We start from the raw sequence: 72,089 nt of genomic DNA, 5'->3' as shown, positions 1-72,089 counted from the left end.
ATACTATCACCATGGCAATAATAGCAGTAGTTACACAACTTTTGCTAACATTTTTTTAATTGACAGTTGACAAAATAATATTCGGTCTCCAACAGCCTCTGGTCCAAAACTCAACATACTACCAGCTGATATAGGATATATTACCCCAACAAAGTCACTAGTTTCCAGACTGAACAACTTCCTGCCACAAGTGCTGGATCAGCTACCACAAACAGCCTGGTTGGCCAGGCTGTCAACAGGGAAAGCTGCCCTCCTGCTGGGCTGCGGGTGTAGTAGAGCCCAGGAAACCAGTCGCAGGTGAAGCACAGGTTACCAAGTAAACCCTGAATTGTCATAGCCCGGACCACGATCATGGGACGTAGGACTGAGCCTTCACGCTCCTTACACTCAATGACCTGAATGGGTTTATTGTTTCTTGGAATAAGGGAACAAAGTTACAAGAAAATCTAAATAAGCATATAGGCAGAGTTAGGACGCAAGAAGTGTAGGTGACATCTCTCATGTGACGTCACGATGTTTACTGCCTCACTTGTGAGCATTTGTATCAGGTCACGATGTTTTCTGCCTCACTTGTGAGCATTTGTATCAGGTCACGATGTTTTCTGCCTCACTTGTGAGCATTTGTATCAGGTCACGATGGTCACTTGTGATGTTCAGGTCACGACTGCCTCACTTGTGAGCATTTGTATCAGGTCACGATGTTTACTGCCTCACTTGTGAGCATTTGTATCAGGTCACGATGTTTTCTGCCTCACTTGTGAGCATTTGTATCAGGTCACGATGTTTACTGCCTCACTTGTGAGCATTTATATCAGGTCACGATGTTTTCTGCCTCACTTGTGAGCATTTGTATCAGGTCACGATGTTTTCTGCCTCACTTGTGGGCATTTGTACCAATCTATTGGCACGCCACACTGCCCCAAACATCACCCACATATGTACACTTCTTAATTTTCAGATTTCCAAAGCTATTAAATCCTGTATCTACAAACATAATTATGACATCATAGTATGCAGAAAGAGCTTCCATACAGCCAACGTTTGTCTCTGTGTAGAGCTTTATCAAGATATGATAAAGCTCTTCACAAAGCGAAATGCTGTCTCAACAAAAGCTCATTATGCATATTGTCTCTCACCAATTACAACACTACTGCCCATGTTTTGAAGATTCCTTGTAAAGATGGCGAATTAGTTTACATAGGCAAGACATGCAAACACGCAGCCACCAGAGTTAAGGAACACACGTGCGTCTGAAGAAGCGACCAGTAGCAGTTTTGACACAAGCAGTGATAAATGATAACCTTCATCTCTACAAAGTATGGTTTGCAAGTGACTCGGAAAGGGTGATATTATTGACATGCCTTATAGAAAGCCTTTGGCTTTGCAGGGCGTACCATGTCATAGACTAGGACAGAGCAGCAGTCATGATAACACAATGATACCAACATTACCAAGTCACAGACTGGAACATATTAAGTTTATTCAGGTATATACAAATACAGTTACATAGAAATATCATACATAGCAGCATATGTGTAGAGAACCTAGGATAACCCCCCCCCCCAAAAAAAAAAAATCATAAAGAGTGACTTATTTCTATTAGAGTACATAACAGCAGTCATCACCTAACACAGTGGTACCCACACTACTACCTCATAGCCTGAAGTAGAACTACACTCAGTGTTAAGGAATTGGATCACATTTGGTGTTTGGAAGCTGTACCCACTCAGAGGTCACATGTCAGAGAGAGGAACATAAATATTTACAAATGACACACCTCTTCTGACCTCACCGGAGTTGGGGAAGATAGTAAGTGACTGGAGAACATATATGGTCACTCCGACAGTATCTAGATAAAAACATGCACGGTTCAAGATACTGAAGAAACGTTTCGACAGAGTCTTCTTCAGTCTAATGAAGAAGCCACTCATAGCGAAACGCTTCTTCAGTAAATGTTCTGAACTATGAACAGGTGTTTTCATCTACAAAATTATATCAGTATTTCTATTAAAACCAGTGACCATTGTGCTGTGCAACCCGTCTTCATACCACTGGTGAAAGCGTACAGATTTTAACGTTGTTGATTATCGAGGCTTTCAGAGGAGGCACTATTTCCCACAGCAGCAAAACAACACATGGTGGGAGTCCCACAGCAGCAAAACAATGGCACTGCCACAGCAGCAAAACAAGCTGGTGGCACTATCCCACAGCAGCAAAACAAGCTGGTGGCACTATGGTGGGGGTCCCACAGCAGCAAAACAAGCTGGTGGCACTATGGTGGGGGTGCCACAGCAGCAACACAAGCTGGTGGCACTATGGTGGGGGTCCCACAGCAGCAACACAAGCTGGTGGCACTATGGTGGGGGTGCCACAGCAGCAACACAAGCTGGTGGCACTATGGTGGGGGTGCCACAGCAACAACACAAGCTGGTTGCGCCACACGCTGGAAGAGCTGGCACACAACAGCAGACAGTGAGCGTGACTTCTCATAAGAGTGTTGATCTGAGGAATGATAATAATACATTACCTTGACATTGTCAAAATAACTGTAAGGAACAACAGGCTGTAAGGAACAACAGGCTGTAAGGAACAACAGGCTGTAAGGAACAACAGGCTGTAAGGAACAACAGGCTGTAAGGAACAACAGGCTGTAAGGAACAACAGGCTGTAAGGAACAACAGGCTGTAAGGAACAACAGGCTGTAAGGAACAACAGGGAGCAGTCTTGATCTAGCAGGGATGAGCCAGCAGGAGTGGAAGGGGGGGGGAGGAAGTCAGTGTAGAATGGGTGGGCAGGGGTTTATGGAAGGAGTGTGCCAGTGTAGGTGGATGAGGTTGGTCAAGGGGTATAAAAGAGGTGCGTCAGATATTATAGAATGTGTAGGTCATTTTATTATCATAGCTGTTGTTGTATGACCATTGTAGGTTTAGCGCTTGCTTATGATTGTAAGAATATCACAGCTTATATTTTAAAGCTATAAGCTGTGAATCTACCTCAGCTAATTTACAAGCTTAGCACTAGTTAAGGTATACCATCTCCCAGGATGCGACCCACAAGAGCCTAGGTATCACATATCCACTTCCATGTAAGTGGAAAATGGCAAATGTGATATCTTTTTTCAAAGCAGGTGACAGCTCCTTAGCTTCCAACTGTATGGACCAATAAGCCTAACCTCCGTAGTGGGAACCTGTATAATCCTACGGGTTTAGCGCTCCCCATGATTATTTATATATTTATTTCCATAGTGGGAAAATTTATGGAATCAGTAATTGCCGAGGCAATTCGTAGCCATCTTGTAAAACATAAATTGATCAACGAATCTCAGCCTTACGAATTTATTAACTTTTTTTCGCTAAGGTATTTGAGGAGGTAGATCATGGTAATGAATATGATATTCTGTATATGAACTTCAGTAAGGCTTTTGATAGAGTCCCACATCAGAAACTATTGAGGAAAATTAAGGAACAGCCTAGTTGATCAGGCCCTGATCCATCGGGAGGCCTGGTCATGGACCGGGCCGCGGGGGCGTTGATCCCCGGAATAACCTCCAGGTAACCTCCAGGTAACCACACGGAATAGAAGGATAAATTTTTTTCCTGGATAGAGGCGTGGTTGACAGACAGGTGGCAGAGAGTTTGCATAAATGGTGAGAAATCAGAGTGGGGAAGGGCCATGAGCGGTGTTGGGCTCCTTGTGGTTCACTGTCTACATAAACGACATAGATGAGGGAATAAATAACGATATAAGCAAGTTTGCCGATGACACCAAAATAGGCCGTCGAATCATTCTGACGAGAGAACATTAGAGCACTCCAGAAGATTTGAATAGACTGATGCAGTGGTCGGAGAAGTGGCAGATGCATTTTATTATAGACAAATGCAAAGTCCTAAACATTGGACAGGAAAATAACCATGACACATATAAACTAAATAATGCAGCTCTTTCTGGTTAGCAGTAATCTAAAACCAAGACAGCAGCGCATAAGTGTTCGCAATAAAGCGAACAGAATCCTTGGCTTCATATCAAGAAGCATAAATAATAGGAGTCCTCAGGTTGTTCTTCAACTCTATCCTTCGTTAGGCCTCATTTAGATTATGCTGCACAGGTTTGGTCACCGTATTACAGAATGGATATAAATGCTCTGGAAAACGTACAAAGGAGGATGACAAAGTTGATCGTATGTATCAGAAATCTTTCCTATTAGGATAGACTGAGGGCCCTGAATCTGCACTCTCTAGAAAGGCATAGATATGATTGAGGTGTATAAATACCTGGAGGTTACCTGGAGGCTATTCCGGGGATCAACGCCCCCGCGGCCCGGTCCATGACCAGGCCTCCCGATGGATCAGGGCCTGATCAACTAGGCTGTTACTGCTGGTGTCAGCATAGTTGCTGATCCTTGTGTTGTATAGCATATCAGTATCATCCATGTGCTTTAGATAGGAGATCCCAAGGCCTGTGGCTGTGTGACGTCACGGGATGCGCATGTGTACGTTCGTACCTGTGCCTCCTCCTCAGTCGGCGTTTGATATAGGCTAGGACAGGCAGAGGCTGGGCTCCAACTCCCATCATCACAGTCTGACAATATATCGTTACCATCCAACAAGTGTGTCTACCTTCAACCCTCGATATCTCCATTTAAGAACCCCTACGATACTGGCCACACGCAGTCCAACGTACGAGCCACAGCCCGGCTGATCCGGCACTGACTTTAGGTATCTGTCCAGCTCTCTCTTGAAGGCAGCAAATGGAAAATAGGAATAAATAAAGGGGATATAAATAGCATGTTAAAAATATCTAGCCAAGACAGGACTCGCAGCAATGATTTTAGTTGGAAAAATTCAGATTCAGGAAGGATATAGGAAAGCACTGGTTTGGTAATAGAGTTGTGGATGATTGGAACAAACTCCCGAGTACCGTCATAGAAGCTAAAACGTTGTGTAGTTTTAAAAATAGGTTAGATAAATACATGAGTGGGTGTGGGTGAGTATGAGTTTGACCTGACTAGCTTGTACTACTAGGTCAGATGCCGTGCTCCTTCCTTAAGTGAATGTGACCTAACTAGGTCGGGGCATTGGCTTGGGCCGGTGGGGGACTTGGACCTACATCGCATGGGCCAGTAGGCCTTCTGCAGTGTTCCTTCTTTCTTATGTTCTTATTGCTAGGCGAACGTGGGCAGTAGTTATAGGGAAGGCTTGCCCATACGTCTCATCTTATCCGGAGATCGACCCCTGAGTGAGTGGGCGGTGTGAGGGTGGGTTAGGGTGTGGGTGCTGATTCAGGGCAGTGTTTGCAGCTACACTACCACACAACAACCGTCTAAAGCCCAGGAAATGTGTGATGGTAACCTGTTCTCCAGGCAGGACCCCTCAAGGAAGGTTCCTTGATGTTGGTGAGGGGCTCTTGATTTAGGGAATTGGATCTGTGCTCCAGTTCCCCGAATTAAGCCTGAATGCCTTCCACATCCCCCCCCCTGGGCGCTGTATAATCTTCCGGGTTTAGCGCTTCCCCCTTGATTATAATAATAATAATCCAGGCAGGACGACAGGTTACCAAGGTGTCTTTATTGACGCAAGTAAGAGTACCCAGGTGTTGTACACGTGGCTTATTCATCAATTTGTAGGTATTGTATATCAGTGATGTAAGGATACGATGAGTTGTGTTGGGTGGTGTTGTGGCAGTGATTGTTGGAGAGTCTTCAGTCACTATATTTGGTTACTTTTAGCTTAAGTTAGATAAGGTTTGTCAGGAAACAGGACAAGTGTTTCCAGACGCAGGTCTTAGTCATACGATGACCCACAGCTGAAACCTTTGGTCATCTCACCGAAGCCTTCCACTGGCTTACCATTCCACCCCTTTAAAAATTATAGTTATGATTATAATAATTAAATTGTACTATAGGTTATACTCTCTCCAGAGTTGTTAGGATGTAACTACTATAGTCATAAGAGATGAAACGAGTGGTGGTAGCATTGAGGTGCAGGGAATCACAGCATACATAAATTGAGCATACAACCGTTACCTCTACTAAACAGGAAATAATCTTTTCCTTAGAAGTGTAGGGGAAAGTTAGCGTAGGCCTAGCTGCTGTGTAAATAATAAAACAATGATCCCAGTATAGCACAGTGAAAAGTGTATTTTGAAAGAATACAGTGTATATCCTTGAGATAAACAGTGTACAGCACTACATAAAAGGAATTTAAATAATAATAATAATAATAATAATAATAGTAATAAAAATAATAGTGAAGTGTGGCAGTGTGGCCCGGCTCACACCCACCATAGACCCACCACCCACCTTACACCACCACCCACATACTGCAGACTTGGTTCGTATAAATACATCTTGCATATTACTGGCACCAGTAAGAGAAAGGTAAAGTGGAAATCAGTTTTCTTCCGTGGCATACAGAGTGTAGTAGGATACAGACAGGATGTCAGCACAACATATCTGTGGGACATGTAAAAAAATCCTTGGAAGGAAATCCAGAATCACATGCAATCTATGCTCTTCCAAACACCATATCTCTTGTACTAGACTAAATACAGCCTCAAAAAATGACCTCGAACTAGCAGGGTGCTTCTGGTTATGCAATAAAGATGTAGAACTTTGGGCAGGTATCAGAAAGGTACTAAGGAGAGTAATAAATGATAAAAATAATCAAGAAAACAAGGATGACCTCTTGGATAGTCTACCAAAAATATATAAAGCATGGGAGCAAGAGATAGTGTATCAAAAAATGCAGAATGTCCATACCACAACAGATGGCTCGAAACTATCTAGTCACCCACATGGTGCTAAGCCAGACCCATCCCCCAGTCATAGCACTAATACCCACAGTGCTGGTGCTGGCCCAGGCTCCCCCAGTCATAGCACTAATACCCCAGTGCTGGTGCTGGCCCAGGCCCAGCCCCTGGCCCAGGCTCAGCCCCCAGCCCCAGTGCTGACCCAGACCCAGCCCCCAGCCTTACTGCCAGCCCAGACTCTCCTAGGGACACTACCAAAACCACCACAAAAACAGTAAATATACAACCATCTAAAACCATAAATATACAACCATCATTGCACAAGACCATGGCCCACAGTACAGATGTTGGAGAGGAGTCGCCTCCTTCTTCCTCTACTGGGGAAAGTAGATGGAATCCAGGACGGGGTGGCCCTGGCTTGGATACTGAGGATTATAGTGCAGTCCCAGAACCTGCAGAAATTGACAACACACCTCCCAACATTTCTCAACCAAAGGTGAATTTGTACAAATATTATGCTTGGAGCATCTGTAAGCATGAAATAACAGGAAAAAAATGGGACATGCAACTTTGAGCATCCCAAAAAATGTAGCGACCTCCTGTCTAAAGGAGTGTGTTGCTCTTCTTCCTGTACTTTCTTTCACCCAAAAATGTGCCACTCCTCGGTCCTCCAGAAGCAGTGTTACAACATCGACTGTCCTGCATACCATCTAAAAGGGACCAGGAGGCACAGACCCCACAAGACAAACAATAGTAGCTACGACAACCCAACTCCAGGTGATTTTTTAGTGCCAGGAAACGAAAAAAGAAAATGGAAGGAAATAAAAATAGTCCACCACCTCGGAGCCTTGTTGGACTGGAGGCGCAGCCGGTGGCCAACCATGGCCCTCCAGAATTACAACTACTGATGCCAATAACAAAATCCCCCAACAAACACAGAATACAACCTCGTTCATATTTGCTAATATACAGGGCCTTAAGCCATCCACCAACAACAAAATACCTTTTATCCTTTTATCAGTGGACTTCTGGAGGAGTCTAATGCAATGTTTGCAGCCTTCACAGAGACTCACACAAAAGATCACTTTGACAGTGAAATATGGATAAGTGGTTACAACCTTTTTAGATGCGACAGAAAAAACAGGCAACAAGGGGGGGTTGGCCTGTATGTCAAAGAGTCCCTTATCTGCATGGAGTTGCTGAACACCACAAATGAGGTAGTTGAAGTTCTATCAATAAAGATCGAGAACCAAAACCTAGTCATTGTGGTTGTATACAAGCCACCAGATGCAACCTCACAACAGTTCAAGGAACAGCTACTGAAAATTGATTACTGTTTGGAAAACCTTCCAGCTTTATTCCCAAACATCTTACTGCTTGGTGATTTCAACCTAAGGCATACAAAATGGAAGAATGTAGCAAATAATGTTATAGCTGAAACAATCCCCGGAGGTAGCGCAGATGAAAGGTCACACACACCTCAAGCCAGCAGATAGTGGAGCCAACAAGACTAGAAAACACACTTGACCTTATCTTCACAAATAATGAGGACCTGATAAGAGACATAAGAATATCAAAAACAACTAATTCCGATCACAACCTAATCGAAGTCCAGACGTACATGCATAGGGGTCCTGATCAGCAGAATGCATGTACCTGTGAAGGTGTCTTCACAAAATACAACTTCAACAACAAGAACATCAACTGGGACCAGGTAAACCATGTCCTAAACGAAACATGTTGGGAAGATGTCTTAAATGACATGGATCCAAACCAGTGCCTTGAAAGGATCAACTTCCTGGCAGCCGAAGCATGTTCTAGGCATATTCCCCTAAGAAAGAAGAAGAGCAGGAGTAAACTGGAGAGAGAAAGATGCTCCCTCTACAGAAGACGACGAAGAGTCACTGAGCTCCTCAGGAGTGCTAGAATATCTGATACACGAAAGGAGGCGCTGACCAGGGAAGTGGAAACTATCGAGCTTAAGTTAAGTGACTCTTACAGGAACCAGGAGAGGCAGGAGGAGCTTAAAGCTATTAGTGAAATTGAAAGAAATTCAAAATATTTCTTTTCATATGCCAAAAACGAGGCAAATACCACATCTAGTATCGGGCCCTTACTCATACAGGATGGGACTTACACAGATGACAACAAGGAAATGAGTGAAATATTGAAATCCCAGTACGACTTAGTGTTTAGTGAACCACTAATCAGTCTGAGGATCGACGACCCAAATGATTTCTTCATGAATGAGTCTCAAAACTCCATAAATGTATGCCAAATTTCCGACATTACCCTAAGTCCGATAGATTTCGAAAAAGTCATTGACAACATGCCCATGCACTTAGCCCTGGGCCCAGACTCGTGGAACTCTATTTTCATTAAGAACTGCAAGAAACCCCTCTCGCGTGCCCTAAGTACACTATGAAAGAGGAGCTTGGACATGAGTGAAATTCCACAGTCACTTAAAACAACGGATATAGCCCCACTCCATAAAGGTGGCAGCAAAGCATTAGCTAAGAACTATAGACCAATAGCTCTGACGTCCCATTTCATTAAAATCTTTGAAAGAGTACTAAGAAGCAGGATTGCAAATCACCTGGATTCCCAAAATCTGCACAATCCAGGGCAACACGGGTTCAGGGCAGGTCGATCCTGCCTCTCACAACTACTGGATCACTATGATATGGCCTTGGATGCACTGGAAGAAAATCAGAATGCAGATGTAATATACACAGACTTTGCAAAAGCATTTGACAAATGTGATCATGGCGTAATAGCCCTTAAAATACATGCTAAAGGAATAACTGGGAAAGTGGGGAGATGGATCTTCAACTTCCTAACAAATCGAACACAAAGAGTAGTGGTCAACAGAGTTAAATCGGAGGCTGCCATAGTGAAGAGCTTTGTTCCACAAGGCACGGTACTCGCCCCCATCTTATTCCTCATCTTCATATCAGACATAGACAGAGATATACATCACAGAACCGTATCATCCTTTGCGGATGATACTAGGATCTGCACGAGGCTGTCATCTGCTGAGGACGCGGTTAACCTCCAAGAAGATATAAACAAAGTTTTCCAGTGGGCAACGGTAAACAATATGATGTTCAATGAGGACAAATTCCAACTACTCCGTTATGGAAAACTGGAGGAGATAATAACTAGAACAGAGTTTACTACTGACTCTGGCCATACAATAGAGCGGAAAAATAATGTAAGGGACCTGGGAGTAGTAATGTCTGAGGATTTCACTTTCAAGGATCACAACAGTGCCACGATCGCACGTGCAAAGAAAATGATAGGATGGATAATGAGAACTTTCAAAACGAGAGATGCCAAGCCAATGATGATCCTTTTCAAATTACTTGTTCTCTCTAGGCTGGAATACTGCTGTACATTAACATCTCCATTCAAAGCAGGTGAAATCGCAGATCTAGAGAGTGTACAGAGATCGTTTACTGCACGTATAAGTTCTGTCAAGCACCTTAACTACTGGGAACGCTTGGAAGCACTTGACTTGTACTCGTTGGAACGCAGGAGGGAGAGATATATCATAATCTACACTTGGAAAATCTTGGAAGGAATGGTCCCAAATCTGCACACAGAAATCACTCCCTACGAAAGTAAAAGACTGGGCAGGCGATGCAAAATGCCCCCAATAAAAAGTAGGGGCGCCATTGGTACACTAAGGGAAAACACCATAAGTGTCCGGGGCCCAAGACTGTTCAACAGCCTCCCATCAAGCATTAGGGGAATTGCCAATAAGCCCCTGGCTGCCTTCAAGAGAGAGCTGGACAGATACCTAAAGTCAGTGCCGGATCAGCCGGGCTGTGGCTCGTACGTTGGACTGCGTGCGGCCAGCAGTAACAGCCTAGTTGATCAGACCCTGATCCATCGGGAGGCCTGGTCATGGACCGGGCCGCGGGGGCGTTGATCCCCGGAATAACCTCCAGGTATGTTGGGGAGGCAGTCGTGGCTTGGAGAGATCTCTGGCAGTATTTACGTCTGTACTCACTTTAACTTTATAAGAACTTATACTGAATGGTAAATCCTGAAATATATTACACAGTCATAAATTTTGTCTTACGGTCACTGAATTTTTATTTGCTCGAGCTTCACGTGTTTTCCTGCTTGTTTCTAGAGTTATGAGTTTAACTTTACTTTTTTTTATGGCGATGGGTGTGATGAGTGGGATGAGGAACATGGTAAGTGGGATGAGGAAGATGAGTGCGATGAGGAAGGTGAGTGAGATGAAGAAGGCGAGTGAGATGAGAATGTGAAGGGGAGGGGAGTACTTGAGGGGGTGAAGACAGTATGAGATGTAATGTGAGGTGCCAGCCTATACACTCGAATTTAGAATATAAAGAGGATGGGTGTAAAACATGGGGAGGGAACTATACTGACAGAAAGTATGCTTACAATTAGTAGTCCAGTGCAGCTCCTATATAACCCTCCTCCTGGATGCTTCAGCACCCCATTCAGAGGTTTCACTGAAACAAGTCTCCCAAGACCATAGATCTCTCGTCTCCAAGATTCATCCTCATCTCTGTCCACGGGGGGAGTAGAATGATAGCTCTAGACCTTTCGTGTTGCAATCTACCAGATCTACTCCTCATAATGAAGGAACAAGGTTCCCCTTCTTTTACTCTCCCCTACATTCCAAACTCAAGTGGATAGGCTGATACGCAACATCATATTCCCTGTCTTCCTCCTTTTAAAAATAACTGAGTTAGACTCGACGATTTTCCTAAACTCTTAGACTGTATTTATCCCATAAACCTACAGGACCTCAGCAGGGGGACCAAATATACAGATCAATTAATTTTCTGAGTTTCTGTCTACATGTGGGTTATTATTAAGCATACAGTAACTTAATTATAATATTGGTTGCATTTTCTACCTAAATATACAAAATAAGTGAATATTATAAGAGGATGAGTAGTTGAAGAGGATGAAGAGAGTCAAAACGGTGAGGAGAATGAAGGATAGTGAAAACGAAAGTGAATGGAGACGGAATAGCAGAAAAGGCAACGAGGAGTAGGAGGTGGAGGAAGAAGAAACTGTGAAGTGTTCCTCTCCAGGGAGGACCCTTCTCCCAGGAGTAGTGGGTAAGTTCTCAGAGTGTTGTGAGAGCTCTCTTGTAGTTTTATTTGGCTATTGGAATGTTGTAGGACAGCAGCAAGTTTGATTTTTTCCTCTCACGGTACACACTACTAATGCATCTCTCTTCCTTGCTACTTTTACCATTTTTATTCTTGTTCTTCAGTTACATTTTCTCTTCATCCTTCACCACTTCTTCTTCCTCTTCATCATAATCCTCTTAGCATTTTAAGCTAATTTTTTATCTATTTGTTCCTTGGTTAGATTTATATGCGTTAAACTCATTAAACTTGTAATTAGCGTAATTAATGTCAAAATGACGTGTACCTACAAAATAAGTACTTAATCATTTCGTATTAGGTAATGAACCACTCTTTCATTATATATATATATATATATATATATATATATATATATATATATATATATATATATATATATATATATATATATATATATATATATATAATCTCCTCCAGACGAGAAAAACAAAGCCAGTCTTATCTTGCAAATAGGAGACAGTGAGTTACTTCAGTTTGTGTGTTTCCTTCTGTGTTCACAGAATTCTTGTGCGGTGTGTGATTGTGCCCTTGTGATGTTTCCTTCATGACACAACCTGTGCAGCTTTTGCAGAATTGCATTTGGAATTTATTTATTATTATTAGTTTTTGTTATTAACACATCGGCCGTTTCCCACCAAGGCAGGGTGGCCCGAAAAAGAAAAACTTTCATCATTCACTCCATCACTGTCTTGCCAGAGGCGCGCTTACACTACTTAAAAAAACTGTAGCATAGCACGCCTCCTTCAGAGTGCAGACACTGTGCTTCCCATCTCCATTTGTCTCCATTTGCTCCTATCTAACACGCTCACGCATACTTGCTGAAAGTCCAAGCCCCTCGCACACAAAACCTCCTTTACCCCCTCCCTCCAACCTTTCCTAGACCGACCCGTACCCCGCCTTCCATCCACTACAGATTTATACACTCTCGATGTCATTCAGCTTTGTTCCAGCCTCTCTACATGTCCGAACAACTTCAGCAACCCCTCCTCAGCCCTCTGGATAAAAGTTTTGGTAATCCTACACCTCCTCCTAATTTCCAAACTACGAATTCTCTGCATTATATTCACACCACACATTGCCCTCAGACACATCTCCACTGCCTCCAGCCTTCTCCTTGTTGCAACATTCACCACGCCCATTTATGAGCATTGGTATAACTGTTCTCTCATACATTTCCCGCTTTGCTTCCCTGGACAAAGTTCTTTGTTCCCACAGACTCCTCAGTGCACCATTCATGTTTTTACCCTCGTCAATTCTGTGATTCACCTCATCCTTCATAGACCCATCGGCTGACACGTCCACTCCTAAATATCTGAATATATTCACCTCCTCCATACTCTCTCCCTCCAATCTGATATCCAGTCTTTCGTTACCTAATTTTTTTGTTATCCTCATCACCTTACTCTTTCCTACATTCACTTTTAATTTTCTTCTTTTACATACCTTACCAGACTCATCCACCAACCTCTGCAACTTCTCTTCACAATCTCCCAAAAGCACAGTGTCATCAGCAAAGAGCAACCGTGACAACTCCCACTTTGTGTTAGATTCTTTATCTTTTAACACCACACCTCTTGCCAACACCCGAGCATTCACTTCTCTTGCAACCCCATCTATAAATATATTGAAGAACCATGGTGACATCACACATCTTTATCTAAGGCCTACTTTTACTGAGAAATAAGTTCCCTCTCTCCTACATACTCCAACCTGAGCCTTACTATCCTCGTAAAACTCTTCACTGTTTTCAGTAACCTACCTCCTGTTCCATACATTTGCAACATCTGCCACATTGCCCCCCTATCCACCCTGTCATATGCCTTTTCCAAATCCATAAATGCCACAAAAACCTCTTTACCCTTATCTAAATACTGTTCACTTATATGTTTCACTGTAAACACCTGGTCCACATACCCCCTACCTTTCCTAAAGCCTCCTTGTTCATCAGCTATCCTAATCTCCATCTTACTCTTAATTCTTTCAATAATAACTCAACCATACACTTTACCAGGTATTCTGCAGACCTGGAGTTTACCTAGAGAGGGTTTCAGGGGTCAACGCCCCTGCGCCCCGGTCTGAGACCAGGCCTCATGGTGGATCAGGGTCTGATCAACCAGGCTGTTACTGCTGGCCGCACGCAAGCTGACGTACGAACCACAGCCCGGTTGGTCAGGTACTGACTTTAGGTGCCTGTCCAGTGCCTTCTTGAAGACAGCCAGGGGTCTATTGGTAATCCCCTTTATGTATGCTGGGAGGCAATTGAACAGTCTTGGGCCCCGGACACTTATTGTGTTCTCTCCCTGTACTCGTGGTACCCCTGCTTTTCATCGGGGGAATGTTGCATCTCCTGCCGAGTCTTTTGCTTTCATATAGAGTGATTTTCGTGTGCAGGTTTGGTACCAATCCCTCCAGGACCTTCCAAGTGTATATTATCATGTATCTCTCTTGCCTGCGTTCAAGGGAATACAGATCAAGGACCTTCAACCGTTCCTAGTAGTTTAGGTGCCTTTTCGCACTTATGTGTGTCGTGAAAGTTCTTTGTACACTCTCTAGGTCTGCAATGTCGCCAGCCTTGAAGGGGGCCGTTAGTGTACAGCAGTATTCCAGCCTAGAGAGCACAAGCGATTTGAAGGTTCTCATTATCCATCCTATCATTTTCCTAGCGGATGAAGTAGATACATTGTCGTGGTCTTTGAAGGTGAGGTACTCAACCCTCTTTTGTCCCCTTTGCCTTTATACAAAGGAACTATGCACTTAGATATATTTCAGAAATTGTAATATATGTTAACCGACAATAACGAATGAAAGGGTGATTCTTAACTCTGGCAGCGAGGAACAAATTTGAAAAATCTCCAGCATGTGTTTTCTGGTGATTGATAAACAAGTCTGAGGACTGATCAATGACGGCACAAGACTGCTTCATCCACAGGTCCTGTCCTCCGCCCAGTCTTCTTATGCTTCTGCTCCTGGGTTTTGCAACAATTTCCAAGACAGTTTGCCTGCATAGGTTCATCATTGTATCTGACATTATCAAAATACTGTGTCCATGTTTGGCAGCGATGGTGCTGCAGACAGTGAACTTGACGCCGGCCCTTGATGCTACCTTGTTTTTGACTTATTCTCTCATTCTCAAGATGAAGACTTTTTTTTTCATGTTTCAGAATGCCCGGTAAGTTTCTTTGTTTTCTTGTTTCTTCGCCGTCTTCCTTCCACATATTCTGCTTTTTCTTTCCGTTGTCTTTGTAATTCCCGTTTTATTTCCTCTCTCCACTTGGTCTCCTTTTCTGCATTTTCCTCTTCGTAATTTTTTTTTCTGTCTTCTTACAACGTCTCTTCTTCACTCTCTTCTTTCTCTCCTTCCCCTCCTCGTTCCTTTGCATGTTTTCCTCTTCCCCTCCATTATCTTTGTCATTTCCTTTTCCTCCTCGTACATTTATTTCTAACCATCTTATGTTTTTTTAATTTTATTTTTCTTCTCAACTTCCTCATCACAATTAGCGTTTTCTTCGTTATCATTTTTTTTCCTCTCTGCTCATCATCCTCTTTTTTTTTTTTTGTCTCCTTTTATATTCCTCCTCCTCATCCTACGTCTCTCTTATTTTCTACTTCTCATTCTACATTTCTTCATTGCCCTCTTTATTTTCCTTCTCCCCTTCCTCATCATCCTTCGTCTCTTACTCGCTCTCTTCTTTAACTTCCTCCTGCACATCCTCCCTCTCATCCTTTATCTTCTTGCACGCTTCTTCCTTCTCCTCGTCATTCATCTCTTCCTCGCTTCTCTCTTTATCTTGAAATAAATAAAATAAAATATTTGTTTTTATTCAACATACATAGAAGTTACAAGACTTTGACAGTAGATTTGGTTACAGGTTTGAGAAAATTATAATCAAAGGGGAATTTGATACCACTGAATGTTTAGAAGAAAATCGCTTATAACGTATAGAATTTCTTTTGTTTTCCTCATATTTCATCTTTCCCTCGCCTTCATCTTTACCACTCTCTTTTCCTTCTAACCCTTCATCTCTTCCTCGCTCTCTTTTTTTTTATTTTGCTTCTTCACTTCCTCTTCCGTCTCCTACTTTTCTATATATCAGTTATATACTTTTTACGGTCGTTTTTGTTAACGCCAAAGTTGGGTTCTGCTCCGTTGGGTTCTGGGGTCTGGCGGCCATTGTTATTTTCACCCCGTATACTAAACCTCTACGTTACCTACGTTTGTTACCTACGTTCATTTCATGTTTTAATTTCCTGTATATGTTACTTTTGTATGATAAATTTATATGTTCCCCATATATGCGTTCCAGGATCCTTATATAACATATCGGGGCTCCAAGGATCCTCTTGGTTCTAAGCCATCACCTTTCAGCACTGTAACCGTATCTAGTTTTGCCCTGGTCCCTAATATTGGTGGATTAGGGACAAGGGCACATGTAGAAGCTAAAGACATGTGAAAGATAGGGAAGTAAGGAGGTACTTCCCTAGTTTTAGGGAGGCAGGAAGATGGATTGAGTTAGATGAGGTAATGGTGGAGGAATAAAAAACACAGTTTCTAGAGTAGATATGATAAGGAACCTAAACCATGGCTCGTTCAAGATATTGCAGCATGCAAATCAGACTCAACACTTAACTATGCAATACGGTGTTCATCCTGCATTTCATAAACCACACACAGTGGCTTGAGAAGTGGATATGGTTGCATCTAGCCTAGTCACTGAGCTGAGAGCGTGAACCTCTAGGAAATACTAAAGGAATTTCACGTCATTGTAAGGTAAACGGGTAGGAAAGATGTGACCGTGATATTAAAGATACAAGAAATAGTGTAGGCAGGGACTCACGAATTGATCTGGTAGGAAGAACAAGGAAACAATAGGCTAAACGTGAACATCCAGATGAGTCACATTCATGTTAAGAAATATGTCAGTGTAGGAGAGTGAGAACGTGGAAATAGCTAAGTGAAGAAGCATTGGGAGCTTGGAATTATCTATGTCAGTCGATTAAAAGATAAGTGGCAAGGCCAGGGGCTGAAACCAGACTCTGTAGACACAACTATGAGAGTATAGACGCTCACAAGCAGGCGCACACATCCAGTTTGTACTTGATCTAAGGCAAATATTTATGTTTTTTATATCAACGTCTGAAGCTTGATGGTAAACAGAGTAAACTAAATAATAGTTTATATTCTGATAATTCTGCTGTCATAGCTGTAACAGATGCAGCCAGTCGTGCTCACTTGTTAGTGTATGTTCGATGCATATACGAGGATTCTAAGGGAAACTTCTAACAAAACTTGTCATAACTTTGACAAGCTGAATAATTTCTTGAAAATGAGCTGAAATGTGAGAATGTAGGTGGTGTCTGTAAGGTGGTGCATCTGTTGTGAGTGCTTATCAATATGGGTTTTAACAGGTGGTAACAAAGGGTTGGGTTCTCCGTAAGTTCAATGTATGACTAGTCGTCAGATGTTACATTCATAGTTATTATCTTGAAACTTTAAAGCACTTTTGCTGTTAGTTGTAAAAAAAATAATCTGATAAAAGGAAATGCCAAACATGAAGTTTTTCTGTTGAACTCAAAAGAGATTCATTGATTTAAAAAAAATGAAATGAAAAAATTCTTTGTTTTTCAGAAAAGAGAAATGAAATCTTCGAGACATTGTCACTGATCAAAGTCAGCTATCAAGAAATGCGCACTTTTTTAATTTCTGAATTCACTTGATGTCTCACTCCAGAGAGAAAATGCTTTCGTATGTATTTTTTTTTTTTTAGAAAAGAAATTGATGTTCTTCAAATTAAGCTGGATTTACGGCTACAGAAATTCAAGAACTATCCGTACGTGTTTCTTAAGTAAAGACATTCATGGAAGAAAATGCTCCTAGGCCACATTTGATGAGGCTTCCCAACACTTGTTACAACACTTGCTGTCACAACACTTGTCACAATTGTCACAACACTTGCTGTCACAGCACTTGTCACAACACTTGTTGTCACAACACTTGTCACAACACTTGCTGTCACAACACTTGTCACAACACTTGCTGTCACAACACTTGTTGTCACAACACTTGCTGTCACAACACCTGCTGTCACAACACTTGCTGTCACAACACTTGTCACAACACTTGCTGTCACAACACTTGCTGTCACAGCACTTGTTGTCACAACACTTGTTGTCATAACACTTGTTGTCACAACACTTGCTGTCACAACACTTGTCACAACACTTGCTGTCACAACACTTGTTGTCACAGCACTTGTTGTCACAACACTTGTTGTCATAACACTTGTTGTCACAACACTTGCTGTCACAACACTTGCTGTCACAACACTTGATGTCACAACACTTGCTGTCACAACACTTGTTGTCACAACACTTGCTGTCACAACACTTGCTGTCACAACACTTGCTGTCACAACACTTGCTGTCACAACACTTGTTGTCACAACACTTGATGTCACAACACTTGCTGTCACAACACTTGCTGTCACAAAACTTGCTGTCACAACACTTGTTGTCACAACACTTGATGTCACAACACTTGCTGTCACAACACTTGATGTCACAGCACTTGTCACAACACTTGCTGTCACAACACTTGTTGTCACAACACTTGCTGTCACAACACTTGCTGTCACAACACTTGATGTCACAACACTTGCTGTCACAACACTTGCTGTCACAACACTTGCTGTCACAGCACTTGCTGTCACAACACTTGCTGTCACAACACTTGATGTCACAGCACTTGTCACAACACTTGCTGTCACAACACTTGTTGTCACAACACTTGCTGTCACAACACTTGCTGTCACAACACTTGATGTCACAACACTTGCTGTCACAACACTTGCTGTCACAACACTTGCTGTCACAGCACTTGTCACAACACTTGCTGTCACAACACTTGTTGTCACAACACTTGTTGTCACAACACTTGTTGTCACAACACTTGCTGTCACAACACTTGTCACAACACTTGCTGTCACAGCACTTGCTGTCACAACACTTGATGTCACAACACTTGCTGTCACAACACTTGTTGTCACAACACTTGCTGTCACAACACTTGCTGTCACAACACTTGCTGTCACAACACTTGTTGTCACAACACTTGCTGTCACAACACTTGCTGTCACAACATTTGATGTCACAACACTTGCTGTCACAACACTTGTTGTCACAACACTTGTTGTCACAACACTTGCTGTCACAACACTTGCTGTCACAACACTTGCTGTCACAACACTTGCTGTCACAACACTTGTTGTCACAACACTTGTTGTCACAACACTTGCTGTCACAACACTTGCTGTCACAACACTTGTTGTCACAACACTTGTTGTCACAACACTTGCTGTCACAACACTTGCTGTCACAACACTTGCTGTCACAACACTTGCTGTCACAACACTTGTTGTCACAACACTTGCTGTCACAACACTTGCTGTCAAACACTTGTTGTCACAACACTTGCTGTCACAACACTTGCTGTCACAACACTTGCTGTCACAACACTTGTTGTCACAACACTTGCTGTCACAACACTTGTTGTCACAACACTTGCTGTCACAACACTTGCTGTCACAACACTTGCTGTCACAACACTTGTTGTCACAACACTTGCTGTCACAACACTTGCTGTCACAACACTTGTTGTCACAACACTTGCTGTCACAACACTTGCTGTCACAACACTTGTTGTCACAACACTTGCTGTCACAACACTTGCTGTCACAACACTTGCTGTCACAACACTTGCTGTCACAACACTTGCTGTCACAACACTTGCTGTCACAACACTTGTTGTCACAACACTTGTTGTCACAACACTTGCTGTCACAACACTTGCTGTCACAACACTTGCTGTCACAACACTTGCTGTCACAACACTTGCTGTCACAACACTTGCTGTCACAACACTTGCTGTCACAACACTTGTTGTCACAACACTTGCTGTCACAACACTTGCTGTCACAACACTTGCTGTCACAACACTTGCTGTCACAACACTTGCTGTCACAACACTTGTTGTCACAACACGTGGAGAAGCTGAAGTGTAAACTCTCACAATACCTTCAAAACCTGCCTAGTATGGGTCAACAGGCCTGCTGCAGTGTTCCTTCTTTATTATGTTCTTATTAACTACCGAATATGTTCCTGAAAATTGTCAAGATGAACTCAGAGACGTAATCAGCAGTGGCTTCATGAAGTAGTTGCCAAAATAGTAAATATTTTCTTAAACAATCCTTAGAATTCTCGTATCATTATCGATATATATGTGCGAGATTACTTTTTCGTCTCTGCATCTTATAAAAATTACAGTTAGGAAGCACATCCCATGTTAAATATGATTTCCTTCGTGCAGTGGTATTAGAAAAATTACCAGCCCTCTAGTTAACTGTGCCGACTGTGTCAAAACAATGCATGAGGCAATATACAGCTCAATGAATATTTTGCTAATGGCTACTTAAATAATACCAGGTTTTTACTCTTATTTTTCTTAAATTGTTTGATATTTTTTTTAATAAAAATTTCGGTTTCCTTAGTTTTCCAGTTTTAATAAATACCTTCTTATGAGCCAGGTGTTTTATTTTTAAGTGGCGCCGCATTAACTTTGGAGAAGATGACAGGAATCATCCTGGGAAAATGTTGGCAACTACTGCACTGTTAAGGTACCTGTAGAAGCAAACATTCATAACTGTAAAAAAAATATATGTTAAAAAAATAAAAGGAATACCGACTGGAAACGAGCAAATATCTAAATAGTTTTGAAGAAAAAGTGACAGGAAATATATTAGGAATTATCGCCTAATAAGTTTGATATTCATTTTAGGTAAAATAACAGAGAACGTTATTAAGGCTTGTATTATGCAGTTTCTGAAAAACAAGACCAACAAATAATCCGGCCGACAGTATGTATTTATTTTTTTTCATTTACATATTTAATTTTTTTTAATTTACATATAAAATTTGAACCTACAAAATCCCATATGTAGCTTAGCAAGATTTCCAGCAATGTTTTGATAAAATACCTCATAAAAGACTTAAGTAAAACAAAGATGAATGTTATATGAGATAAGTTGTAAACTTGGATCCAGAATCTGCTTACCAATTGGAAGGTGTGAGTGAGTAGCCTAGCATGAAGGAGCGTCAGCGTGGTTGAGCATATTTATTAAGGAGAACCGTAAGAATCAGTCTCCATTCATGTCTTCACAATATATAAAAAGGTCGCAGAAATACGACTCAAGTAAAATATATACAAATTCGAGGATTAAATGAAGTATATATAAAAAAAAAACAATACGAATGATTAATGAAGAGAGTGTACCAGTGCGCAGAGGAACTGACAGAAACTGCCACACGATATATCAGACATATAACAATTTTCACTGTAAATGACACAAAAGGATTATCAGTAATATCAGAACATGCTGGGTGCGAGGTGTATGAGACTCACCTCCTTTGTTTTTTTTTTTTTTTTGTTTGTTTTTTTGGTAGAATTGCAAGCCGAGGACCACAGCTGTCATTCAAAGACTAGATTTTAAAGTCTGTTGTAACCGAAAGGATGAATGGGTAAACCAAGTTGAGGTAAGACTACAAGGTGCTTGTTAGTGATTTGTATGCAGCAGATGCCCCTTACCATGACTGTTTTTGAAAGAGATTCATTGTTGTGGGAAAACAAGCTAATGGAGGTGACACCAAACTTAACATTGATTGTGCATTCGATAAGCTTTTTAAATATACCACTGGTGATAAAGCAAGATGGATTTGGACTTAGAGAGAGGTGCATGAATGTTATTTATCACATGGTCGCAAACAATGTCTTATGAAGACTGCATCTCCAACACTATTTAATCTTCTAGTGTTCCATTATATTGTGCCTAGTGTTGCCAGACTTGTTGAAGATGAGAATGTCAGCATCAGAAAAAAATCCTATCAGGTTATCTCCACTAATTCTGTTACAAACCATTCTGATAAGCGTTCTTGGACTCCTGCCAGAAAATTGCTAGATTCTGTATTTCCTATCAAACTGTTCTAATTAGTTTGGCTAAAATTAAAATCTATTAAAACTACATTTTCGTTTCTAGAAGCCTTACGAATTGTGTCCTAAAAAAAGTTTGCGTGCTCGTTCCCTAGGTTTGGAGGTCTGCACTTTTCACACCTTCGAGAAAGTGCAGCCAAAGTTATTCTGTTTGTCCCTTCCGCTTTATATCTTTTATGGTGCAGCATTTTAAACTTTCTCTAACGTAAATTACCACTCAGCCTTCTTTTATGTCCACTCTATCAGTTTTGGATAATATATATCCATGTACATATGTGGCATTCAGCAAGCAAGTTCCTACTTTTTAGATTGAACCAAGTCTTGGTTATTGCAGTATCTGTTTTCTGCGCATGTAGTTAGTCACAATTTGTCATTTTTACTTCTTGCGTCCCGGCTGTTTGTAAAGTAGACGCTCGGGAAGTTTTTGCCTTTCCTGTTTCATCTGTCTCTTGTTGTTTGTAGATCATTTCTTCTTTTATCAGTAACTATTTTATGAGCTATCATGTTTTCTAAACGTTTCCCTAAAATACCCTGACAATTCTTGCTCCTTTTGACCATAGTTCTACAACCTCTTGTCTCCTTACACACACCCATACTTCTGTCTTCCACCGCTTTAAAATCTTAAATAATTCAACAATGGTTCTTTCGACTGAACTGGCTAACCTTATCACTTCTGCCTCAGAAAGATACACCCCACCCCATGCATGCATATTATGTTTACCATATCTTGCATTACTTGTCTAACCAACAATTCATGCCATTCCCCTAGATATCCAGTCACTGCTCACTCCACTTTTGGACAAAATGCTACATATGATCGGAATTCTTCCCTTTCACTTAATTAATTCAATAGTTGCTTGTATTTGGTTAGCAGTCCCTCTCTCCTGCATTTATCAACTTTGTTTCCTCTAAGACTGAGACATAAAAGGGTTGTTCCCATTACTTGACATGATGTTGTCTCTTCTGCAAAGATGATGATCCTTTTTAAATCACTTGTTCTCTCTAGGCTGGAATACTGCTGTACATTAACATCCCCATTCAAGGCAGGTGAAATTGCAAAACTAGAGAATGTACAGAGAACCTTTACTGCACGTATAAGTTCCATCAAACACCTTAACTACTGGGAGCGCCTGGAAGCACTTGACTTGTACTCACTAGAGCGCAGGCGAGAGAGATATATCATAATCTACACCTGGAAGATTCTGGAGGGACTGGTCCCTAATATACACACAAAAATCACTCCAATACGAAAGCAAAAGCCTTGGCAGGCGATGCAACATACCCCCAGTGAAAAGTAGGGGCGTCACTGGTACACTAAGAGAAAACGCAGTATGTGTCCTGGGCCCAAGACTGTTCAACAGCCTCCCACCAGCAATAAGGGGCATTACGGGAAGACCCCTGGTTGTCTTCAAGAGGGAGCTGGACAGATACCTAAAGACGGTGCCGGATCAGCCGGGCTGTGGTTCGTACGTTGGATTGTGTGCGGCCAGCAGTAACAGCCTCATTGATCAGGCCCTGATCCACCGGGAGGCCTGGTCATGGAATACCCTCCAGGTAGACTCCAGGAACAACACATTTTCTCATCATCTTGGTCCTGTTACAGAATGATCTGTCCATATATCTAATTTGTGAATTCCCGACAATGAGTATATTCTCTTGTTGTTGTTTTTTTTTGTAGAGGAGTTCGTCGTACCTGGGTTAAATATTTCTGAGGAAGGGGTCTGAAACTGGGCAGCTGGAGAGATGACTCCATCCCCCGGAATCAACAAAAAAATATGTTGTTAGGTAAGACACATATGCAACAGTTAGGTATCTTTATTATGAAACGCCTCGCCTACACAGTAGGCTTCTTCAGTCAAGTACAGAAAAGTTGATAGAAGCAGAAGATACTTGAAGACGATGTAATCAGTCCATCACCCTTAAAGTTTTGAGGTGGTCAGTCCCTCAGTCTGGAGAAGAGCATTGTTCCATAGTATGAAACAATATTGTTTCATACTATGGAACAATGCTCTTCTCCAGACTGAGGGACTGACCACCTCAAAACTTTAAGGGTGATGGACTGATTACATCGTCTTCAAGTATCTTCTGCTTCTATCAACTTTTCTGTACTTGACTGAAGAAGCCTACTGTGTAGGCGAGGCGTTTCATAATAAAGATACCTAACTGTTGCATATGTGTCTTACCTAACAACCTGTCGGTATTTTATACCATTTTAATGTTCAAAAAAATATGTTGTTGGTGACAGTTGTTTAGTTCTGTAAATGTTGGAAGGTCGGGTCTTAAGGCTCAGTGTTCACATAAACTGTGGGTGTGTGGGTGGAACCAGGGTGGGGGGGAAGGGTTGTGTTACGCTTGGTGCCCCTCATTTACATACAGGAAGGAGGGTGGAGATAAGTAACAGATACCTTAGTAATTTTGATGCGCGGAATACATATCTGCGTCTTATCACTACTTAAGGTAATGCGACTTTAGTGTATTTGGCTTCTGTGTAATGTGTATATTTTTAATTCACATACGTCATTGTATACCCAAGTGCATTCTCAGTTATTCCTTTTAGGCATAGTTACAAAGCCTGAGCGAATTCGTATACTGTACTCTCCACAGGAGGGAGACGATGTTTTATTCTGATTCTTGACATACCTCGCTTTCATTCTTTGTAAGTGCACCCTGTCCTTCTTTGAGTCTTATTACCTGTTTTATCTCTGTTTTCTTGCATATTATATATCTGTTCGTCTTTCTGCTTTCTCTTTCTACTTTTCTTCATATCCTAGCATATTCATTCCTAGCTCTTCTGCTTAATTCTCTGTCTTCTGCCGTCTTTTTCTGTACACTCTCCACGCTCTTTATCTCTTAGCTTTTGTCTAGTTGCTGGTAAACCATGGGTTATCTATTTTTTTATTCTATACTTGTATTATACGTGTGAAAGTTTCAAGACTTTTTTCTACGCACTGTGCCTAGTGTGATTGGGGGGGGGGGAGCCAGGCTTTCCTGTTGACCGCATATTTAACCAGGCTGCTGCTGTTTGCGGCCCGCTGGCCCACATATCCATCACAGCCTGGTTGATCTGGCACTTGTCAGAGGTATTGATGCACTTTCCTCTTGAAAATTATTACACCTGTTCCAACAATAATTGTGGTGTCTGCTGGCAGTAGGTCGAATAGTTTTAGACCACTGGCGTTGACAAAGTGTTCTCTTATTGTGTAAATAGTGCCCCCTGATATTCACTGGGACTATTTTACACTTGCCTGGTACAAATCTGTCTGTCGTTTTCTGACATACCTTGAGTAACTTCTTAGTTATATTATGTGATGACTTCTGTTTCTCTCTTCCGTCGATGTTTATTCGGTGGACAATCTTATCTGATTGGCTCTCCTACAGCCTGCTTTTATTTTTTTTATCTTTGCTCATGCTTCTTCATCCCCAACTCCACCATGTAGTTAAGGGGCATGTTAGTTCCCCTGTTTTCTAATAATTTAAATTTTTCCCCTATAACCTACCTTGTCCATAATTACTATTGCATTTGCTTTGTCTGGTTTCGTAAGGTGACCTTTACAACACAATTTGTTAAGTAATACCATGAATTAAGGAAAGATCCTAGACTTCACCTTACGAAAAAAGAGAAAGGAAATGCGATAGTAATTATGGACAAGGTAGATTATAGGGAAAAAAATAAAAATGATATTAGGAGACAGGGAAACTCACGTGCCTCTTAAATACACCTTCATGTACTATTTAAACATGTGGTACACTGGACCTAAGGTAAGACAATTAAGTCACATCTGATCTCGAGAGTTTGTATTGTCTCACTCCACGTACTTGTTGAGAACCAGCGAGCAAGACTGCTGCAGATACCACAACAATACGAGGGAAAGATAAACCAGTAGAACCGGATCTGATTTTTCCATGTGAAGTGGACAGAAAATTGAATATGAGGAACTTCTAGAAGCCTTAAATTCTCTTAGGTCGGTTTGTGGCTAGACTTTCACGGTGCATTCCTGTCCAGCCTCACAGTGTTGGTGTCACAGACCAGATAGTCATAACTACCTGACTGCTCGAGCATCTTCACTGGAAAACTTGTGGAGTTTATACTTTACGTAGTGATGTCCCTAAATTTTTATTATATTTACTGGAAATCTGCAGTAACACACAGACGTTTCCTCCCTCGAGTACTGCTGCATCTTTTTAAAAGAAAGAATATACGTCTAATAATATGTTCCTTTTTTATATGTGTAGGATGGATCCTTAACATCTTTTATGCCAGCAGTTGTTTAGTCACTGTACTGGTCACTGTATGACTTAACATCTGCGTTTCCAAAATTTTTTTTTCTTAGAACCACCACCACCTTTCATCGCTGGTTTTTGTTTGTTGTATCCAGAATTTATTATTGATTAACGTTGTTCCCTAAATGTTGATGTGGAAAGTTTGGGCATGTATATGTGTATGTGTGTGTGTGTGTGTGTGTGTGTGTGTGTGTGTGTGTGTGTGTGTGTGCATTCACCTAATTGTGGTTCCAGGGGTCGATTCATAGCTCCTGGCCCCGCCTCTTCACTGGTGTGTATGTGTGTGTGTGTGTGTGTGTGAAGGGCACATGATCTCTGAGGCAGGCAGGTGAGAATAACCAGACCTCCTCAGCCATAACAGATGACACAGGTGTGTAGTGCAGGTGGCAGTCTACACCGCTGCCTATTGATTATTCTGGTCATCACTGCCCCTGAAACACAGCCTCTGGCCAGATGGCGACCAGGACAACTTGGTCTCAGGTCGCCCTGCCTCACTATAAACACAATCACAACTGGTCACACCTACTTGGATATTTAGTTTTACTGAAATGTTCATGAATTGTTTTTGCCTAAGAATGTTTTAGACGCAGCATTTCGGGCAAGTATTTTATCTAAAGAGAAAGTTATAAAAGTCCTTGAACTGGTGCTGGTAGTGGTCATGCTGGTGATGGTAGTAGTGGTGCTGGTAATGGTCATGCTGGTGCTGGTAGTGGTGGTGCTGGTAGTGGTCATGCTGGTGATGGTAGTAGTGGTGCTGGTAGTGGTCATGCTGGTGATGGTAGTAGTGGTGCTGGTAGTGGTCATGCTGGTGCTGGTAGAAGTGGTGCTGGTAGTAGCCGTGCTGTTAGTGATGCTGCTAGTAGTTGTGCTGCTAGGAGTGCTGATAGTAGTGGTGCTGCTAGTAGTGGTGCTGGTAGTAGTGGTTCTGGTAGCAGTGATGGTGCTGCTAGTAGTTCTGCTGTTAGTAGTGGTTCTGGTAGCAGTGATGGTGCTGCTAGTAGTTCTGCTGCTAATAGTGGTTCTGGTAGCAGTGATGGTGCTGCTAGTATTTCTGCTGCTAGTAGTGGTTCTAGTAACAGTGATGGTGCTGCTAGTAGTTCTGCTGTTAGTAGTGGTTCTAGTAGCAGTGATGGTGCTGCTAGTAGCTCTGCTGTTAGTAGTGGTTCTAGTAGCAGTGATGGTGCTGCTAGTAGTTCTGCTGTTAGTAGTGGTTCTAATAGCAGTGATGGTGCTGCTAGTAGTTCTCCTGTTAGTAGTGGTTCTAGTAGCAGTGATGGTGCTGCTAGTAGTTCTGCTGTTAGTAGTGGTTCTGGTAGCAGTGATGGTGCTGCTAGTAGTTCCGCTGCTAGTAGTGGTTCTAGTAGCAGTGATGGTGCTGCTAGTAGTGGTGCTGGTAGTAGTGGTGCTGGTGGTTGTGGTGGTGATATATATTGCGGTGGTGGTGCTAATGCTGTAATAACATTAGTCTGTCCTGCTGGTACTTTTTTTTTTCTTATTCGCCGGTACTTGTGATACTAGTAGTGGTCATGCTGGTGACGCTGTCTAAAGAGGTAGTACAATAATTTTGTGTGATGTGTCAACATACATATATTACTAGTGAAAATAAGAAACCAGCCATTTTATATAGACTTCCTCAACTTGCTTGTTACAGACGAATCTCAGATTGTAACTATACATCCAGATGTATTAACCTGTTAATCATTTTTGGACCTAATTTCCAGGCCTTTTGTTTGTTCATATGCTCTTGCGCCTCCCTCCACAGGATGTATATGGAATGACCAATGAAAGAGCCGATTTGGAAGCAAAAGCTAAATCTGGTGATGGTGGTAATGCTGGTAGAGGTGATGGTGGTAATGCTGGTAGAGGTGATGGTGGTAATGCTAGTAGAGGTGATGGTGGTAATGTTATTAGAGGTTTTGGTAGTACTGATCGTGATGTTGCTACAATTGTTGTTTTTTGCTGGTGGGCTCTATGTTTGTGCATGTGGTGGTTGTGTCAGTGGTAGTAGTGGTGGTGGTGGTGGCAGGGATGGTGGTTGTGGGGGAGGGCAGGTGCAGTGGGTAGTCATGCGTGGTGTAGCCGAGGACGAGGCTGGGAACATGACCCGCAAGTCTCCTGATACAGTACTCCACTGCTACAACTACCACAAGTACTACTACTACTACAACTACAAGTACTACTACTACTACTACAACTACAGGTACCACATCCATCACCTTCACTGCCAGCAGAATCACCTTCTGACATGAACATACACCATCTTATATATAATGGAATTGAATGAAATAAAGAGAGCAAGATAGGAACAGAGGTGCGGGACACAGGAATAGACGGGGTTACTAAGGAAAGGTGATGACAGGTGAAAGGGATGGATGGAGAGAAGAATGTACTGCACACAGAAATCACTCCCTACGAAAGTAAAAGACTGGGCAGGCGATGCAAAATGCCGCCAATAAAAAGTAGGGGCGCCATTGGTACACTAAGAGAAAACACCATAAGTGTCCGGGGCCCAAAACTGTTCAACAGCCTCCCATCAAGCATTAGGGGAATTGCCAATAAACCCCTGGCTGCCTTCAAGAGAGAGCTGGACAGATACCTAAAGTCAGTGCCGGATCAGCCGGGCTGTGGCTCGTACGTCGGACTGCGTGCGGCCAGCAGTAACAGCCTAGTTGATCAGGCCCTGATCCATCGGGAGGCCTGGTCATGGACCGGGCCGCGGGGGCGTTGATCCCCGGAATAACCTCCAGGTAGAGAGTAAGAGAGAGGGGGGGTGTTAGTGTGTTCCCTCAAGGGAGGCGCCTTGATGCTGGTGAGGGGGTTCTTGATACTGAATCAAGCCTGAATGTCTGCCATTCCCTCGTAATAGTAATGTGTCGACGTCACTCATATAGCTACTGGACAGAGGTAATCACCTTGTTTGACCCAGGTAGGCACACTCTATTCTTTTACTTATAACGGAGTTGTCTTCACAATTTTTGTAAAGATAATATTATCCGACGAACAGTGCAGTTAGTTAGTGAAGGTATATTGTTGTAGATTTGGTAGGTATGTAATTTTATTTAGATTTTAGTGTTGGAACGCCAGATAGATTCCATTCAATACATCTTCACTCTACATGTTCGTTTTCTTACTCAGTATACTACATTAATTACTAAATATTTTCTTTGAAACAAAAAATTTAGTTGGTTTAGGTTAATTTAAATGAAGCTTTATATAAGTTTAGGTAACTATCAATAAGCATATTAAAAAAGAGTAAGGTTCACGTTGGGTTGCGAGGTTACCTACTGGGGTTCAAAACAGCACGTTACTCAGGTACGGTGTGAGCACTAGTTGTTCATTATTTTATTGAGCGCTGGATGGGTAGTGGAGCATCTGCTAACAGGCTGGTTGATCTACCGGTGGGTGTGGTGCTTGTGGTGTCTGGTGTTCAAGTAAAGCCTTCAAGTGTCCTTGAGGTCTTCTTTACATGGCTTCTTTTGCTGCCTGTGTAAATGCCTGGGAGTGTCTGGTGTCCTCGGCGGATTCTTCCCTGTGGCTGCGAGGTTAATGTTGAACACCGCCGTTAATGTACCCTATGTGGCTACAGCTCTGAGTTACTCACGTTACTGGTGTGTGTGTGTGTGTGTGTGTGTGTGTGTGTGTGTGTGTGTGTACTTAAACCAGTACATGCATACTCCTGATGTTTAGAAGTACATGAGCTAAGGGACTTCATACAAGAGAAGAAACCTCATATAGCTTAACTGAAACAAACTGCCGAAACGTTATTACGTACGTGTGTGTGTGTTTGGGGGGGGGAGGGTAGGTGGAGGAGAGGGTTTGGGAAAATTATTCTGAAATTGCTGTGTAGAGGAGAGTGGATGATGTCATTACAAGGAAGTGACGTCATCAGCTGCCTGGGTATGCTAGTATTGAGCACAAGACCCAGCTGGAGTACAAGACCCAGCTGGAGTACAAGACCCAGCTGGAGTACAAGACCCAGCTGGAATACAAGACCCAGCTAACGTACAAGATCCAACTGGAGTACAAGACCCAGCTGAAGTACAAGATTCAACTGGAGTACAAGACCCAGCTGAAGTACAAGATTCAACTGGAGTACAAGACCCAGCTGAAGTACAAGATTCAACTGGAGTACAAGACCCAGCTGAAGTACAAGATTCAACTGGAGTACAAGACCCAGCTGGAGTATAGGGCTGTGTGGTGTGTCTTGGGGGTGGCGCCTCGGGGAAGAAGTTGATCGCTGGACACAGCTCAGTTAACAACGATATATCAGTATCTCTCGCGGGTTTACTAAAGCTGGCCAGCGTTATATCACCTTCTTTCATTATAAAATGGCTTTTATGGTTTCCTGGTCATCATTTGTTTATCATCCCTCAAGCTCGTTCTCTTAATCAAATTATTTCATAAATTTCGTCACGGTGCATACTCGATATTATTTAGATGTTACGTAGCATTGAACTTCATTAAAATACATCCTAAATTTAGGATACAAATTCTTCAATTTATCTGAATGTCTTTGCAAAGTATTACATTCACTTTTCATTACCTACTTTTCGTAATATTATTTTTGTATCAGCTGCGAATATATATACTTTTTTTTTTACTCCCAGCAAGTAATGCATATTAATAACTCTGTTACGGCTATTACTGTACCATCACCACAGTTACTTCTTGTACCATCACCACAGTTACTTCTTGTACCATCACCACAGTTACTTCTTGTACCATCACCACAGTTACTTCTTGTACCATCACCACAGTTACTTCTTGTACCATCACCACAGTTGCTTCTTGTACCATCACCACAGTTACTTCTTGTACCATCACCACAGTTACTTCTTGTACCATCACCACAGTTACTTCTTGTACCATCACCACAGTTACTTCTTGTACCATCACCACAGTTACTTCTTGTACCATCACCACAGTTGCTTCTTGTAAATGTGGTGTTGTGACGTCTATGTAACTAGACTTTACTCCACTTCAACATTTCATAAGTATAATTCTAACAGTATATTTATATTTTTAGATTAGTTTTTCACTAGGGCCATGAAAACACTCATTAGAATTCAAGTGAACGCGGTCTTCCCATCCACTCCGTTGGTGCATAATTTCGGTGACGTATAATAGTGGCTCAGCGGACTGGCTACACGGGATATTGCTGATCCCAAACCTAAAGTGTTCAGCAGTTAGCAAATTGTTTATTTCCATTTGTTTAATGGACTTTTCATGTTTTGGTTTTCCTTTGGAAGCTCATTAATTTTCTTTTTTTTCTTGATTTAACTCTAGTTATTTATCTTAGTTCTTGTAATTTGTGCCCTTGACACACCGCCTGTTTGACCAGCTGGTGGAGAGGCAGGTGCTGGTGTCCGCTGGGCTCGACCACAAGAGTAATTACAGGTGTCACTTATGTATCACCGTCAGGTGTGTGCTTCACACCTGGGATGAACCAGGTCATCGGTTCTCTACGAGAAAATGAAAGAAAAAGATACCCACTTGCTCGTTTCTTACTTTAAAGACTGCGAGATTTATATTGCTAGTTTCTGTAGTGGTCACACTCATGTTTGTACGTCACCGAACAAAGTCAGTGTTTTCACTCTGTACAATAATATATATAATTATAATTCTTCCATATACTTGCCCAGAATATGAAATAATACATATACGCAGTTTTAGGATATTTTTAATGAGCGTTTCGCCATAAATGGTTTATTTTGTTCTCATACTAATTTGTCTGTTTATCTTTTACTTTTTATGCTTATCTCAGAACTTCCGAATAATGAATGTTTTGTGTTGGCAGAGTTTCCTTCAACAGCGTGTGATTATTTACGGTCTTATCGAGAAGACGACTCCTTGTTATATCTGTTATATCTGTGACTCTGATGGGTTAGTATTATACCCCTTCAAGAATATTTTATTATTCCACATACACTTTTTAAATTGCACCAAAGTAGTTGAGCCACTTACCTTTTATATCCTACCTCTTTCCCCCTCCCACCCTTTTCCAATATTTCTATCCTTACCCATCCTTCTTCCTTACCCATCTTACCAAAGCTCTGGTCATAAGAAGAAGAAGACTCATTGATAAAGCAGTGGGTATCAAGGTGAGGAAGGAGAGAGAGACATTTTACTCTCCTGGTGTTGCCTATCAAGATAGGACGTGTAGTAGTAGTGTAGTGATGACTTTCATCACCCGTGACGTAGTAATGATCCGGGACGGACAGCAACGTCCTCTAAAGTTTCCTCTATTAATAGTGGGAAAGTTATGATTTCTTTTACAGCCACGTTATTGTGACTTTTATTCTTCTTATATTACCTGTGTGTTGCTATATACTGAACAACATGGTTGACTAGGCAAGCACCAGTTAAGCCTGGTCCAGAGCCGGGCTGCGGGGGTAGGAAAACTGGATCCTGCATTAGGATTGGGAGGTGACCTAGGCTCTAGGTTAGGTTTATTATAGTTATTTTTAAATCTTATTGACTGACCGAGGATTATTAAGGCTGCATTTTACCGATACACAACCATTTAGGAAGCTTTAATATTTTAATGGGAAAACGCTTAACCCGAAAGTCATACCGCGCCTGGGAGAGTGGGAGGGGATTGAGAGTAATCAGGCTAATCCGAGGAAGTGAAGGTTTGCTTAAATTCCTTGGCTCAAAAGCCCTTCAGTAGCCTCAGAGTATCTTCAATGTAGGCCGGAAGTTGTGATCATAATCTTGCCTCCACAAAGGAGAACTGGTCATGGACGGAGCCGCGGGGGCGTTGACCTCCGGAACATATCCTCCATGTATACTCCACTAGATTTAGTCAAGCACTTAAATTACTGTGAACATTTGAAGTCCCTTGATCGGTTCTACTTTGAACGCAAGCCAGAGAAATGCATTATAATCTATAATGGAATTTTTTTGAAGGATTGTTCTCAAAATATGCACACACAAATAATTCCTTATTAAAAGTAAGAGGCGGCTTGGCAGTTGATGCAAAATATCTTAAATGAAAAGCAAGTGTGCAGTGAGTATTCTAAGAAAAATCTAAAAAGTGTGAAGGGACCAAGACTTTTCAGCGTCCTCCCTTCAAGAATGAACAAGTCAGTCCCTGATTAACCAGGCGGCTGTAGTACTTATGTTAGAGTAAGTACGGTTAATACCAACAGCCTGATAGATCAGGCCAGTCACCTGGCCTGATCTACCAGGGTCGCTAGGGCGTTGACCCTCGTAACACTCTTCAGGTAGACCACAGGTAGGTAGACTGATCAGACAGGAGTCAAGTGTGATTGTTGACTAGAGAGATAGCCCCGAATTAGTCTTGACGGGTCTTGGGGCAAGTCTCCCTGGGTAGTCTTGGCGTGTTTTGGGGCAAATCTCCTGGGGTAGTTTTGACGGGTCCTGGGGCAAGTCTCTTTGGGTATTCTTGACGGGTCCTGGGGCAAGTCTCTCAGGATAGTCTTGACAGGTCTTTGTAATGGGGTATGGAGTAGCGCTGAAATGAGCGGTCGAATTTGTTCGTTGTTGCAGGTATGAGTGGTATGGTAGATGGCATGTAGGAGCTGTGCAGATGCAGGAATATGAACATTGATTAGAGAGCGGTTTATTGACAAAGTGGGTACACCAGAGTGTAGGGGAAAGCCAGAGCCAGATTCGATGGAAAGGGAAGATGTCAGTCCAAGCAATGACGTCTAGATGAAAATGAGGCAGAGGCTTGAGGCCTCACACTATCTCACGGCACGAGAGTTCCCTATCTAGACACATGGAAATCGTTCCTTGCCGGGAATTATGAAAATACAGGGGAGCCTAGTTACATCCCTTAGCCACGCACCTCGGGTCGTCCCGACCGACAACATTGGCATGTGACAGGTGAAATGGTGTCTGGCTAACAGTATAACAAAAATGGCAGAAAATGAGGCCCAAAAAATCTCTCCCACATTCGCTCTGGAAGAGAAAAACAGACTTGACTGCTGATGGAGATAGCCAATGGACATCAAGACAGCACCGGAATATGTATCTCTATGTACAGTTGGACACAGGGCTGCACAGGACGTCAGGCGTTATTCGCAAGTTTGAGGGACGTCGATCCGTCTGCACATCTGTAAAACAATGACTGGCAGTAGCATTTCCTAGGGTATGACATGTGACATAAGGAGGTACTGCCCTGGCCTATGGTACATATCGTATAGTGCACGCTGCTTTAGAGGCAAAAGGTTGCAGTTATAGAACTTGCAAGGAAGACACAATGAACATACATATACAACATGAAATATATATACATGGTGTAGTTTACACTGACTTCGAACTAACTGCAAAACGTATGATCATGCGTTGATGTCCATTTCATCGAGAAGACTGTGTAGTCAGCCAAGGAGTCAGACAAGTCAGGGGTTGTGTCGATGTCACAGAAATGTTTTGCTGTCCTAGGTCGTAGACCGTAAGAATGTCGCTGGATAGGGAGGCTGTCGTCGGTTATGTCACCAAAGGTAGGAGTAGTAGAAGAGTTGTCGTTAGTGTCAGTCTGGTCGCTCTGTTGCAACACACGTTCCTCTAGCTCGGCTTTAGCTTGTATATTGTCAGTATACTTCTTGTGGTCCAATTGAGCTTCTTTAATTGCACCACTGGCAGACTCCTTCACCTCGAACTTGTTGTCGGGAAGCTGTCTTAAGAGTTCTCCATACTCTCTGAAAGACTAACTGGGAAGACCGCATATTTGTGGCATTGAAATTGTCAGGATCATAGACAGGTTGAAGCAAAACAAACAGAATTTCAAAAGGTAAACGCATGTTGTAGCTGAGCAATTCATAGTGAAGTGAGTCTCCGATCGAGCTGTTGTACGAAGAGTTTAGGATACTCGGCGTCCAAGTGAGGACGAGACAGGCCCGCTGCTTAACACCATCTCACGGCACTGGAGTTCGCTACCCAGACACACAGAAATCGTGCCTTGGCGAGAATTATGAAAATACAAGAGCCTGGTTACATCCTGGGGCGTGTCTCTCGGGGTAATCTTGACGAGTCCTGGGGCATTCCTTCCGGGGAAGCTTTGACGGGTCCTGGGGCATTCCTCCCGGGAAGCCTTGACGGGTCCTGGGGCATTCCTTCCGGGGAAGCCTTGACGGGTCCTGGGGCATTCCTCCCGGGAAGCCTTGACGGGTCCTGGGGCATCCCTCCTGGGGTAGTCTTGGCTGGTCCTGGGAAAAGTCTTTTCTAATTTCTCCTAAGTATACGTACACGGGGCATACCCATAGTCGATTCGGGGGTCATCGCCCCCGTAGCCCTGTCATAAGGGAACTAGCTCCTCCCTCATCAGTGTGCACAGGAGTGAGGGCAGATGAGGTACAGGTCTCCCGTGTGAGGTCATAAGGGGTGTGACCTCTGACCCTTAGATGCCACAGTCTAGACCTCATTTCCCTCTATTTTAGCGTCGTCTGTGTTGACTCATTTTTATGGCCGTTTGTGGTGGTGGTAATGATAGTAATGGGGCAGGTGGTAATGATGGTGATGATGATGAAACATATGGTGGTGATGAAATATATGGGAAGGGAGATGAAGCAAGTGGTGTTTGAGGTGATGAAGCAAGTAGTGGTTGAGGTGATGAAGCAAGTAGTGGTTGAGGTGATGAAGCAAGTGGTGGTTGAGGTGATGAAGCAAGTAGTGGTTGAGGTGATGAAGCAAGTGGTGGTTGAGGTGATGAAGCAAGTAGTGATTGAGGTGATGAAGCAAGTAGTGGTTGAGGTGATGAAGCAAGTAGTGGTTGAGGTGATGAAGCAAGTAGTGGTTGAGGTGATGAAGCAAGTAGTGATTGAGGTGATGAAGCAAGTAGTGGTTGAGGTGATGAAGCAAGTGGTGGTTGAGGTGATGAAGCAAGTAGTGGTTGAGGTGATGAAGCAAGTAGTGGTTGAGGTGATGAAGCAAGTGGTGGTTGAGGTGATGAAGCAAGTAGTGATTGAGGTGATGAAGCAAGTAGTGATTGAGGTGATGAAGCAAGTAGTGGTTGAGGTGATGAAGCAAGTAGTGATTGAGGTGATGAAGCAAGTAGTGATTGAGGTGATGAAGCAAGTAGTGGTTGAGGTGATGAAGCAAGTAGTGGTTGAGGTGATGAAGCAAGTAGTGATTGAGGTGATGAAGCAAGTAGTGGTTGAGGTGATGAAGCAAGTGGTGGTTGAGGTGATGAAGCAAGTAGTGATTGAGGTGATGAAGCAAGTAGTGATTGAGGTGATGAAGCAAGTAGTGGTTGAGGTGATGAAGCAAGTAGTGGTTGAGGTGATGAAGCAAGTAGTGGTTGAGGTGATGAAGCAAGTAGTGGTTGAGGTGATGAAGCAAGTGGTGGTTGAGGTGATGAAGCAAGTAGTGGTTGAGGTGATGAAGCAAGTGGTGGTTGAGGTGATGAAGCAAGTAGTGATTGAGGTGATGAAGCAAGTAGTGGTTGAGGTGATGAAGCAAGTGGTGGTTGAGGTGATGAAGCAAGTAGTGATTGAGGTGATGAAGCAAGTAGTGGTTGAGGTGATGAAGCAAGTAGTGGTTGAGGTGATGAAGCAAGTGGTGGTTGAGGTGATGAAGCAAGTAGTGGTTGAGGTGATGAAGCAAGTAGTGGTTGAGGTGATGAAGCAAGTGGTGGTTGAGGTGATGAAGCAAGTAGTGATTGAGGTGATGAAGCAAGTAGTGGTTGAGGTGATGAAGCAAGTAGTGGTTGAGGTGATGAAGCAAGTAGTGGTTGAGGTGATGAAGCAAGTAGTGATTGAGGTGATGAAGCAAGTAGTGGTTGAGGTGATGAAGCAAGTTGTGGTTGAGGTGATGAAGCAAGTAGTGGTTGAGGTGATGAAGCAAGTAGTGGTTGAGGTGATGAAGCAAGTAGTGGTTGAGGTGATGAAGCAAGTGGTGGTTGAGGTGATGAAGCAAGTGGTGGTTGAGGTGATGAAGCAAGTAGTGGTTGAGGTGATGAAGCAAGTAGTGGTTGAGGTGATGAAGCAAGTAGTGGTTGAGGTGATGAAGCAAGTAGTGGTTGAGGTGATGAAGCAAGTAGTGGTTGAGGTGATGAAGCAAGTAGTGGTTGAGGTGATGAAGCAAGTAGTGATTGAGGTGATGAAGCAAGTAGTGGTTGAGGTGATGAAGCAAGTGGTGGTTGAGGTGATGAAGCAAGTAGTGGTTGAGGTGATGAAGCAAGTAGTGGTTGAGGTGATGAAGCAAGTGGTGGTTGAGGTGATGAAGCAAGTAGTGGTTGAGGTGATGAAGCAAGTGGTGGTTGAGGTGATGAAGCAAGTAGTGGTTGAGGTGATGAAGCAAGTAGTGGTTGAGGTGATGAAGCAAGTAGTGGTTGAGGTGATGAAGCAAGTAGTGGTTGAGGTGATGAAGCAAGTGGTGGTTGAGGTGATGAAGCAAGTAGTGGTTGAGGTGATGAAGCAAGTGGTGGTTGAGGTGATGAAGCAAGTAGTGGTTGAGGTGATGAAGCAAGTAGTGGTTGAGGTGATGAAGCAAGTAGTGGTTGAGGTGATGAAGCAAGTAGTGGTTGAGGTGATGAAGCAAGTGGTGGTTGAGGTGATGAAGCAAGTGGTGGTTGAGGTGATGAAGCAAGTAGTGGTTGAGGTGATGAAGCAAGTAGTGGTTGAGGTGATGAAGCAAGTAGTGGTTGAGGTGATGAAGCAAGTGGGGGTTGAGGTGATGAAGCAAGTGGGGGTTGAGGTGATGAAGCAAGTGGGGGTTGAGGTGATGAAGCAAGTAGTGGTTGAGGTGATGAAGCAAGTGGGGGTTGAGGTGATGAAGCAAGTGGTGGTTGAGGTGATGAAGCAAGTAGTGGTTGAGGTGATGAAGCAAGTGGTAGTGGGAGTGATGAAGCAAGTGGTGGTGGGGGTGACGGTTTAGTGCCTTCTCTTAATTAAGGTAAAACAAGTCTGAAGGACATCAGTCATTAATGGCTGATTAATCTTATGAAATTGATGACACTTTTTTTTTTTTGGGGGGGGGGGAGTGTATAGGCTGTGTATGACTACATTTTGTTTGATTCTGTGAACTAACAAGAGAATGCATCGTCTGTTCATGTTTAAATTTTTAGTGCTGACGTGTTTTCCTTTAAGAAAACTTCTCTGTGATTTTAAATTACGTAAATTTTAATGTGTCAATTTTATTAATAAAAAATTTTTTCTGCGTAATAAATGAAGACTGTTTCCTGTGATCAGAAATAACTCACACTGTGCGTGTAATATCTGTGTCCTCGAGGTCATTGTAAAAAAAAAATGTTATGTACCCAAAGTTTAAATACAACGTATTTAATTAAAGGCTTAAACCTTAAACCTCAGTCTTACTTGAAGAAAATGTTGGGTTGATTTTTGCCCTTTGTAGGTCCCAAATATGTTTTTTCTTTGATGGAAGAAACCTGGAAACTGTAAATATTGATTTTCATGTGATAAATTCTGATTGACTCGTCCAACTGGCTTCGTCCCTCAACGTTAATAGCTTGATGTCGCAAATACTGGGCGACTTTAAACTTAGTGTGCTTGTGTATTTTGGATATTTGTTTTCCTGAAATAACAAGAGAATGTCTCAGCAACTTTACTTGAAAGTTGGAGTTTTTTAGTGGATGGTGTATATTAGTTTAGGCCTGTGTGTGTGTGTGTGTGTGTGTGTGTGTGTGTGTGTGTGTGTGTGTGGGGCTTAATTTGCCATTTTCATTGAAGAAAGAGTTAAGTTTTGTCCATGTAATAACGGTTGATTCACTTCAGATTTTCAGCGCCAATATTTAACAGCATTAGAAACTTATGTTGTGTTTTATGATTTGTTTGTAATCGTATTATTACGATTTCGTGAGGCATGACGGCTTCTAGGCGGTGGTCCTTCTCATTTCTTGATATTCCTCTCGATTTCTATGGTAGTGAAAAACTGGTTGATCAGGCCTTGTTCCTGGTCTGGAACCGGGCCGTGGGGGCAGTGAACCTCGGGTGTTTACATCATTTTATTGGCCTGGTTCCTCACACGTGGAGTGGAGGGTAATTGTGGCATAGTATTGTTTCTTATTAATTAATTTATAGTACATCGTTGGGTGGAAATGTTTGCAGGTTATGGAACATATGCCTTTAGTTAGATCACATTTCTTTGGATTGTTTTATCTACATGTTACATCTACATACTTTATTTTTTTCCCTGTCCATAATTCCAAACACCCAGGCATAGAATCAACATACATTAATTTTCTTTTGGCTGTCATTTGTGGCGTCTGTCTTGATGATTGTTTTTAGTTCATTTTTGCTTTTCGTTCCATTACATGGCACAATAATTTCAGCAGTTACCCTTGAACCTTATGTGATAATTGAAGTTGTAATTTCACATACGTCTAGGATTACGTAACTGGTTTCCTCTTTTTGATTGTTATTCACAAGGTCTGACCCTGGAACACTGCTCCATCCTCAGTGTCTACGTCAGAGCTTCCGCAATTTGTGTGCACTTGTCCTTGCATGTCTGTTTTTTTATAGATATTTTGTTTGCATTTCTGCAATGATGTCACGTTCAAGAATTCTTCACTACCTCTATTAATTTGTCACTAATCCTTGTCTGTGTATTCTGTGTCACTGAGAAGATGTTAACTTATTATTGTAGCTTCGTCTTCCAGTGTTACTTCCAGCAGTTAAGACCAGACATGAATGCATCACTACTTTGTGTAGATGTACTTTTCATAATACGTCGTGACAGCCACCTAAGTTAGTGAGCGCGTGAGAGACTAGTCACTAGGACAGCCTCACTGCCTCTAAACTTTCGCTACTCAAGGCATGTAAAAAAGAGTGGTTTTATTATACGTATTGAATATTTCATAGTGACTCGCGAAATCGTAATGACACAATTATAAGCTAGTTTTAGGACTGGTTTGTCATGAGTTTGAACACTATACTCGGTGAGTTAATTCCCTTGTTATATATATATATATATATATATATATATATATATATATATATATATATATATATATATATATATATATATATATATATATATATATAATTTGTAATTTGTTCAGTATTTTAAGTAATGATATTACATCATTGACTTAATTTCGTGCATTGGTATTTAATAATTCTTAAATAGTTATACAACACGAGTCTCACTGCACTCAACTTGCACTCAAATCCTAGTACTGCATATTTTTATTTTCCATTAATTATTAGTAATTATTATTAGTTTAAAATTACCCTAGTAATTCTAAACTCTCATTTGAGTTATCATTAATTATTTACTTTTGTCTTTGTATAATTAATTGTAGTCTATCTTGGTTATTTATTATTATCTTTGTTATTCTGTAGATCTGTTTCTATTGTAATAGTTTGTTTATTTATGATTTTCATTCAAATATTTTTTTTATAATTCTTAGCCTTTATTTTATAGTCAATTTTTTTTTTAAATTTCCGTTACATGTTTTTAATTTATTTTATTTCTTCACTGTTTTAATTTGTAATCATATTTTTATATTTGAAGTCATCAGTATCTAGCAGTTAATATAGTCTTTGCTTTAACAGTCCTTATAACGTTTACTTATTATAGTATTTATATTTTTTCTTTGATATAGGTAAGTGACTGGTACCCGATGCTGAGAGACGAAGTTACGAGGGAAGCAGGAAGGAACAGTAGTACAGGTAGGTGTCTGGTACCTTGCAGTAGGAATAGAAGGTGTAAAGGAACCCTGATTCAGCTAGGTACCTGGTACCTGGGGCTCAGAGAAAAAGGTTTGAAGGTACACCTCCAGTACCTGGTGTTGAGAGTGCGTGTCTAACATTCTATATTGTTTCATTATTAGAACAAACGCCAGCTATCTTCCAGTTTTGGAAGCAAAAAACATTTTATGTTTTTTTTTGTTGGGGAAGGATGGAGGGGAAATGTGGAAGTAACGTTTTCGTGGTTGAGGAAGGCGCAGGTTGGAATGTAGTATGTGGTGAAGGCATATTGTGGTGGTGCCGGCTGGTGGAGTGGTTAATGTGAGTGGGGAGGGGGTAGTGAGAGGGTAGGTGGGGAGGGGATAGTGAGAGGTGTAGGTGGGGAGGGGATAATGAGAGGTGTAGGTGGGGAGGGGATAGTAAGAGGTGTGGGTGGGGAAGGGATAGTGAGAGATGTAGGTGGGGAGAGGATAGTGAGAAATGTAGGTGGGGATGGAGTAGTGACTGGGGTAGTCTGGTAAACCTTCCAACTACATCTCCAAACATCTTACTGCTTGGTGATTTCAACCTAAGGCATACAAAATGGAAGAATGTAGCAACTAATGTTATAGCTGAAACAACCCCCGGAGGTAGCACAGATGAAAGGTCACACACACATGAGCTACTAAGCCTCTTCGAAAAACACACCTTAAGCCAGCAGATAGTGGAGCCAACAAGACTAGAAAACACGCTTGACCTTATCTTCACAAATAATGAGGACCTGATAAGAGAGATAAGAATATCAAAAACAACTAATTCCGATCACAACCTAATCGAAGTCCAGACGTACATTCATAGGAGTCCTGATCAGCAGAATGCATGTACCTGTGAAGGTGTCTTCACAAAATACAACTTCAACAACAAGAACATCAACTGGGACCAGGTAAACCATGTCCTAAATGAAACATGTTGGGAAGATGTCTTAAATGACATGGATTCAAACCAGTGCCTTGAAAGGATCAACTTCTTGGCAGCTGAAGCATGTTCTAGGCATATTCCCCTAAGAAAGAAGAGGAGCAGGAGTAAACTGGAGAGAGAAAGACGCTCCCTATACAGAAGACGACGAAGAGTCACTGAGCTCCTCAGAAGTGCTAGAATATCTGATACACGAAAGGAGGCACTGACCAGGGAAGTGGAAACTATCGAACTTAAGTTAAATGACTCTTACAGGAACCAGGAGAGACAGGAGGAGCTTAAAGCTATTAGTGAAATTGAAAGAAATTCAAAATATTTCTTTTCATATGCCAAAAACAAGGCAAATACCACATCTAGTATCGGGCCCTTACTCATACAGGATGGGACTTACACAGATGACAACAAGGAAATGAGTGAAATATTGAAATCCCAGTACGACTCTGTGTTTAGTGAACCACTAATCAGTCTGAGGATCGACGACCCAAATGATTTCTTCATGAATGAGTCTCAAAACTCCATAAATGTATGCCAGATTTCCGACATTACCCTAACTCCGATAGATTTCGAAAAAGCCATTGACAACTTGCCCATGCACTCAGCCCCGTCCCAGACTCGTGGAACTCTATTTTCATTAAGAACTGCAAGAAACCCCTCTCGTGTGCCCTAAGTACACTATGAAAGAGGAGCTTGGACATGAGTGAAATTCCACAGTCACTTAAAACAACGGATATAGCCCCACTCCATAAAGGTGGCAGCAAAGCATTAGCTAAGAACTATAGACCAATAGCTCTGACGTCCCACTTCATAAAAATCTTTGAAAGAATACTAAGAAGCAGGGTTGCAAATCACCTGGATTCTCAAAATCTGCACAATCCAGGGCAACACGGGTTCAGGGCAGGTCGCTCCTGCCTCTCACAACTACTGGATCACTATGATATGGCCTTGGATGCACTGGAAGAAAATCAGAATGCAGATGTAAAACATTTGACAAATGCGATCATGGCGTAATAGCCCTTAAAATACATGCTAAAGGAATAACTGGGAAAGTGGGGAGATGGATCTTCAACTTCCTAACAAATCGAACACAAAGAGTAGCGGTCAACAGAGTTAAATCGGAGGCTGCCATAGTGAAGAGCTTTGTTCCACAAGGCACAGTATTCGCCCCCATCTTATTCCTCATCTTCATATCAGACATAGACAGAGATATACATCACAGAACCGTATCATCCTTTGCGGATGATACTAGGATCTGCATGAGGCTGTCATCTGCTGAGGACGCGGTTAACCTCCAAGAAGATATAAACAAAGTTTTCCAGTGGGCAACGGTAAACAATATGATGTTCAATGAGGACAAATTCCAACTACTCCGTTATGGAAAACTGGAGAAGATAATAACTAGAACAGAGTATACTACAGACTCTGGCCATACAATAGAGCGGAAAAATAATGTAAGGGACCTGGGAGTAGTAATGTCTGAGGATCTCACTTTCAAGGATCACAACAGTGCCACGATCGCACGTGGAAAGAAAATGATAGGATGGATAATGAGAACGTTCAAAACGAGAGATGCCAAGCCAATGATGATCCTTTTCAAATCACTTGTTCTCTCTAGGCTGGAATACTGCTGTACATTAACATCTCCATTCAAAGCAGGCGAAAGCGCAGATCTAGAGAGTGTACAGAGATCCTTTACTGCACGCATAAGTTCTGTCAAGCACCTTAACTACTGGGAACGCTTGGAAGCACTTGACTTGTACTCGTTGGAACGCAGGAGGGAGAGATATATCATAATCTACACTTGGAAAATCCTGGAAGGAATGGTCCAAAATCTGCACACAGAAATCACTCCCTACGAAAGTAAAAGACTGGGCAGGCGATGCAAAATGCCCCCAATTAAAAGTAGGGGCGCCATTGGTACACTAAGGGAAAACACCATAAGTGTCCGGGGCCCAAGACTGTTCAACAGCCTCCCATTACCAATAAAACCCTGGCTGCCTTCAAGAGAGAGCTGGACAGATACCTAAAGTCATTGCCGGATCAGCCGGGCTGTGGCTCGTACGTTGGACTGCGTGCGGCCAGCATTAACAGCATAGTTGATCAGGCCCTGATCCATCGGGAGGCCTGGTCATGGACCGGGCCGCGGGGGCGTTGATCCCTGGAATAACTTCCAGGTAACCTCCTGGTGGGGAGGGGGTTGTGAGAAGCGTATGTGGGATAGTGAGAGGTTTAGGTGGGGACGGGGTAGCGAGAGGTGTTGGTGGGGACGGGGTAGTGAGATGTGTTGGTGGGGAGGGGATTGTGAGAGGTGTAGGTTGGATGTAAGAGGTATAGGTAGGGTGGTGTATCATTCTGAGTGAATATTGAGGTGTAGGTGAGGCGGGTGGTGGTGTAGAGTCAGGGAGGGAAGTGGCGAGTATTTTTTTAACTTAAGTACATGGGTATGTTTTGCCCGTGTGGGTGGTATTGGGTGCAAGTTTTTGTATATTGATTTTATTGTTCGTTTGTGTGTGTGTGTGTGTGTGTGTGTGTGTGTGTGTGTGTGTGTGTGTGTGTGTGTGTGTGTGTGTGTGTGTGTGTGTGTGTGTGTGTTCGCGCGCGCGTTCTCGCTGGAGCCCCAGCACACGGCTGCCTCACAGTTGGGGCCCAACACCAGCTTGTAACTCAGGTCTTGTGTACAGTCGTGACGATCACGCACATGCCAAAATGGGTTGCTTACACAACACTTGCAACGTACACAGGCTTCTCTCATTACCTGTACATGTTTGTGTGTGTATTGCTTACAAAGCTCATACATTGCCTCAGATATATGTACGTGTTTCCACTTATAATGTATAAGAGAAACTTATGCTGCGACATACATAGTTATCCATGTATGAAAACTATTGTCGGGAACTTCAGAGGATATAACCCATCACCTGCGCTGCTTCTCATCATCATAACAAATATAGATAACGACATGAACCACAGCATTTTATCAGCCTTTGCGGATCATACCAAAATATAAAGGTATGAAGCCTCAATATAAGGTCTGGGGAAATACGAATAGATGTCAACAAATTCTTCGAGTTGGCAAAGAAATATAAAATTAGGTTCAGTTATGTTAGCAGTTTGGAAAAGAGACAGGTTCTTGAATGAGACACTTGTGCGACACTATATCTTTATAGTGGCAAAGTTGCTCCAGCAAGTAGGTTCGTAGCTTCGTCTTATTTTCTACGGTTTTTCTCTATATTGGACTGATGAAGCTAGTGAGTGTTGCTCTGCTTTGTGAAGTAGAGTTTGTCTTACTGATATTCAGGCTGGTTGTCACCAGGCTAGGGCAGGTATATTGTATAAGGTATGAAGGAGATTCTATATTAGTATATGTTACTGTATGTACTTAGTTATATCATGCCAATCTAATTTCTCTGGGATAATAGATATGTTCATAAATATTCCCATTTCTCTTGTGTATGGAATAAGCCATCCTGAGGGAAGGCAAGTCACAGGTAATAATAACACCATCTCTGCCAGAACGAAATTTTTGAAGTTCTTGTGGCTGATGAATCCCTGATGGAATGATTGACGATATCCTCACTGCCCTGCTGAAGACTCTTAACTCAGGCTGACTGTGTATGTGACCCTGCCTGATGGTAAATGACAGGGACACACAGCTAGTTTTTGTACCCACTGTGCAACCATCGTATAGAATCAGCCCGTCTTCTAAGTCACAGATAGCATTTGACTATTGTAAAGTCAGTCAGATGGGGGACTGATGAAGGCTCTTAAACTGTCCAAATCTCACATACTTCTTTTCTACTACGTTCAGTGGGTCTGTTTTCTGTTCGCGTGGTACAACTTTTTATCGCCTTTTTCTCATATTTCTAATTTTTTCGTTGTGGTATATTACAGTTGGTTATTTTTAAGGATAGGGGACAGCCAAACCTAACCTAACCGAGAAATTTGCTGAAACGTTTGTGAGAAAAGCCACATGGATTTTTGTGGGAGTTAAAAGGATGGGTTGATAGAATAGGGTGCCCCAACATCAGTACTGCTCAGATATCCAATTTTGATCAATAAAAAAGGGAGACTAAAACACTAATAGATGCCTCCGAACACCACGTACAATGTATTTCTTGAGTCCACCTTCGCCATCCCCCCCGCGCGACCATCACAACAAAAGAGTTTGTGAGCCCCAACAGGAAGAGTGATGCCAAGGGTATAATGGCCATATACTTCAGGTCTCAGCCAAATGATGACCTGTCCTCTCTTCTCTTAACTCTTGCTAGTAATTTTTGTTTATTTTTTTAATACTTTCCGCATTTCACACTAAGCCTCTCTTCTCATCTCTTGTATCTGTGATGAAAATATTACACAAATATGGGCAGTAATAGGAAAGAGAACAGGAGTTCCCCTCGGAAACGGGAAGCCAAAACAAGTGTTCCCATTTAGAAATGTTTAGATTTCCCTCCTAACTCCGGGCAGAGGCAGAATCCTGCAACTTAACTGAGTCAGTAACTGTCTTCAGCAGCTTGGCAAATATACACAACTCTGATAAAAGGTGCAGATGACTGGTGCCAAAGCCGAGGTGCCCAGCAGGCAGAATATGATGAGGCCGGTGCAGAAATCCGGCTCTTTCTTGGTAGTGCCTTCTTCCTGTTATGTAATGTCACTGCTGTTGTTTTAACCCAGAAACACTGTGTCTAGCATAAGTGTGTTGGGGACCACAGTTACTTGCTACATTGTGTTCAAAGTCGCTGATAAAGTGTTATGCTTTTTTTATTATATTTTTAGGTACGTTACCCATACTTATTATCGCTTAGTAATGGTACAGGAAGGTTCTTAATGCGCAACTACACTGTGTAATACTTGTATTTTAAAACTGTGAAGATGTGTAATTTGTCACATTGGCAAAATTTGTCATTAGAGTGACTTGCAGTTTAACATGTCGTAAAGTGTGAGAGAAGACATTACAAGAGTGTTGTTCATACAGCAGGGAACCTCCAGCCACACGCTTCATGTCTCTACACCACACTATTATATTCAATGGGAAGCGCTAAACCAGTAGTCATACAGCACCTGAGAAATGGAAGGGAATGCGGTTCAAATAGAGGAAGGGGAGGGCAGGGGAGGGTAGCTCCAATACCTAGGATCAAGAGCCAGCATCAAGGACTCATCATACGCGTGCATGGTGTATTGTCATAGATATAACGGAGTTCTTGTAAGCAGTTGTGTATTTTGGGTTCATAGTTGCCACTAATTTTTTTTTATTTGGTGGAATTGTATCTACTGCAAAGGATAAAATTTAAAAAATATTTTGCTTTTGATGAAATGCTAGGTTGCAATCCGGTTCATTCTCGATCTTCCTAAGAATCCGCGCGCCAGACGACTTATTCTCATAAAAAACGTAAACACCAAGTCCATCTCTGGCCTTTTGGCAATAATGAATGGCTAGGAGTCGCCTTCAGATTTGTAACTAATGAATGGTTGTTTGGTTGGCATATTCGACAATAGGATGTGCTGCACCCTGTGAACCAGGGGATGGAAAAACGCCTCTTTTGAGTCCTGGAGAGTGAGTGAATCTCCACCGGTTGCTGCTGCGTTCTGTAACCCAGGGTACTGGAGGACTCCTATTGTGAGTCCTGGGGAATGAATGAATCTCTAGTTTTCCGGCGCCCTGTGACCCAGGGGATGGGAGGACCTCTTTTGGGAGTACTGAGGAGTGAGTTAATCTCCAGTTTCCCGGCTTCCTGTGACCCAGGGGATAATAGGACGCCGCTTGTGAGTCCTGGAGAGTGAGTGAATCTCCACCAATTGCTGCTGTAATATTTACGGCAGTGGTCATCTGTAATTATATAACAGCGCCGCCACTACTGGGGAAAATATGGGGGATGTAGGAGTTCTTAGAGTGTTTAACTTTCTTACTAATGGGTGGGTGTGGCGTAGATAATATATAGTGGGATGGTATGTGGTCGTTGTAATGGGTGGTATTTGGTGGTTATAATGGGTGGTAGGTGGTGATTATAATGGGTGGTATGTGGTGGTTGTAATTGTGGTATGTGGTATTGTAATGGGAGGTATGTGGTGGTTGTAATGGGAGGTATGTGGTGGTTGTAATGGGTGGTATGTGGTGGTTTTAATGGGTGGTATGTGGTGGTTGTAATGGGTGGTATGTGGTGGATATAATTTGTGGCATGTGGTGGTTGTAATGGGTGGTATGTGGTGGTTGTAATGGGTGGTATGTGGCAGTTTTAATGGGTGGTATGTGGTGGGTGTAATGGGTGGTATGTGGGGTTGCAATGGGTGGTATGTGGTGGTTGTAATGGGTGGTATGTGGTGGTTGTAATGGATGTTATATGGTGGTTGTAATGGGTGATATGTGGTGGGTGTAATGGGTTGTATGTGGTGACTGTAATGGTTGATATGTGGTTGTAATGGGTTGTATGTGGTGGCTGTAATGGGTAGTATGTGGTGGTTGTAATGGGTGGTATGTGGTACATGTGGGGTCTTTGAGATTATCACCAACCTTAGAAGACAATTTCCATGATGAATACATTAACGCAGAACCCACCACTGGGAACGTCTGAAGCAAATTAAACTGTATTCCTTGGAACGCAGGCGAGAAAGGTACATCATAATTTACACCCGGAAAATCCTGGAGGAACTAGTTCCGAACCTGCACACCGAAATTACTCCGTGTGAAAGCAAGATTTGGCAGACAGTGCAAAGTACCTCCAATAAATAGCAGGAGCACCATTAGTACATTAAGAGAGAAAACTTGTTTAGTGTCACAGGACCCCGACTCTTCAGCGTTCTACTTCCGTGCATGAGGGAAATTACTAACAACATTGGATGTCTTCAGGGTGGCACTAGACAAGTTCCTCAAATCATTTACTGATCAACCGGACTGTGATTCGTACGTTGTACCGCGTGCGACCAACAGTAACAGCCTGGATGATCAGATTTTGATCCACCAACTCGTCTCCTGGCCAGGGAATCACTAGAAATTCACTGCAACACCAAAATACTCCCTCATTGTATTAGTCATTACATAGTTTTTTGTGGTGTGGCCAGAACAAACATGACGGCGCCTTTGTCAGCAAGGTTGAGGCCTCTGGCACATGATTTTAGCGTCCAGGAATGGTAGCAGAAAACATCTCTCCACCACATTACGACCACTGCAGACACTACACTCTACGATAGCCACTGTAGGCAAGCATTGCAGTCTACGACCACTATATACAAGCCCCTCACCATACAACCACCTCTCATGCTCACTATATTAAACGTCTTCCAACCTAACAAGCACCATCCCTGCACTCACCTTAAGTAAGGTACACATAAGTGCAGTTACATACATTATCATACAACGTATGTGTAGATTACCTAGGATGACCCTAAAAAAAGTCAACGTGAATTATTTCCATTGGAGCCCCTGCATTCATCATCCCTGCAGTCATCATTCTTACAGTCATCATCTCTACATTCATCATCTTTACATTCCTGATCTTTACATTCATCTCTACAGTCATCATCTCTACAGTCATCATCTCTACAGTCATCATCTCTACAGTCATCATCTTTACATTCATCATCTCTACAGTCATCATCTTTACATTCATCATCTCTACAGTCATCATCTTTACATTCATCATCTCTACAGTCATCATCTTTACATTCATCATCTCTACAGTCATCATCTTTACATTCATCATCTTTACATTCATCATCTCTACAGTCATCATCTCTACAGTCATCATCTCTACAGTCATCATCTCTACAGTCATCATCTCTACAGTCATCATCTCTACAGTCATCATCTCTACAGTCATCATCTTTACATGCATCATCTCTACAGTCATCATCTTTACATTCATCATCTCTACAGTCATCATCTTTACATTCATCATCTTTACATTCATCATCTCTACAGTCATCATCTCTACAGTCATCATCTCTACATTCATCATCTTTACATGCATCATCTCTACAGTCATCATCTTTACATTCATCATCTCTACAGTCATCATCTCTACAGTCATCATCTCTACAGTCATCATCTTTACATTCATCATCTCTACAGTCATCATCTTTACATTCATCATCTTTACATTCATCATCTCTACAGTCATCATCTCTACAGTCATCATCTCTACAGTCATCATCTCTACAGTCATCATCTCTACAGTCATCATCTCTACAGTCATCATCTCTACAGTCATCATCTTTACATTCATCATCTCTACAGTCATCATCTTTACATTCATCATCTCTACAGTCATCATCTTTACATTCATCATCTTTACATTCATCATCTTTACATTCATCATCTCTACAGTCATCATCTCTACAGTCATCATCTCTACAGTCATCATCTCTACAGTCATCATCTCTACAGTCATCATCTCTACAGTCATCATCTTTACATTCATCATCTCTACAGTCATCATCTTTACATTCATCATCTCTACAGTCATCATCTCTACAGTCATCATCTTTACATTCATCATCTCTACAGTCATCATCTTTACATTCATCATCTTTACATTCATCATCTCTACAGTCATCATCTCTACAGTCATCATCTCTACAGTCATCATCTCTACAGTCATCATCTCTACAGTCATCATCTCTACAGTCATCATCTTTACATTCATCATCTCTACAGTCATCATCTTTACATTCATCATCTCTACAGTCATCATCTTTACATTCATCATCTCTACAGTCATCATCTTTACATTCATCATCTCTACAGTCATCATCTTTACATTCATCATCTTTACATTCATCATCTCTACAGTCATCATCTCTACAGTCATCATCTCTACAGTCATCATCTCTACAGTCATCATCTCTACAGTCATCATCTCTACAGTCATCATCTTTACATGCATCATCTCTACAGTCATCATCTTTACATTCATCATCTCTACAGTCATCATCTTTACATTCATCATCTTTACATTCATCATCTCTACAGTCATCATCTCTACAGTCATCATCTCTACATTCATCATCTTTACATGCATCATCTCTACAGTCATCATCTTTACATTCATCATCTCTACAGTCATCATCTCTACAGTCATCATCTCTACAGTCATCATCTTTACATTCATCATCTCTACAGTCATCATCTTTACATTCATCATCTTTACATTCATCATCTCTACAGTCATCATCTCTACAGTCATCATCTCTACAGTCATCATCTCTACAGTCATCATCTCTACAGTCATCATCTCTACAGTCATCATCTCTACAGTCATCATCTTTACATTCATCATCTCTACAGTCATCATCTTTACATTCATCATCTCTACAGTCATCATCTTTACATTCATCATCTTTACATTCATCATCTTTACATTCATCATCTCTACAGTCATCATCTCTACAGTCATCATCTCTACAGTCATCATCTCTACAGTCATCATCTCTACAGTCATCATCTCTACAGTCATCATCTTTACATTCATCATCTCTACAGTCATCATCTTTACATTCATCATCTCTACAGTCATCATCTTTACATTCATCATCTCTACAGTCATCATCTTTACATTCATCATCTCTACAGTCATCATCTTTACATTCATCATCTTTACATTCATCATCTCTACAGTCATCATCTCTACAGTCATCATCTCTACAGTCATCATCTCTACAGTCATCATCTCTACAGTCATCATCTCTACATTCATCATCTTTACATGCATCATCTCTACAGTCATCATCTTTACATTCATCATCTCTACAGTCATCATCTTTACATTCATCATCTTTACATTCATCATCTCTACAGTCATCATCTCTACAGTCATCATCTCTACATTCATCATCTTTACATGCATCATCTCTACAGTCATCATCTTTACATTCATCATCTCTACAGTCATCATCTTTACATTCATCATCTTTACATTCATCATCTCTACAGTCATCATCTCTACATTCATCATCTTTACATTCATCATCTCTACAGTCATCATCTCTACAGTCATCATCTCTACAGTCATCATCTTTACATTCATCATCTCTACAGTCATCATCTCTACAGTCATCATCTTTACATTCATCATCTCTACAGTCATCATCTCTACAGTCATCATCTCTACAGTCATCATCTCTACAGTCATCATCTCTACAGTCATCATCTCTACAGTCATCATCTCTACAGTCATCATCTCTACAGTCATCATCTCTACATTCATCATCTCTACAGTCATCATCTCTACAGTCATCATCTCTACAGTCATCATCTCTACATTCATCATCTCTACAGTCATCATCTCTACAGTCATCATAGCTCATTACTTTTACCACTAGGACTGCAGTCTCGTTACAAACTTCATCGCTTTTTCCAGGTTTTTGACATGTTGCATCAGGCATGAGTTACTTTTGTTACATACTCCAAACGGACCTGATATATGTTGTGTATGCTACATAAAGTCGTGAATGACTATTGAGAGTCCTGAAACTTATCCTTCGATTTAACAGTCGCATATATGCTGCAAAGATATGCTGTTGATGTGCTCCTCAGTTGATATGGTTAGTAGTACCCCCACACTGGGGCCCTCCTTGACGGGGATGTTCTCTTCGTCCCGTGAACTTGTACTCAGTCTCTGGTCTTCTCTGCCCTTCCCCAGTTTTCATAACCATGTACTTGCTTGGATTAATTTCTAATAATTATTTCGTCAGACCAGGTACATTTATAAATTTACCTTGTCCTCTCTTGTTCCTTGTACTATTCTCATTAGTTTATCGTCTATGAACAGGGATACCTCAGACTGTTTCTTCCGCCATGTCGTGCATGTACACCAGAAGCAGTACCGAGCCTTACTAAACCCCTCTTCTTACACTTGTCAATTCCACACTTGTCAATAAGGGAACACTGTATCAACATTCGTGGTCCCAGACTATTCAACATCTTGCCAGAAGATAAAAACACAGTTGGAACAAGTGTAGAAGCCTTCAAGAGGAAACTGGATAAGTATCTTCAAGTGCCGGATCAACCAGGCTGTGATGAATGTGTGGGTCAACACCTCCAGCAGCAACAGCCTGGTTGACCAGGCAGGTACCAGACGAGCCTGGCCCATGGCCGGGCTCCGAGAGTAGAGAGACTCTCGAAATTCATCAAAGGTGTGTCAAAGGTATCCATTGCCTCTACCCGAATAATTATACTGTTTCCTTTCTGTTAAGAATTCACTGATCCATTGTAATGTTCTCCATGTTGTTCTCGCCTGCTTGTGGGGTATTGTGGAGAGAGAGAGAGAGAGAGAGAGAGAGAGAGAGAGAGAGAGAGAGAGAGAGAGAGAAAACAAACAAACACAGTACAACGTTACTAATGGCGCTAGTGTGAGAATGAATGGACGATACTTAGCACTTGGCGAAGAAATTGATATCCTTGGAGTTGTAATTTGACTCTGCTTTTACTACGGGAACCATTTGCTTTTACATATGCACCACTCTCTTTGATGGCCTCTTCCCATTCAACCTGTGACTAATAAACTAGGTACAGTAGAGGACTACAAAAGGCGCCTCATCTCGAGCCTTGACCCTGCCTGGTTTGACTTGTCGTTACGACAGTTTTAACATGTATGATACTGTGTCAGTAGCCTTGGTTCAAGACCAGTCTTCTCATGGTGCCACACCTGGCTTAGCTTCATGAACGGTGGGGTGATAGGTGATAGCTGGTATAAATATCGTCAAGTATTTAAATAAAAATGTGTAGTACTAGGATATTCATCGAAGTGTTTCGCTCACAGGAACTTTATCATTCCACTGCGGAAAGGGGAATATAGAGAGGGGAGGGGGTATATATAGTGGTAAAGAGACGTGGGGTCAGGAGCAGAAAAAGGAACACTGCTTATCTGGGCGTACAGTCTTGACATTTAATTAAGCCACAGTTTTTGACGTAATGAAGCTACCAGTGTTTTGGGTGAGAGTGTCGGCTGTCCCGATAACCGTAGATTCCACTAGACACTGACGTTCGTGCCAGACCCAACGCACTTCATCGATAACTGTAGAATAACACTACCGATCATTCACACAATCAAGCAGGAGCGCTCACCAGAGAAAGTTTTTGTTCTGCAACTCGGAGACATTTCTAGCAACATTGCTAGCGCACTCGCTAAGAGGAGTATTAACTTAGCCACCGTGAATTCCAGAATTTCACTATTAAGGACGTGGTGAGGAAGAAAGCCGTCAGACTCGCTGAATCTAAGACATGAGCATACTTATACCCGCGTGAAGGATGTGCGGAATTATATGTGGGAGAAACTTCTAGAAGTGTGTGAGAGAGCACCAGTATTCGTACAGCTAGGATAACTGGAATAGTGTCTGTGTCATCCACAGTAAATCTCACAGTCTTATGAAATTTTTTACTTTGGTAAAAAATGGTGTATAGTGAGTATTATCAATGCCTTGTGTTTTTTCCACCTCATTTTACGTATTGTAATCAAGTCCCGTTTCCCAGTGACATCCTTACTCTGTAGGGGAAGGGTAGTACTATGTGAGTAAGGACAGTGTCAGTGAACTGATCCAATCAGGCTGTTAATATCTACTGGAATCCTCGTGCACGACAGGCTCAGCTACGACGAACCAGTAGTGTAGACTGGAGTACTGCTTTTAGTTTTGTCTACACCACACATAATGCGAAATTTGTCACTGGTAGATAATTAATCTGATATGTTTGGGCTGTGGCATTTATCCTTAATTATGTGGTTACTTGTGTATGAAAAGTGCTCTTCCAGGCTTATAGTCACGATCGGAAGCCTGACTGTTGATGGTTAGATGACACAGTTGTTGGCTCGTGATATCTGTGAGATGGAGAAGACAGCTAGGGAGCGAATGATAATGATTTTCTTCTTTAGGTCTTCTTGTGTTGATGGAAGCAGCAGATGTCTTGAAAAAGTTCTGCAAATGAATCCTGTAATAAACATAATGCTCGGATTCAGCTTTAAGGTGAACTGAGGATGGATAGCAAATCTTAGATTCTTAAATAAATCCTTGAACTCATTGTTTAACACCCTTGTAGTCCCTAAGTGTGTGTACTCATCTATTTGTGGTTACAGGAGTCGATGCACAGCTCCTGGCCCCGCCTCTTTGCTGGTCGCTGCTAGGTAAACTCTCTCCCTTCTCCATGAACTTTATTATATCTCTTCTTCAAGCTATGTATGGATCCTGTCACCACTACATCACTCTCCAGATTGTTTCACTTCTTATGACTGAAGAAATGCTTCCTAACGTCCCTGTGACTCATCAGAGTTTTCATCTTCCAGTTGCGTCCCCTTGTTGTTGTGTCTCATCTCTGAAACATCCTGGCCATATCCATCTTGTCAGTTCCTCTCCTCGTATGTGTGTCTGTGTGTGTGTAATTATTTGATTATTTTTGTGAGTAAAGTGTGAGTCAGCTTCGTCACTTTAAAACATGAGGTGCTAGTGGTCTGAGGGGTAAGGGTCCTGGCACCACGAGAACTTACTACTGATTGTAGAGATGCCCCTGAAACCTGTCTGAGCTCGTACAGCTTAGAAAACGCTTTGCAGTGCCCAAACACATTATTCTTTCAATTCCCAGGTGAGGAGCTACCAAAGTAGGATGAGTTAGAAAGTAATTGTCATACTGACTGAAGTTATCGTTCGGTCTTTCCTCATTATGAGGGGAAATATAGTTATAAGAGTCAAAATGCAGTCAACTTTCACTATGAAGTAGAGAAGTGTAAGGAACTTGGCAGCAACCATGTGAGATTATCATCAGTTTTAAAGCATAATAACATTATCATGGTAACTGTAAGATATTTAATTCCTGAATAATAAGAACTTTAGCAATAAAAGATACAATAATAATACTGTTTAAAAAAATTATACTTCCCATACTACAGTGTTACTGTACACCAACATTAAATTTCGATGAAATGGACAAACTGGAGAAAATCTGGAGTCAGACACTTACTCTGTCTGCTAAAACTATTGGGCGCACTTAAAATTCTCAAATTGTACTCCGTGGAGCACATGCTACAAAGATTTGTCATTATTAACACTGTAAAATACTAGAAATTCTAGTTTACTGCAAATTAACCTCAGTTAAATGGAGGTATGCAATAAGTACACTAAGATATAACTCAAAAACATAAAGGGTTAGCGACCTGTCAACACTCTTCCTTCAAACATAAGGGGCATTGGCAATAGAATCCTGGTTGTCAAGAAGAAGCTTTATAGATTTCTTCATTTTTGTCCTGAGCAGCATGATTGTGGTGCCTGTATCAGTGAACGTGCCATGAACATGAAGAACCTGACTAGGGTGGTAGTCAACCAGTGAGCGAGCCACTGGGGCCATCTTCCATCCTTCAAGGCTTCTATCTGTGCTTCTAGACTGCCAGAAGTGGCCTTAATCGCGGGCGGAGCCTCGCCTTACCACCACTCACAGTGTCTCACTTGTTATCACACATGATGATGACACATGTTGACATGTGAGTGTGTGCGTGTGAGTGTGGGTGTGTGCTGGGGTAGGATGTAGGTGCGGGTAAACACACGTATATACTTATTCACTGAGTTGTGTTTGCAAGGCCATCAAGTCTCGGATTTTGGTCCCATCTCTTATTGACTGGCTTTCTGATTTCTTCACGGTCCGATCATACGTACTCTTAAATCTGTCCATGTCTCCATCTAGTACCTTCCGCTTACCCCCCTTCAAACCTAAACTGTATTTCTTAATTAACACCCATATATATCGTCTGCTGTAGCTTTCATCTACGATCCCTGGCTTTCCTTTCTTCGAATCGTAAATAACCTTTCCCTATCTAGTAGAATCTCTTGATATTTATATGGATGTACAGAGCCTGCACTCTGAAGGAGGGGTGGTGGGGATATTTGCAGTCATGAACTGTAGTATCGGCACTCCTCTGGCAAGACAGTGATTAGGTGAGGGATGATGAAAGTGTTTTTTTCATGGGTCACCTTGCCTCAGTGGGAGACGGCCGGTTTGTTGAAAAATGACATATATCTCTATCTTACCTGAAGGATCCTGAAGGACGTTTGCAGGGAACAATGCCTCTCAACTTCTGTGAATTATTTGATAGTTTGATCTTGTTTCCATCTTGTGTATCTACATGTAGTTTGTAAATAGTCCTTGTTCTCTCGTTTGTTTGCTTTATATGTACGTTGATTTTTTTTCATTCTTGACGATAATTTTAAAATTAGCTCTCTCTAACTTTGTTACCTCATGGTCTTTTTTTTCTCTTACATCTACTAAAGGATGACGAGGACGTTAATAATCTCTTTCATTTTCTAAAGTATATTATATGTGTTTGGTCACAGTTGTATTGTGATAGTCAATAATTTTTTTAACTTGTGTGAGGTATGTTGCCTTTATAAAAAGACTTGAAAAACAGTCTTGCCCTTCAAGCATGAGGCGTTTGTTGAGGACGGAAGAATGTAAATGTCGGTTCGAATATATTGCCATTTTATTTAAGATCTAAGGTCTTTAAATGTTAAGTTTGGCTCGAAGAGGATGTGTTAGTGGCGAGAATTACACCTGCACAGTACTGTATGAAGTGACCAAGTACCCTGGTGGTAGCGGCGGCAGGAACACCTGCACACTACTGTAGGTCCTCTAAGTCGTGCCCAAGTGGCCAGTTCCTTACCTCAGCACACTCCGCTCTGGATATGTTTACACTCGGGGTAGGTGGCAGTAGTGCTAAACCAACATACAATCCCAAACTTTATTTTTATTACAGTGGGAAAGTAGTATTTTCTCATGATATCCTCTCCTTTATCTTGGTTGTTGATACGAATTGAGGATTTTCACGATGGGACTTTCATATTTTGCCTCGAGGGGCAACGCCACTCCTGTTAAGAGGAGGTTGTGGGTGGGCCTAGAAGCAGCCAAAACTTAAAGTATTTTGTAGAACTTAAAGAAATTCGATTAAGGTAACCAGGTGCTGTATTATTGAGGGTAAAATAATGGTTAAAGTAACATAAAGCAATCAAATCTATCCTGAAAACACAATATAAAAATAAATTGATGTTGAGATACAAAATGTTCAGAAATCGACTCAGTGTAATACGTAAGAAAACTGTGTAATTTGAGGATGGCTTGCATAACAGAGCGGAGGAAGCGGCTCCTCGGTGTCATCTTGATAACTTGAAGAAGCAGGTACTGGGATTATTGTTAACCTTGACCCGCTTCCCCACAGGTAGTGTCCCACGCCAGGAGCCGCTTTACACACTCCTCGTAATGAACATAATCATAGTTCCTTGAGGCGACTGAGCAACAAGTAGCTGTGGTGTCTGACTCAGAGCTCTGTCTGGAGGTAGGACTGAGCAACATATAGCGTCAGTTGTTGCTCAGTACATTCACTGTGTAACACGGAGATAACACCTTCACTGTGTAATACGGAGATAACACCTTCACTGTGTAACACGGAGATAACACCTTCACTGTGTAACACGGAGATAACACCTTCATTGTATAACACGGAGGTAACACGTTCATTGTATAACACGGAGGTAATACCTTCACTGTATAACACGGAGATAACACCTTCACTGTGTTACACGGAGATAACACCTTCACAGTGTAACACGGAGATAACATCACAGTATTCGCCCTAGGTTGCGTCTCACCGTAGAGCCTCTTGTGTGTTTAATCCCTCACTAAATCTTCACCTGTTCAATTTTTTGTGGCGGGTGGGACGTGCAGGGAGGTGGAGCCCTGTGTCTGGCTCGCCCTGTGATAGCTCTTGGCTAGGCCCAGCTGTCCTAGTGGTGGGTGTTTGTTTAAGAGTGTGATGCTATCAGTTGTGAAGGCGTAGCCCGTATGGACTACAACTGCCTCGTTTGTGTCAAATGGATGGTGCAGTGTCACTATTGCCTGGAAGTTTTAATTGGTGTTGCTGGAGGGAACACTCAGACTGACTCTTGCAGTGTTGGCAAGTTATTTATGTCCAGGCACTTGGATGCCTAACTCCCATGTATATACAGAAGGGAACGAAAGCGCTGGAAACATGACCAATCCAGAACTCCCAGCATTTGATACAAATTGGATAAATTCAGATTTAGAAAGCATATTAGACGGAATGCGCTGATTTTTTTTTGATGAAGGCCTCCTCGGATGATCATCACCTACGGGAGGAAGTGTATCATAATTCCAGTGAAAAGCAAGGGAGGGTGTCTTAGGCTCAGTGAGAGACAACTGTGTCAGCACTCGTCTCCCATGACTCAGCATGCTACCAGGATTCATAAGAAATATTAACGGAACAGGGGCAAGAGCTTTAAAGAGAAAACTTGACCACTTTCTCTTCCAAGAGCCGGATCATCTAGGCTGTGATGGCTTTTTAGGCTTGTTGGCCGATATCAACAACAGCCCATCTGACCAAGTAATGAACAGGGTAGAAGGACCTGTGACACGAACTTCACAGGTATGCATGGAAAAGACGGTGGTCAAACCTTACATATTCTTCAGCTTTCAGAACGAGGCTCGGAGTCCAGGCTGACCTCACTGGTACTCAGTTGTTTTTTACTGACATCTTGGAAAAAGATTCATTATCGTTGCACATCGAACCACTGTTTGCTGTGATCTACTGTTCCTCAGCCATATGGCCAGTAACCCACTGATGGTCGGACAGCAATCATCCACTCCCCAGACATACCTGGAGGGGTCTACCTGGAGGGCATTCCGGGGATCAACGCCCCCGCGGCCCGGTCCACGACCAGGCCTCCCGGTGGATCAGGGCCTGATCAACGAGGCTGTTACTGCTGGCCGCACGCAATCCAACGTATGAACCACAGCCCGGCTGATCCGGCACCGTCTTTAGGTATCTGTCCAGCTCCCTCTTGAAGACAACCAGGGGTCTTCCCGTAATGCCCCTTATTGCGAATAGCATCCTGATGTTGGGACAACAATCGTCGTCGCCCCAGACATAGGACCTCAGTCACTGAACCCCAGCCTGTCATCCAGCGGTACCTCCATTCTTACACCAACGGCGATTCTTTTGAGGATCAATCAAACGGATCATTGTATGACTAAAACCCGTGTCAGAACGTCGTTTTTCTTAATACCTGCAAACCTAGATGATGGAATTAACTGTCACACAGCATCATTGAAAGCCGATATTTATATTGCGTGGGGTACCTTGGAGATATGACGGTTAGAGTAATACACACTAGGTCGGTTGGTAGCACTTTATTGGCAGAGTCGTGAGGGGAGGATAGCCCAGCCTACCTGTCCAGTCTACGTCTGCGGTCGTAGTGAGGCTGGGTGCATCTGGTATGGCGCTCACATAGGCATGGCTTGGTGACGTCACAAGCTAGCCAGAGAACCTAACTCAACAGGGATCCTATATATAATATAGCCAGTACTTACTACATATACTACACAAGTACATTACATAGGAATTCAGTAACACTACTGACATTTATGTGGTTTAAAAATAGATTAAATAAAGACACGGGCAGGAAGGGTTGTGTGCGTAGGACCTGCCAAGCATTGGCCAGTAGGCCTACTCAAGTGCTTCTCTGTTCCTTTGGTTTACCAAACAGCCCTGACCAGTCCTGCATCACCAGACCAGTGTGATTAAACTTCTGTGATGAGACTAGTTGCAATATATCATTGTGCTAGATCATGGTGACTGACTGGGTTTCCGTGACGCGACCAACAGATCGTTGTGAGACGAGTCATGCTGGGTACCGTAGCTACTCCACTAACATACTAATGTGCGCTGTATTTTTCGGTGTCAGAATTATACCTTCTGGTCAACCTCACTGTCTCTTACTCTCAGCCATCTATCAAAAGTTAAGAACGCCACACACTTTAAAATCATTTTAATATTGGATAGCACAATTATTTTACACTGTTGTTGGAAGTCATTAAAGTTTAAAGCACCTTGATGTTCATCCATGATTTAAGATCATAATTATATTTTCAAGGGATATTACCGACAAGATCGGATGTTCTGGTTGGCTGTGATTTGATTGGCTGAGGCCAGGGGTCGTACGATGACGTACAGAACCTCAACACCCAATCAGGTACCAGTAAGGGTTCGGACGATCGTTCCTTGGAAAAAATAATTATCTGGCCTGTTTTCTTTAGATTCATTGTCTTTCTCGAGGCAGCTTCTTAAACTTCAGTGTTTTTCTTATTTTGTTTTACTGTCGTACAGCAGCGAAATATTTTCATTTTTTAAAATTAGCGTAAACCTAACCAAATAAAATTTTGCTTATTTTTTTTTACCTTACCTTAGGGGTCGTCTCCCACCAAGGCAGGTAACCCACGAAAGGAAGCACGCTCCACCATCACTCATTCAATAGCTGTCTTACCAGAAGTTTACAGACATGAGATTCAAGTGATCCTTTCTGCAGGAACATCCCCGCCCCTCCTTCAGAGTACAGGCACTGTACTTCCCATCTCCAAGACTCGAGTCCAGCTAGCGTTGAAAACCTCCATTACCCCTCCCCTCCCTCCAGCCTTTCCTAGGATAACCCTTTCCCATCCTCCCTTCTACCCCAGATTTATACACCCTCTTGTTATATCCTATCCTGTTCTGTCTCCCTAACTGCCCAAACTACCCTAGTCCCTCTTCATCTCTTTAAATTAAAAAAACATTTGGTAACCCCCACATCGTATTCGAATTTCTGTCCTTCGAATTCTCTGCATGATAGTCTCACCACACAGTGCTCACCACACAGTACTCACCACACAGTGCTCATCACACATCACTGCCTTTAACGTTTTCTTCACTACAACATTTAAATCCCATCCCTCACACCTATATAAAAGTGTTAATACCACAATACTCTGGTACATTTACCTTTTTTTCCTCCATGTATAAACTTTTCTTTCCACAGATACCTCAATACTCTACCTTCTTTTTTTCCACCCGTCTGTTATATAAATATATATATATATATATTGGAAATTGATTACAACATCCTCCTGAGGGTTGAAGGATAATAATAAAGAGAGGAGAACACGTAATACTGTGGGGAGACGTGGGAATGGAGGGAGAGACGGAAGAAAAAAAGTGAAATTACAATTAACCCACAAATTGGAAATGAAAGCTGAGCTATGTTTAGGTCCGTCCTGGGCCATCATCAAGTCACAGATGATTTAGTGACTTGAAAATGGTTCAGGAAAAAATACACTTTGTGTGTTGTGAATTGTTCCAACCACAGTGTTGTGACATTCGTTCTTCAAGAAAGGGAAGATGGAAGTGTGGAGGGGAGGGGAAGAGAAATATATTAGAAAGTGTGTAAGAAAAGCAAAGATAAAGTATATGAGGGTAGAAGGGTGGACAGATGGTGGAAGACAGTGACAGATGACCCAGCTGTGCGTTAGCTGCCTTGCACTTGTGAAGACAACAGTGATTGGTGGTGGTGGTAGTGGTATTTTATTCGTCAGGAAACACAAGACAACAATTGGTTGCTGCGTTTCTTCTGGCATTGTCCGGGAGGGTCAGTGACGCCACGGGAGGGAAGGAGACAGTGTGGTGTGGAGAGGGAGAGAAGGAAGGAGAGATAGGGGTCATGAGTGTACTAACCCAGTTGTGTTTACTGGGGTCGAGAAACTGCTCTTGGCCTAGCCTCTTAACCTAGAAAATTGGCCGGCATTTACTGGTTCCCTGCCTTATGGGCCATATACTTAATCTTGAAACTGTGTATTAAGTTTACCTTGTTTTCATTGAGCTCATTCCACTTCATCACCCGGAGACTGAAGAACTATTTCCTGATATGCTTCTGACTCATCTGTGTTCTTAACTTCCATCTATGTCATCTTACCCAGGTGGTTCGCATTTCAAATTGTGTGTGTGCGTGTGTGTGTGTGTGTGTGTGTGTGTGTGTGTGTGTGTGTGTGTGTGTGTGTGTGTGTGTGTGTGGGTGGGTGTGGGTGTGTGTGTGTTTGCGTGTACTCACCTATATGTGATTGCAGGGGGTTGAGTCTCAGCTTCTAGTTCTGTGTGTATGTAATAGTACTAATTGTCAAAGGCACTTGTCGATAAACATTTGGAATGTGTTGGTGTTTTTTACGTGTGTAGTATGTGTGTGTGTGTGTGTGTGTGTGTGTGTGTGTGTGTGTGTGTGTGTGTGTGTGAGAGAGAGGGAGAGAGAGAGAATGATAATGAAGCTTAGAGTATAAATTACGCAAGGTGTTCGTGCACTAAGAGAAGAAAGGAGAGAGAGATAAAAAAAAGGGAGGAAGAGATATAGATGCATTTTATTGAACAAAATTGGATACATCTGCAGTGTGCTGCTTCCCAAGTCTATGCAAATTACATAGTGGGAACAAAGGGAGAATTCTGAGTTTGGGTGGAACATTAGGGCCAAACTACTATCTACTTGGACACTTTGTGAGTGTTGCTGCTACACAGTCAGTGTAGAGGACGAGTGCATTATTATCAAGAACGAACGCTAAACACGTAGGGATTATACAGCGCCTGTGGGAGGGGAGGTGGAAGGCATTCAGGCATCGAGGAACCTCCCTTGAGGGGTGAGGATGAGTGGAGAGTGTGTCGAGGTTACATGGAGGTTACCTGGAGGTTATTCCGGGGATCAACGCCCCCGCGGCCCGGTCCATGACCAGGCCTCCCGATGGACCAGGGCCTGATCAACTAGGCTGTTACTGCTGGCCGCACGCAGTCCAACGTACGAGCCACAGCCCGGCTGATCCGGCACTGACTTTAGGTATCTGTCCAGCTCTCTCTTGAAGGCAGCCAGGGGTTTATTGGCAATTCCCCTAATGCTTGATGGGAGGCTGTTGAACAGTTTTGGGCCCCGGACACTTATGGTGTTTTCCCTTAGTGTACCAATAGCGCCCCTACTTTTTATTGGGGGCATTTTGCATCGCCTGCCCAGTCTTTTACTTTCGTAGGGAGTGATTTCTGTGTGCAGATTTGGGACCATTCCTTCCAAGATTTTCCAAGTGTAGATTATGATATATCTCTCCCTCCTGCGTTCCAACGAGTACAAGTCAAGTGCTTCCAAGCGTTCCCAGTAGTTAAGGTGCTTGACAGAACTTATACGTGCAGTAAACGATCTCTGTACACTCTCTAGATCTGCGATTTCACCTGCTTTGTATGGAGATGTTAATGTACAGCAGTATACCAGCCTAGAGAGAACAAGTGATTTGAAAAGGATCATCATGGGCTTGGCATCTCTCGTTTTGAAAGTTCTCATTATCCATCCTATCATTTTCTTTGCACGTGCGATCGTGGCACTGTTGTGATCCTTGAAAGTGAGATCCTCAGACATTACTACTCCCAGGTCCCTTACATTATTTTTCCGCTCTATTGTATGGCCGGAGTCAGTAGTATACTCTCTTCTAGTTATTATCTCCTCCAGTTTTCTATAACGGAGTAGTTGGAATTTGTCCTCATTGAACATCATATTGTTTACCGTTGCCCACTGGAAAACTTTGTTTATATCTTCTTGGAGGTTAACCGCGTCCTCAGCAGATGACAGCCTCATGCAGATCCTAGTATCATCCGCAAAGGATGATACGGTGCTGTGGTGTATATCTCTGTTTATGTCTGATATGAGGATAAGGAATAAGATGGGGGCGAGTACTGTGCCTTGTGGAACAGAGCTCTTCACTATGGCAGCCTCCGATTTAACTCTGTTGACCACTACTCTTTGTGTTCGATTTGTTAGGAAGTTGAAGATCCATCTCCCCACTTTCCCAGTTATTCCTTTAGCACGTATTTTATGGGCTATTACGCCATGATCGCATTTGTCAAATGCTTTTGCAAAGTCTGTGTATATTACATCTGCATTCTGATTTTCTTCCAGTGCATCCAAGGCCATGTCATAGTGATCCAGTAGTTGTGAGAGGCAGGAGCGACCTGCCCTGAACCCGTGTTGCCCTGGATTGTGCAGAGGTGGGGGTCATAATTAGTGCCGAGGGTGATAGTTCCACACATCACTACTGATTTTATATCACTGATCCAATAAGTGGCGTTTATGTTTCTCAGTTACCAATTAAGTTGTTAGAGGTACAATATGTGCCAATTACTTCTGGTAATAGCTTGGTAGGGTGTGTTTTCACTCGCTGGAGGACCGACACTACTGTCTTAGCACAAGTGCAGCAAGGATGTGTATATCTGATTCTTGTTTTGTAAAGCAACGATCGCTTTTCCAGTCAGATTGTAAATTTATTGTTGCAGTAACTCTTTGAAAATAACAGATTGTAAATTTATTGTTTTATTAAATCTTTGAAAATAAAAGCAGATTGTAAATTTATTGTTGTAATAAATCCTTGAAAATAACAGATTGTAAATTCATTGTTGCAATGAATTACGCAAGGTGTTCGTGCACTAAGAGAAGAGAAGAGAGAGAGAGAGAGAGAGAGAGAGAGAGAGAGAGAGAGAGAGAGAGATGCATTTTATTGAACAAAATTGGATACATCTGCAGTGTGCTGCTACCCAGGCCTGTGATAATTACATAATGGGAACAAAGGGAGAATTCTGAGTTGGGGTGGAACATTAGGACCCGACTATCGTCTACTTGGACACCTTGTGAGTGTTGCTGCTACACGGTCACTGTACAGGACGAGTGCATTATTATTGTTGCAGTAAATCCTCGAAACTAAGTCTAAACATCACAGAATTTAAATATTTTTTTCAAACTTTCTAAAATTTGGCAGTTCTGTAGTATGTTGTAGGATTAACCTAAGTTACATTAAGTTTATGAAGGTAAAGTTATTTTACGAAACATATTCAGGTACAAAACAAAAAATGTATACCATGTTAATTGACAAAAATATATGTATCAGTGTATAAAATATTGTTTTCGAAGTGTGTGTTTTAGGGCAGTTCCGCTGGTTCTTGGCTAACAGATTATATATGAACTATTTCATTAAACCCTTTTATAAACTCCTTTATTAAATCCTATTTATAAACTCCTTTATTAAACCCAATTTATAAACTTTATTAAACCTAATTTATAAACTTTATTAGATCCAATTTATAAACCTTTATTAAACCCTATTTATAAACTTTTATTAAACCCTATTTATAAACTCCTTTATTAAAACCTGTTTATAAACTCCTTTATTAAACCTCGTGGAAAATTTGGTTGAGATTTATAACACTGACAGTGTAATTAATGAAGATTGTTTTAATTTGGTGTGATAATATTGGTATGTTTTCCATTGTATCATGAAGTTCTCGTTACGTATGTTATCAAGCCGGCGGTGTGGATGGTGGTAGTGAAGGATGGGGAGAGAGCCTTCTCTTTTTTATATTGATCTCATCTGCAGAGATGTAAGTAGCTAAAGGTAGATAACAGTAGTAGTTTTCAGCAGATATCTGCTCTGTAGACACCCCTGTCTGTCTGTCTGTCTCACACACACACATCGAAGAAGCGGGGCTAGGAGCTGAGACTCGACCACTGCAACCAGCATCCACAAATAAGTGAGAACACATTTCAGGGCCACTCACTGTGGTGAGTGAGGTAAGGAAGTATTCCCTAGTTGTGACTGGTCGTTTCTTTCCTCCTATATCATTTCCTGGTCTATGTCTATACAATTATATACAGACCCTCGGTGCCCCATCCTCTTCCTCTACTCCGTGACCAGTCTTACACTTACGCTCTTATTATCCACTACGTCACGAACCTTCACCCATTAACCACGCCCACCACTACCCCAAGACGTCCCTATTATCCAGGTTCATGGAATCTGCTGTATATCAACCGAATGCCATTATTTGTGGAGAGACGCTCCTTAGACTACTAATTTGGCGTCTGGAAGACCTCATCCATTTCACTCTATCTACCTGTAGTCAATTCCGGGAAATGACTACAGGAGCAGGCCTCCTGATGCCAGACCTGCTATTAACCCTTTTATTACATGTACTTTTAATTGACCTTAATTAATGTGTAACGTGTATTTCACATATATTTTTTTTAAACAGGGTTTGACAAAGTTAAGGATCCCTAGCTTTATTGACGAGCTATTTACAGGCTAAGGATTCCTAACTTTATTGGCAAACTAAGAGCTATTACCTACATCAGCTCATTTGAAAGCATTTTTATTGTTATGAGACAGACAAGTAGGGAACAGGATGAAGTTGGAGCCATCTGTGGGCCAGCATTTTCATTTGAGCAACTATCTCGTTGACATCATTATGCTGTACGAATGTGTTCCATGCTCGAGTCATCCTGGGTATATATGATCTCAGATGGAGCGATGTTCTGGAGAAGGGTACAGCCAGAGTGAAGTTGCTGATCTTACAATCAAGGATCACAACTGTATTATTACCACGAACGCTTTTGAACGTTTGAGTGTGTGTATTCCTTTTTATTGTGTTGAACGACCTCATAAGGCAAAGTTATCTAAATATTACAACTCTTCTTTACTAGTCTAGTCCTCTGCCTGGTGCCTGTGATGAGACGTTGATGTGATGATGACCAGCTCCTGGGAGAGCTGTGTGGCGTAGTAGTGATAATAATGTTGATGTGATGGTGAACTCCTGGAAGAGCTGAGTGGTGAAGTAGTGATAATGATGTGATGGTGACCAGGTCCTGGTGAAGTGGTGATAGTGATGTGGTGGTGACCAGCTCCAGTGAGAGCTGAGTGGTGTAGCAATGATGATAATATTGATGTCAGCAAGATAACGTTATGTCAGCAAGTAAGATAACGACTGCCATCATTATAAGCCTAATGTAACAGGATCACAACAATGACGGTACTGATGAGATGGATAGAGGAAGTCAAACAAAAACGTCCACACGTCAGCTCATGAAGACGAAAGTGTCAAAAAACGTAAACAACATCTTTGATGAAGATGCTTACCAACTGTGTCCCCTCTCTTCTCTACCTCCTTCCATCCTTCCTTCCTTCTCTCTCTCTCTCTCTTGTGTGATGGAATGAAACGGGGAAACACTTTTTTATTCTATAATGAAACTGTTATATAGAATAGAGTGCAACGCGCTGAGGTTGTATCCAGTTTTGATAAAAAAATAAAAAAGTTCCTCCTCCTCCTCCTCTTCTCTCCTTCCTCCAGCACCTGAATGGAAACCTCTCCCTCCCTCCTTCCCTCCCTCTGGAAACCTGTTTCTCAGGCTTGGCGGAGGAGGGGAGGGGGAAGGTAGCAAGATGCTCTGCATGAAACCCTCCTCCTGCACTTGTCCTCCCGTATACAGGGGCAAGAGTCACCCCTCACTCCACTATTCCTTCACCCCCCTCCCTGCATTCATCCTCACCCGGGTGCGTCCGTGCGTTAACATGCCTTTTGCTTGAGTGCGTCCGTACCTTAATATCTCTGATGCCACCATACGCTAGTTCTTTATTATGAGAGCAGGTCGGTGCGTGTGCGTCCATGCTCTTGTATTGATGTTGTGTGTACTCAGGTGTTATGATGCTGTTGTACCATAGTGTTATTCTTTAGTTGACTTTGACTGCTATGTGCACTGATTTAGACTATAATGCAATACAACGACTTTACATGTTGTAGTTGTATCTAGATATGCCGTACAATAAGGTACTGTACCCGTGTTCCCTCTAGTTAGTACCTGTGTATCGTGTTTGACTACATGTCTTCTATACATTGCTTTCTGCTTAGTGCTCGTCTCTGCGCTCTGTACCCAACTGTGTGTATTGGCTTGCCCAGTCGTTCTGTATATTGCTGTCTTTGTACATACTTTTCCACGGGCTGCCTTCTACCATGGCTGGACAGCGATTTTGGAGCAAATAATTAGATTTTCTGTTCTCTTCGAGACTTTGAGATTGTATTACTGAAGGTTTGAGTGAGCTATTCACCTGGATAACCACAGTTTTGATTTATTACTGTGAACCGTGGGATCTTAAAACTAGTGACTGAAAGTAACTGGAGGAAATTATCATGGCTCTTAACATTAGTAACTGGGGCTAGTGCTTAATGATCTAAACTATTACTGACTGGAAGTAACTAGAGGATATGATTAAGGATCTTAACGCTAATAACTGGTAATAACTGCAGGAAGTGGTTTGATGGACTATCAGGCGTGTTACTGCTGTGGCAAGGTACGTGGGATCTCTCCAGATGCTGGGTCACCTTAGAGGCACCTAACTTACCCCGTCTTCTAATAACATGTTCATTTTTCCCCTGTAATCTACCTTGTCGATAATTACTATCGCATTTGCTTTGTTTCGTAAGGTGAAGTCCAGGATCTTTCCTTAATTCATGGTATAACTTAAATCTTTGATAACAGATGTGTTGTATGGGTCTGAGCTTTGCTCAGATCTCTACAACACAAGATCCCAGCATCTCGTTCAGCATAAATAGCAGAACTATTTCTCATTTCGTTGAAATTTTTTTAACACTGCCAACTGCACCAAATGAATTACGGATACGGATTGCGGAATGTGAAAATAGATTTTGAATAGTTTAACTAGTTTTGTGATTATGCTTTATATAACGAATGAGTCAGGAGAATAGGAAGGTGATAATGGCAGTGTTAATTAAATAATTCAGCGCTGGGAATATGTTTAAAGCTCAAAATATTTCTGGCCAATTGTAAATAAAATAAAATCTAGGAATGTTGTGGTGGCATGCGACGTGTAGGCTGTGTTGGCGACCATGCTGAGGTATGCGCGTTGTTCATGCCGTAATTATGTTGTTATGGTGTAGGTAGCAGCCACCACTGCGACCACCCACCATACCTACCTTCCACACCTGTCATATCTGTACTCTCTCACCGACACTGGCTAAATATCTTCCCAACACCGACTGGATCTTCTCTCGACACCGGTTAAATCTCTCCCCTAAACTTGTTTAAATGTCTCCCCAGCACTGGTTAAATATCTCCCCAACACTGGTTAAATATCTCCCCATCACTGGTTAAATATCTCCCCATCACTGGTTAAATATCTCCCCATCACTAGTTAAATATCTTCTACTACGAAACCTGTCCCAGGTATTACACCTGCTTAGTCTTCCTCCAGCACACATGTTTGGTGAGATAGTGTGTGGTTAGTTTTGTTTACAGCATCGCTTAGATGAGTTTGTGTTTGTGCTCACCTAGTTGTTTTTTACAGGGGTCGAAACATAGTTGTGTGTGTGTGTGTGTGTGTATACTCACCTATTTGTACTCACCTATTTGTGGTTGCAGGGGTCGATTCATAGCTCCTGGCCCCGCCTCTTCACTGATTGCTACTAGGTCCTTTCTGATAAATTAGACACATGTGCAACTCTTAGGTATCTTTATTCAGGAAACGTTTCGCCACACATCCTCATTAACTTCACGAATATCTTGTACTTATAAACACTTGAATACTTTCTAGCAAGTACTGGAGTTTCTTACACACAAGACTTTCTAACACAGGGTATGACATTCCAGCGGGACTGGAGTTTTTCTAACACATTTTTTTCCCTTGGGCGCGACCCACAACAAAAATCTAACACACTGGTTCGTACTTTTACTGCTTGGTGGGCAGGGGCAGGTGGGTGGTGATAGAAGAAAGGTGTGTGGGTAAGTGGGTGGAGGGAGAATGGGGAAGGGAGAGTGGAGAGGAGTGAAGAAAGAAGGGGGAGGGGGGAGCAGTAAGAGTGGTGGGCATAAGGGCTGTTAGTGCCCGGGGCACCTTGCCTAACACATGTAGTCCAGGTGTCCCACTTAACACCATTACGCAAGAAACTTCAGCCAGGGATACCTCCACCTAGGGATACTTCCACCCAGGGATACCTCCGCCCATGGATACTTCTACCCACCCAAGGATATATCTGGCCAGGGATGCATCTACTTTGGAATACCTCTAGCCATGACTACCCAATGAGGCTTTCCTAAAGTTCTGTCCCTATTCTGAATAATAACACCCAGCTCTTCTCCCCCCCCCTACCTCCCCATCTCTCTCTCTCTCTCTCTCTCTCTCTCTCTCTCTCTCTCTCTCTCTCTACTTCTCAGAAAAAACTGTCTTGGTAATTACCCTTCTTTTCGCCTCTGCTGCTGCCTCTGATCCATATAAAGTGCGGATAGAGCGATAAAAGTAGTGTGAACTTCCCTGTAGTGATCCCCGGAGAGGTTATGTGTAGCCGAGTCTCGACCCCTGCAACCACAATTAGGTGAGTACAATTAGGTGAGTATACACACACACAAGAAAAAAAAAACGAGCAAGTTCTACCAGTATAATGTACAAAGCTACACATATTTGGGAAATATTTTAATTTCTCCCCTAGCGTCGTGGACGAGGCTAGGGGAGAATGTGCAGTAATGTTGCTAGAGCAACATTACTACACTGACTCTCCATAATTAAACAGGGGAAATCAAAATGAATCAAAGTAACTAGAGGTAAATAACATAAACATATATTACAATACAGAATAACAAATATCAGTGTTATGTTGCACCAATCTCACCGTTTTGGTAACTTCTGTCGAAATTGATTGAGGATTTGCGGACACACCCTGTGTGTTTATGACAGCAGTTTACGAGAGGTGTTTACGACAGGTGCTCTCAGTTACGGCAGTAACTCAATAATACGGCGGTAATGTTGAGTTGCTGTATTTTCTTGGTCTAGTTTATCATCCTTGTCATGTAGGGATAATTAAATGTAAACTGGAGTTAACAAGAATAGTACCTTCATTCATTTATTCTATAATTTTGTATACAATAAACATGAGCATGTTGGATTTATTTTAAGAGACGGTGTATTCTGTGATGACAGTAATTATCATGCAGTCAGGCACACTGGTAAGTTAGTCCAGGTAGCATTAGCATGTCCAAGGTTCAGTAGTCGGCAGATCGTATTAAACTTTAGTACATATCTTCACAATGATGTACCGTAGTTTAATACTTCACTCGACTTGATGCTTTTACCTATATATTGTCTTCATACGTAAATATGAAATGAAATGGTCGCTTCCATGGCACAGAAACAATTACTTGTTAAAAAACTTGAGAGACTGGCAGGTAACCGTGTGTAACTGGTGACTGGTCAGTGGGGACCCGCAGGGCTCGTAATTACGCCAGAAAGACATAATGGAAGGGAGACAAAAAAAAAAAAACTCAGACCAAATTGTGTAGCAATAAAAGTCGGGGATGGAGAAATGACTGGACAAGGGTTTAACCTGAAGGTGAAGAGGTGAGGGGGTGAGTATAGGGGAGGACCTGACCTGAAGGTGAGGGTGAAGAGGTGAGGGGGTGAATATAGGGAAGGACCTGACCTGGAGGTGGAGAGGTGAAAAGGAATGGGACTGTAGAGGAGAACATGAGGAGGTGTGTTCAAGACGAGAGGACACAGGTGTGGATTACTTATAAGATACCTGTGTCAGTCTCGGGACGTGTCTGGTGTCATATATGGGATGGTGTGGAGTGTAATCACGTAAAAAACACTTCGTGTCC

General features: G+C 42.2%; 1 long non-coding RNA gene across 1 annotated transcript; it reads left to right on the top strand.

Moving 5' to 3' along the window:
* Positions 1-29,548: 29,548 nt before the first annotated feature.
* On the top strand, positions 29,549-65,747 carry LOC138854563 (uncharacterized). Its single transcript, XR_011393753.1, has 3 exons — positions 29,549-29,627; positions 40,760-40,826; positions 64,560-65,747. It is a non-coding gene; the product is annotated as an uncharacterized lncRNA (long non-coding RNA).
* The last annotated feature ends 6,342 nt before the right edge of the window (positions 65,748-72,089 follow it).

This window comes from Cherax quadricarinatus, chromosome 4 (genome assembly GCF_038502225.1).
Source record: "Cherax quadricarinatus isolate ZL_2023a chromosome 4, ASM3850222v1, whole genome shotgun sequence".
NCBI lineage: Eukaryota > Metazoa > Arthropoda > Malacostraca > Decapoda > Parastacidae > Cherax > Cherax quadricarinatus.
The sequence above is the reverse complement of the archived record's forward strand: the minus strand, read 5'-3'. Positions and strand labels throughout refer to the sequence as shown.